The sequence below is a fragment of the Choloepus didactylus genome, chromosome 3 (genome assembly GCF_015220235.1).
Source record: "Choloepus didactylus isolate mChoDid1 chromosome 3, mChoDid1.pri, whole genome shotgun sequence".
Lineage (NCBI taxonomy): Eukaryota > Metazoa > Chordata > Mammalia > Pilosa > Megalonychidae > Choloepus > Choloepus didactylus.
The window spans coordinates 76,399,277-76,471,365 of record NC_051309.1 but is presented as its reverse complement, the minus strand read 5'-3'; the positions used below and the strand labels follow the sequence as shown (position 1 = coordinate 76,471,365).

General features: G+C 35.9%; 1 protein-coding gene and 1 pseudogene across 2 annotated transcripts; one reads left to right on the top strand and one right to left on the bottom strand.

Annotated features, from left to right (window-relative positions):
- Positions 1-7,365: 7,365 nt before the first annotated feature.
- Positions 7,366-9,568, bottom strand: LOC119530310 (annotated as a pseudogene).
- A 4,229-nt stretch (positions 9,569-13,797) lies between these two features.
- GC (GC vitamin D binding protein) lies at positions 13,798-50,634 on the top strand. 2 transcript variants are annotated; one of them, XM_037829945.1, is made up of 13 exons: positions 13,798-13,952; positions 28,692-28,761; positions 29,354-29,486; positions 31,777-31,988; positions 33,175-33,307; positions 33,628-33,722; positions 35,383-35,512; positions 36,632-36,834; positions 38,383-38,512; positions 38,992-39,089; positions 41,003-41,135; positions 44,844-44,898; positions 49,700-50,634. In XM_037829945.1, exons 1-12 carry the CDS (start codon positions 13,895-13,897, stop codon positions 44,871-44,873), a joined length of 1,425 nt encoding a protein of 474 aa, XP_037685873.1. In that variant the 5' UTR covers positions 13,798-13,894; the 3' UTR covers positions 44,874-44,898; positions 49,700-50,634. The 2 variants fall into 2 exon arrangements, with proteins under 2 accessions (XP_037685873.1, XP_037685875.1); XM_037829947.1 differs by lacking the exon at positions 49,700-50,634 and adding an exon at positions 45,353-45,551.
- Positions 50,635-72,089: the final 21,455 nt, after the last annotated feature.

Genomic DNA, 72,089 nt, shown 5'->3' with positions numbered 1-72,089 from the left:
ATTTTTTCCCCAATACCACCCTATTTTTAACACCATGCAAGGTTGACATTCATTTGTTCTACCTCATGTAAAAGCATATTTATACATTTTATCACAATTGTTGAGCACTCTAGGTTTCACTGAGTTACACACTCCCAGTCTTTATCTTTCCTCTTTTCTTCTGGTGTCTCACATGCTCCTAACCTTCCTCTCTCAACCAGTCATCTTTGTTCAGTGTACTTACATTGCTGTGCTACCATCACCCAAAACTGTGTTCCAAGCCTCTCACTCCTATCTTTTCCTATCTGTCTGTAGTGGTCCCTTTAGTATTTCATGTAGTGCAGATATCTTGTTCACAAACTCTGTCATTGTCTGTTTGTCCAAGAATATTTTAAAGTCTCCCTCATATATGAACTACAGTTTTGCCAGATATAGGATTCTTGATTGGCAGTTTTTCTCTTTCAGTATCTTAAATATATCACACCACTTCCTTCTTGCCTCCATGGTTTCTACTGAGAAATCCACATATAGTCTTATCAAGCTTCCTTTGTATGTGATGGATCACTTTTCTCCTGCTGCTTTCAGAATTCTCTCTTTGTCTTTGATGTTTGATAATCTGATTATTTAGTGTCTTGGTGTAGGTCTGTTCATATCTATTTTGTTTGGGGCATGCTGCACTTCTTAGATCTGTAATTTTATGTCTTTCATAAGAGATGGGAAATTTTCATTGATTATTTCTTCTATTATTGCTTCTGCCCCTTTTCCTTTCTCTTCTCCTTCTGGGACACCCATGACATGTACATTCATGCATTTCATGTTTGTCATTCAATTCCCTGAGACATTGCTCATATTTTTCCATTCTTTTCCCTATCTGTTCTTTTGTGTGTAGGATTTCAGGTGTCTTTTTCTGTAGTTCCTGAGCATTTTCTTCTGCCTCTTGAGATCTGCTGTTGTTTTTAATCTCTGTTTTGTGCCTTTTGTTTCCATAGATTCTTCCAGTTTTTTCAAACTTTTGATTTCTACCTTATGTTCACCCATTGTTTTCTTTATAGCCTTCATATCTTTCGTTATATCTTCCCTGAACTCGTTGATTTGGTTTTTGATTTTGTTTAGCATATCTCTTTGAAAATCTTTAATAGGTTGTTTCATTAAAGTAAAACAATATCTCAACTGTATCTTGTTTGCAGTGTAAGTTTGTTACTCTGACTGGGCCATATCTTAGTTTTTCCTAGTATAGATTGTAGTTTTCTGTTGTCTAGCCATCTGGTTTCCTTGGTATCACCAATCAGGTTTTCCCAGACTGGAATGGGTTGGTCTCAGAATTGGGTTACATTCAGGGTGTGTCTTACAGGAATGACAGACATTCTTATGAGGTTTCCAGTTGCTGTGCTTTTCCTAACCTGTCCAGCAGGTGGTGCCTGTCAGTCTGTCACTCCCAACTAGTGTAAGGGGATGTGGCCCCTTCAGTTTCTGTTTTGGCTGTCTCCCCCCAGGCTCTGGGGTTTGGTTATGATGGGAAAGCTGTGCCCCACCTCCTTACTCTTAGGGAAGATACACCCCCTAAGGAGTTATCATCTGCACTTGAATTGTCTCTCTGACTCTGTTATCTCTCCCTGTCTGGGTCAGAGCAGTGCAAACTGAAAATGACTGTGGCCCTCTCCTCTGAGCCCCTCAGGTTGAGAGAGAAAAAGGGACAAAAAGCCCCCTTTTAGAGCCAGTACATGGTCCCCTAGTTTCACTCATAGGCCAGGGGTAACACCTGGTATTCTGGGCTCCCCCTCCCAGGACAGATGAGCCTTCTTGTTCTTTAAGGTCAGTCATCACTAAAAGCCTCTGTCTGCTTGTTGGAGATCTGTAGCTTGTATTCAGCAGTCCACTTTTGTTAATTAAAACCCCAATTGGACCTTGATTGAACTATATTCACTTGCTGGGAGAGTGCTGCTTTCTACCACAGTGAGGTTTTGCAGCAAAGACTGCCATGGGGGGAGGGGACTCCCAGCACAGCTCCATAGTTTTTACTTACAGATTTTATTCTGTGATCTCAGGCATTCCTCCCAATCCAGGTTGGTGTATGATGTTGGACAGTCATGGTTGTCCCCCAGCAGTTATTCCAAATTATTTACCAGTTGTTCCTGGTTGTTCATTAGTTGTTCCAGGGGACTAACTAAATTCCACTCCTATTTATGCTACCATCTTGTCCCCTCCTCTATATTATCTTTTTATAATTACATAATTTCCTCTAACTGTGCCCTATTTTCTTTCCTGTGGATTCAAATTACTGTCTGAAATCATCTACTCTCATCCTGAAGGACTTACTTTAACACTTCTTACAAGGCAAATCCATTAGCAAAAAATTCTCTCAGATTTTACACATTTGGGAATGTCTTTATTTCTTCTTCATTTTTATAATATAACTTTCCTGTATATAGGATTCATGGTGGACAGTTTTTGTTTCTCCTTTGGACCTTCTGACATCTATTGATCCTGATGAAAAGTCTGCTATTAATCTTATGTGGTTCCCTGGTGTGGTGGTTTGTATCTGTATGTATTCCCAGGAAACATCTTCTTACATCTAAGCCATTCCCATGGGTGTAAATTTTTTGTAAGTGGGACTTTTTGATGAGCTTACTTCAGTTAAGGTGTGTTTCACCTCAGTAATGATGGGTCATAATACTTTTACTGGAATCCTTTGTAAGGAATGAATTCAGACCTGAGAGAGAGAAAGCAACAGAGGGAACAGCCAGAAGCTGGAATCAACAGAATCTTGAAGAGAATTAAGAGACCAAGAGACACTTCCACATGCCTTTTCAACTGACAGAGGAATGAAGGATCACCAGCAGCCAGCCCCAGAACACCAGTCCTGGGGAGAAAGTAGCACCTTGATGATGCCTTGATTTGAACACCAATTCAAGCCTCAAAACCAGCCTAAAATCCATGAGTGAATAAATTCTCATTGTTTAAGTCAAACAACTTCATGATATTTGTTTAAGCAGCCTAGTAAAACTAAAACAAAATTCGGTAACCGAACTCAGGTGCTGCTATTGCAAATACCAAAAATATGGAAACAGCTTTGGAATTGGGTAATAGGTAGAGGCCAGAGAATTGTGATGTGCTTGAGAGAAAAGGCCTAGATTGCTTTGAAGGGACTGTTGGTAGAAATATGGATGCTAGAGATACTTCCAATGAGGCCTTAGAAAGAAATGATGAATGTGTTATTAGAAACTGAAGGAAAGGTAATCTTGTTGAAAGTGGCAGAGAAGTTGACAAAATTGAGTTACAATGGTGAATGGAAGGCAGAAATTGAGAGTGATGGACTTAGATATTTAGCTGAGGATATTTCCAAGCTAAGTGTGGAAAGTATAGCCAGGTTTTTCCTTGTAGTTTATAGTGAAATGTGAGAAGAAAGGGATAAGATGAGAACTGAATTCCTGGGCACAAAGAAACCAGAAATTGATGATCTGGAAAAATCTGAGCTGGAAAGTAAGTCCCCAGAGCATAGCACTCCATGTGAGGGTTTAACTGAGCATGGGCCTAGTCAGCCATTTCACTGCAAGTTAGGATTAGAGATGCAATTATCCAGGAAGGATCTGTGGAAAGTTCTTTTGTCTGATGGTTTGGACCCCTGTGTACTATATGCAAAACTGACAAGTTTTTGTGTACTTTGTATGAATGAAACTATTGCCAGCTTGAGCTAAAAGGGAAAGAGAAGTGACAGAGTCAAGGGAAAGTAACGTTTAGGTCAGAATTCTGGAAGCTGAGGTCTGGACCTAAAACATCTTCGTGAGCCAAGAGAGGGGGCCCCATGTGTGTGGAAAGGATGAGTCTGCCCTGGGGATTGCAGGGTCTGGCTTCCACCCCAGTGCTCTGAGAGGGTGGAGTCTGTGTCTCAGCATTTACAGATTACATTGAGCATATCCAGATAATCCAAGACAATCTCATCTCACAGTAAACTAACTACCTTGATCCCATCTTCAACCTTCAGCCTCCCCATCATACAGTATAATATATGCACAGGTTCTGGAGATTAGGAATTGGACATCTTTGGAGAACCATTATTCTGACTACCACAATTAGTTTCACAAACCTTATTTCCTGGCTTTTCAGACCACCTGAAAAAGAAATTCATTACAACTGAGATAATACATTGCTACCTAGTAGATTATCAAATATTTCACTTGATTAATTTTGTAATAATACCCTGAAACAGTTTTCTTAAAATTCACAGAATCCAATTTAAATATTGCCTTTATTTATTCACATTATAGACCCTCCTCTTTAGAGTTCTGTTTTTTCAGAAATGGCATAATTAGAATCTCTTAATGGTTAACACAGGCTATGACTATTAATAGTTATTCTATTTGTGAAGACCCCAGCCTATTCTTAGGAAAATGTATATCTTAAAACATGGAAGAGAAATATTATTCACACTTTGGGCATATCTATCTGGACTGTTTACAAATGGATATTTTACTATAAATGGGCTCATTTTCTATTCTATTTTCTTTCACTTGTCTTTCATTCTCTTCTTGTTTTCATTCTCTCATTTTCCCTTCATCACCCTTTGCCTCTCTTTCTGTAAATCATGCAGAAGCATACCACTATTGGCACTGTTTCAGAAAAGTAATGGATTACATAGTCTTAATACTCTTAGATATGCTTTTTGCAAAGTACTTGTTTCAATGTTAGAAAGTAAGGAATTGCTATAAAGTGACTTCTTTTAAATTAATTGAACCTAGACATCTTTAACCCTGAGAACACTTACCTAATAGTTCACTATGAGTCACACCTATGAAAGGCAGTGACTACAATGGAATTCCTCACCCCACTGAACAATAGAGGCAGTTTAAGAGATGTAGTCGTTAGTCTAACGTTATCAACAAATCTTGTAAGAGCCTTGATCCTGAACTGTTTTCCTTTTCTTCTTTTTCTTTTTCCCTTTTTTCTTTCCCCCTACCTTCCTCCCTCCCTTCTTTACTTCCTTCCTTCATTTCCAATTCCTTTTTTCCTTCCTTTGTTTTTTAAAGCAGAAGATAAAATTTTCTGCTTCTGGTCTGAACAACCATTTCTCTAAAATATCCATGGTTCTCTCAATGATGTATATTTCCTTATGAAGGTGTTCTTTGGAAAGGTATTATTGTTTGATAGTTTATCATGTAAGACTTCTGAAACTACTACACCCTTGGAGCATAGCAGAAGTAAATTTATCTCTAATTTTAACTCAAATTTTCTATGTAAAATAAACAAAGCCATCTTGCTTAATGAGCCTATTTATAGCTGAGCTTTTTCTGAACTCCTGCACTCTGTGGAATATATTTCTATAAGAGACTCTTTTGTTTTAAAAACAAATAAATCTAGCTGGTGAATCTGTTATTAAAATTTCAAAGGGAAAAATAAAGAGCAAATAAATCATTTTAGATTTGCATGAAAATCCAAGTAAAATTTAAAATAAAGTGGCTTGCTCATCAAAAGAATGATTGCTCAATTTGTACCTGGATCTTCATGAACAAAAGAAGTTAGAGACATCTGTCATAGTCTTTAATTTTAAACATGGAAATGCCAAATTCACTAGATATTTAAATTCCTCTGTTAAACTGATTACCAAGGATTACCACATTGTGATACTGGGCTAACTGATGGGAATACCAAGAAGAATATGTTTCATTTAGAGTAAAAACATCGTGAAAATAGAGAGCATGGGGAAAAGGGACTTAGTGAATTCTAGAAATTTCATGTCTGTTTCCTGAACTATAGAATAGTATATCAAGCTGTGACAGTTTGGATGTATTATGTCCCCCAGAAAAGCCATATTCTCTAATGCAATCTTATGGAGGCAGTTTATCAGTCTTTAAATTAGGGTGGAAACTTTTGATTGCTTCCAGGGAGATGTGACTCACCTAGCTGAGGGTGATACTTTTGATTAGATTATTTTCATGGAGATGTGGCCCCACCCATTCAAGGTGGGTCTTGATTAGTTCACTGGAGTCTTTAAGAGAGCTTAAGAGCTGACACGGACACTGACACTTGGAGATCCTAAACTAAGAGATGAAGCCCAGAGTTTGCCCCACAGAAACTAAGAAAGGACCCCCAGATAATTAGACAGAAATGCCATGGGAGAAAGAAGCAAGAACACACAGGAGCTGAGACAGAGGAGTGAAGACAGAAGCCCAGAGACACTTTGGAGAAAGCCATTCTGAAACACAACCCAGGAGCAAGGGACCAGCAGAGGCCAGCCATGTGCCTTCCCAGCTGACAGAGTTGTTCCGGACACCATCAGCCATTTTTGAGTGAAGGTATTCTCTTGTTGATGCTTTAGTATGGACACTTTTCTGGCCTTAGAACTGTAAATTTATAACCTAATAAATCCCCTTTATAAAAGCCAATCCATTTCTGATATTTTGCATAACGTCATCTTTAGCAAACTGGAACAAGCTTTCTTCTCAAAACTCACCCTGAATACCTCTTCCTCCAACCACATTTCCTCTAGTCACCTCTAACAATAATAGTATCAATATCTACCTACTTGCTGAAGCCAGAGACCTGTGAGTCACCTCTAAATCCTCCTTGCATGTTCCAAGATGTAGTCAATTACCATACTCTGATAATTCAATTTCCTAAATAGGGTCTCATGACCCACAGCATCACAACCTAAGCCACTGTCATCCTTGCCTGGACTTCTAAAACAGCCTTCAAACTTATTTCTCCACATCTATTCTTATGCCTGTTCTATTATCCACACATTTATAACTCAGCATACTTGTAACTTTGTTTTAACATCTGTCTTCTTAAGGAGATTAGTAGGTCCATAATGGTCAAGATCTCATATGCTTTTTTTTTGCTGTTGTAGCTCCAACAGCTTGCAAGATACCTGACAGAAAGTGGTGTGAATGGAATATATGTTAAAGGTATAAATCAAAGGCTCATGTTGTTGAAAGATAAGGGAGAAGAAGCACACAAAATAGAGTCAGAGGTCTTCCAAGTAATAAAAAGTATAACGAAAGGCCTTTTGAAGACCAAGCAGTGCAATATGTTCAGTGAACCACAGGTAGTTAAGCTGTACTAAATTTTAATTTGCAAGTCAGGGAGTGCCTTATATGGGTAGGTAGAGTGAAATCATGAACTTTAAGCTCAGACATTTGTCTAAAGGATTTTAAAAATGTAGGCAGTAACACAGCCTTTCTGGGGTACCTTGGAGATACTGTGGGCTCAGTTCAAGACCACTGCAATAAAGCAAGCATTGCAATAAAGGAAGTCACACAAATTTTTTGGTGTCCTAGTGCATATAAAAGCTACAGTTACACTGAAATATAGTCTATTAAATGTGCAATAGCATTATGCCTAAAAATATACCCATACCTTAATTAAAAAATACTTTATTGCTAACACATACTAATCATCATCTGAGCATTCAGTGAGTTGTAATCATTTTTGCTGGTGGAGGGTCTTGCCTTGATGTTGATGGTTGCTGACTGACCAGGGTGGTGGTTGCTGAAGGTTGGGATGGCTGTGGCAATGTCTTAAAATAAGACGAAGTTTGCTACACGGATTGACTTTCACAAAAGATTTCTCTGTAGCATGTGATGCTGTATGACAGCATTTTACCCATATTAGGACTTCTTTCAAAAGCGGAGTGAATCCTCTTAAACCCTGTTGCTGCTTTATCAACTAAGTTTATGTAATATTCTAAATCCTTTGCTGTCATTTCAACACTGTTCACAGAATCTTTACCTGGAGTAGATTCCATCTCAAGAACCACTTTCATTGCTCATCCATAGAAGCAATTCCTCATCAGTTCAAGTTTTATCATGTGATTGCAGCAATTCAGTCACTTCCAGCTCCACTTTGAATTCTAGTTCTCTTGCTATTTCCACTGCATCTGCAGTTAATTTCTCCACTGAAGTCTGGAACCCCTCAAAGTCATCCATGAGGGTTGGGATCAATTTCTTTCAAACTCTTGGTAGTGTCAATATTTTGACCTCCTCCCATAAATCACAAATGTTCTTCATGGCATCCAGAATAGTGAATACTTTCCAGAAAGTTTTCAATTGACTTTTCCCAGAGCTATCAGAGCAATCACTATTCACAGAAACTAAAGGTCTACAAAATGTATTTCTGAAATAATAAGCCTGGAAAGTGAAACTGACTCCTTGGTCCATGGGCTGCAGTGGATGTTGTGTTGGCTGTCATGAAAACAACATTCAGCTCATTATACATCTCCATTAGAGCTCTAGGGAGACCAGGTACATTGTCAATGAGCAGTAATATTTTGAAAGGAATCTCTTTTTCTGAATAGTAGGTCTCAAAAGTGAGCTTAAATATTTGGTAAAGCATGTTGTAAACAGATGAGCTGTCATCCAGGCTTTGTTGTTCCATTTTTAGAGCACTGGCAAAGTAGATTTAGCATAATTCTTAAGAGCCCTAGGATTTTCATAATGGTAAATGAGCATTTGTCTCAATTTAAAGTCACCATCTGCATTAGCCTCTAACAGGAGAGTCAACCTGTCCTTTGAAGCTTTGAAGCCAGGCATCGACTTCTCCTCTTTAGCTTGGAAAGTGCTAGATGACATCTTCTTCCAATAGAAGGCTGTTTTGTCTACACTGAAAATCTGTTGTTTAGTGTAGACATCTTTAGCAATTATCTTAGCTAGATGTTCTGGATAATTTGCTGCAGTTTTTACATCAGCACTTGCTTCTTCACTTTATAATTTTATGTTATGGAGACAAGTTTTTTCCTAAAACCTCAGGAACCAACAGCTGCTAGCTTCCAACTTTTTTTCCTGCAGCTTCCTTACCTCTCTCAGCCTTCCTAGAATTGAAGAGAGTTAGGGCCTTGCTCTGGATAAGGCTTTAGCTTAAGGGAATGTTGTGGTTGGTTTGATCTTCTACCCACACCATTAAAACTTTCTCCATATCAGAAAGGACCTTTTCATTTTCTTATCATTCATGTGTTCACTGTAGTAGCTACTTGGATTTCCTTCAAGAACTTTTCCTTTGCATTCACAACTTGGCTAACCAGAGAAAGAGGCCTATCTCAGCTTTTGACATGACTTCTTCACTAAGTGTGGTGGTTTGAAGCTGTAGGTACTGCAGAAAGACATGTTCTTAAATTTAATCCATTTCTGTGGGTGTGGAACCATTGTAAATAGGACCTTTTGAGGAAACTACTTTAATTAAGATATGACTCACCTCATTCAGAATGGGTCTTAATCCTATTACTGGAGTTCTTTATACACATAATGAACAAAGAGAGAGAGGGAAAGCCATGGAAACCAGAAGCTGAAAGCAATGAAACCCAGAAGAGAAGAGAGAGACCAGCAGATGCTGCCATGTGCCTTGCCATGTGGCAGAGGAGCCAAGGATCATTGGTCACCACTCTTCAGGAAGAAATTATCACCTTGATGATACCTCGATTTGGATGTTTTCCTGGACTCCAACCATGAGTGAATAAATTTCCTTTATTTTAGCCAACCTATTTCATGGTATTTCCTTTGAGCAGCATAAGAAACTAGAACACTAAGCTTAACATTTCTAGCTTTTGATTTAAAATGACAGATGTATGACTCTTCTTTTCACTTTAGCACTTAAAAGCCATCATAGGATTAATAATTGCTCTACTCTCAATATTACAGTGTCTCAGGGAATAGAGAGGCCTAAGGAGAGGGAGAGAGGTGGCAGGAATGGCCAAGCAGTGGGACCACACATTTATGGATTAAGTGTGTAGAAACACACATTTATGGATTAAGTTCATTGACTTATATGGGCATGGTTCGTGGCACCACAAAACAATTCAATATGATAATATAGAAAAAGTTTGAAATACTGTGAGAATTCCCAAAGTGTGACACAGACACAAAGTGAGCACATGCTGTTGGAAAAATGGCACCAATAGACTTACTTGTCACAGGGTTGCCACAAACTTTCAATTCGTAAAAGACACAGTATTTGCAAACCACAATAAATTGAAGCACAGAAAAATGAGGTATGCCTGTATTTGTATTTGTGCTGGTTTGAATGTATTATGTCCCCCAGAAAAAGCCATATTCTTTGATGCAATCTTGTGGGGCAGACATATTAGTAGGGATTAAGTTGGAACATTTGGATTAGGTTGTTTGCATGGAAATGCGCCCCACTCAACTGTAGGTGATAACTCTGATGAGATAATTTCCATGGAGGCATGGCCCCACTCATTCAGGATGGGCCTTGATCAGTGGAGCCATATTAATGAGCTGGCAAACAGAAGGAACTCAGTGCAGCTGAGAGTGACATTTTGAAGAGGAGTTACAGCCAAGAGGGACACTGAAGAATGCACAGGACCTGAGAAAAGAGCTGCAGATAAGAAATAGTTTGAAGACGGCTGTTGAAAGCAGACTTTTGCTCCGGAGAAGCTAAGAGAGGAAAAACACCCCAAAAGCAACCAAGAGTGACATTTTGGAGAGAAGCTGAAGCCTAGAGAGGAACATCCTGGGAGAAAGCCGTTTTGAAACCAGAACGCCATCTAACAGAGGTTTTCTGGACAACATTGGCCATCCTACAGTGAAGGTACCAGATTGTTGATGCATTACCTTGGATACTTTATGGCCTTAAGACTGTAACTGTGTAACCAAATAAACTCCCTTTTATAAAAGCCAATCCATTTCTGGTGCTTTGCATTCTGGCAGCATTAGCAAACTAAAACAGTATTTCAGATAAATAATGATGGCAACAGAGGGGAGAAAGATCTAAAAGCATGTTAGTGAGGATGCTTTTAATTACAAGTGACAGAAACAACTTGAATAAGCTTAACCAAAAGGGATATTTATTATAAGGATATTGAAATTTCTCATGAAGTCAAGAACAGGAAAATGGCTGGGCTACACAAATACCCTGAAATTTGAATTGTCCTCTGCTCCTCTCTGCATGTCAACTCTAGGGGTATTACACTAAGTTACTAACATCCATTTCCTCAGGTAATTTGTCAGGCAAAGATACAGAAAATGCATTGAAATAGTATAAGGAGAATCTGGATGAAGAGAGTAATCTGACAAGAGAAAATATTTTACAGAACGTAATTTCTATTGGAATACTCTGTCCAACAAGCCTGTAGCAAGATAAAAATGTTAAAAATATTGCTTTGGTAAGGGTGTGAGATCTGAGAGATACCAAAATCAGAAAAATGTGATTGGGGAAGGAACTAAAGATGGACTTCTTCTGCCTCACAATTTTGCATGGAATTAACCCTGTTTAGGGTAAAACCTATATTCTGTCTGAAACCTGTGGTGAGACTGAGAAAGCAGAGAGAGACTATTTCAAATCAGTACTTTATGGGCAAAAGAGTTCTTGTTCAATTCAACTGCATAGTTAAATATTTAATAGGTATTTCTTTTTAAAATCTATTTCTTTAATACATATCTGAGTTGCTATAACTGCTGCCATTACAGAGGCCACCAGAAGTTGGACTTGGTCTTTTTTGCCCATTTTTCCCCCATCTGACTTATTATAGTAATAACATGGCACATGATGCTTCTCATTTAGGCCAATGATGATTATTTCTACCAGTTTTAGAATTGCCATAAGCAATCAGCATTTGAAAGAGTAAAGAGAGTTACATAAATAAGACTGAGAAAAGATTCATCTATTTAGCTAGTAGCACATTAGTGCCAATTTTCACTTAGAAAAAGATTTAAACTCAGTCAAAAGAATGCACTTGGCAGTTTTTGTAGAGATTTCTCAAGAGGACACCTAAATGAGCTGTTGCAATTCTTGCTACATGTAGTTTATCATTAAACAAAAGTGAAAGATGTTATTGCAAAAGCAGAGATAAAGTCACATTTGAAAAAAAAAAAAAAAGTACATAACAGCCTGGTCTAAACTGTAGCAAAATTCATGGGAAAAAATCCAAATGTATCTTTGAATGACCTACTCAACAGAAAATGACTATGCGATGATGTTAAATTTTAAAAAGATACAAAAGTATATAAATGGTATTATCATAAATAAAAATGGATACTATAGAAATATACTAACATGCTAGTTATTCTTTCTGAGTTCTGGCATTCTTAGTACTTTATAAAACTTTTTTGCACTCATTTAGAGTTTCTTTACTTCCAAATAATTTACTGTAAGCATAAAACACATTTTTTTAATTAACTTGCAAAATCAAATAAGAATTGGGCCCAAGGGAAAACAGAAAATTTAGATTTTCAGTAGGCAATAAGGAAATATAGTTGATCTCTGAACAGGAAAACTATCTTCCCACATTGCCTGTAGCAATGCTTGCAGTAGCTTCTAATCTCCTTTACCATACGGATTTCTATGGGCCTTATGAAGATAGCTTTGCTTTGATCTTGTTTAATTATCATTTTTCTACAAGCTTGACTGTATTTTTGAACCTAACATCCCAGGTATTTTCAATACAGATGAAGGATCTGAATGAAGATGCAACTACTTAAGGCTGTTTAAGATTTTAATGGAATCTTCTCATGCAGTTAGTCTTAGGCTCCTGAATTGATAATAGAATTTCAGATCACTTAACCCAGGACACAGGACTGGCTTTTGAATCTTTCATGGCATTCCAGGCCTCAATAGTTCCAATAAGCTCCTTAGAAATCATTATAAATTTGGAGAATGAGTGAGGAGGAATGGCAATAACTAGAATAAGGATAATAGGTAACATCAGTGCTGTCCCCCTGAGTTAGCTGTTAAAGTAAGCTCTGCACCTCATTACCTTAATTAAATTCACAAAAATCTGTGCCTGTGATACATGCACTAAGAGTAATTGCCAGTTTGCATGTGAGTAAAGCGAGGCTTGGAGAGGTAAAATAAATGTCCCAAGATCCCATAGCAAGTAAGAGCTGAACGAGGATTTGCACTGATAGGCCTGATTCCAGTTCCTGTGTACATAACCCTTACCTGACACTGCTTCCTGAAAAGAGAGCTGCTGCAAGAACCTGCAGCTGACCTAATCCTGGCGAATGATGATTACCTGTGTCTCTCTGGGCAAGTCGGAGACTCTACCTGGAGTTCAGTTTCCTCTTCTGTAAAGAGAAGATGTTAAATTCCAAGTTCTCCAAGGACAGCATGAGCTTTTAAGTTATATTATCCTAAAACACAGTAGTTTTTAGTATCAGTAGAAAGAGCTTTCAACTAGGTGTAGGGAGTCCAAGATTTGTCACCAACTTTTGTGATTCCAGACAAGTTATTTAATTTCTCCAGTTATTATTTGTCTTATTTCAAGGGATATGTTAAATAATGAATGTGTCAGTGCTTCAAAAAGTATAATATACAACATAAATATAAAATATTATCTCATCATCTCCAATAAAATTGTTTATAACATTAAGATTATAGATTTGAGGAATTAACGTTGAATTGACTTCTCACTAATCTTTTTTCTCCTTATTGTTTAAAATATTTGGTTTGAATGGTTTGAAATATTTTAAGGTAACATGTATTTGTAGTAGGTTTAAACAAAGTGAAAATAAGAGCGATAGAGACAGAAAGAGAGAAAAAGAGAAAAAAAGAGAAAGAGGTCACCTCCAATTTTCTATTTATACAAGAGAAGGGCAGAGAATGCACAAAGAAGAAACAACCCTACAAAGAGGAACAAATGTATTGCTTACTAATACCTCAAATAAACTTCAATTGAAAGAAGCAGCGAAAAATAATCTATGTATGCTCTGGTCCTTTTCCCATACAACAAAGTTAATGATTAAAATCTCCTGGATTTTCCATTGCATTATACCCAGGGTGTCTATTTGCCTTAATTGATGGTACTATTTTATCTCCTGTGGGGCAAAGGATGACTGCCCCTTGCTTCTGGGTAAAGATTAATAATTGATTAGTTCAGACTTGGGAATCCTAGTAAGAAGAAACTGGTTACTCTTGGCTGCTATCTTTCACATGGTAACCTGCAGGAGGAGGAGGACTCATCAGCAGGAAAATGAAGGGGGTTCTGGTTCTCCTGCTTGCTGTAGGATTTGGGCATGCTATAGAGAGAGGTAAGGCTTCTAGTTTTGTGACCATTTACCAGAACTTTTCCTAGTCCAATATTCTATTAACCTAAAAAAAAGTTACATAAAAAACGACAAACAGAATTGGTGAATATGTTGGGAAGGGGGGAACGATTATAGAGGGTTTAATCTGAGCTCAGCTCTGCTAAATAGCATTGAATTGGAAGACCTAAAAAAAAAAGCTCAGGTTAAGAATCTCATGAAAGAGAAAAAAAGGAAGTATAAAGTTTGTCAATTATCCCTTCCCTCTTTTTTGGTAAACAGCACTGAAAAGAATGGTTTGATATTTGAACATTTTTTTAATTGTTAAAAGATAATGCAAATGGAGACTGTGATCTATCACTGAGCATTTTTCAAATATGTACTGCCACTAAGAGTATAGTAACTGGGCCCAAGCTGCATGAAGTAAAGTGAAAGCTCTAATTTTTATCCTCTTTGAAGACTCTTACACATGAAGTATTTGAAAAGGCATTATAGTTTCTAAAATACCCCCATAAATAAGATAATTGTTTTTCATTAAAATTATTCTTCAAATGGTGGCTTCATCTTTGGGCAATGTTTTAAAACTTTTTAAAGTGATGCAAACAGAAATTATGTAAAGTGTACAACTTGTAAGTTTTGCAGCTTTGGATTTTTCATTCTGTTTTAATTTACTCTTCTGGTGTTTCCTTTAATGCTTATAAGGGAATCTGCATTCATCATGCTTTATAAAATTAAAATTTACATTTAGTGCTGTCAGTTAGTCTCACCCAAGTCATACTTGCATATTCATATTGGTGATGTACTTTTAACCAGTGGAATAAAAATCATGTATCACAGAAGTTATCGGTCTTTAATGTGTCCTGAATAAACTTACTCCTGACTTTTTCCGATTCTTTTTTATATTCATTTTTTCTTGATCTTACTTTGGCATTCAAGTTATTTTAAATTTTGTTTTCCTTATCTACAAGTCCTTAAGTACACTATAAGTCCTTAAGTAGGACTATGAAGTCTTTCTGAGATACAGGGGAGTGTGAAAAAATAAAACAACTTGTATACCTTACCAGACCGTGGACTAGGCCATGTCTCAAGAAACCTGGAAAGCTTACTTTTTTGTCCAAGGTTTCCCTGGGGCAGATCTGAATCTGAAAAATCTTACTGAAGCAGATTCAGAGCAGGATCTTCAAACAGAAATTCCAGAAATGGCTAAGTCTTGGAATTATATGTGGAGGCCATAACCTGGGACATGAGTCATCACGTTAGACTGCTGACTTAGTAAGTGTTCATTGGCTTTACTTCAAGATATTACAGTGGCTTTTGGAGAATAACAGAGTATTCTATGACCTCTATTTCAACATCCTTCTGCAGTCCCTCAGATCCTGATGAAACAGATGCTAAGAACTCCAAGGTCAGCTCCTTTGAAGTTCTGCACTTCACATTGAACTTCAGTCAGACTACCCAGGTGCCATAGGTCAGATTATATCCCCTGAGACATATAAAATAATTTATAATTAATAAACATCGAATATTTGAGACAGTAGTCTTCTATAACATCTGAACATGCCCCAAAGAGGAATGAAGCTCCATCTGATGAAGTCAGCAATTTAACTGGAAGCTAAGAGTGCTTTCTCCTGGCAGCAAGGCTCATTATTGTCTTACTTTGTCACAGAGCAGACACCTAGAAGCTTCGAAATGCATGGGTTAGAGGAGTTCAGAGGAGTTTGGGATGGTAGGGAATTGGTTAGGGTTGCAGTACTGTTACAGTTCTAGAGAGCTGGCCATCAGCTATGTTTCTCTAGAACACTTTTACCAAAATGTATTTCACCCAAGACTTATCTTAGAAAAGAAGTATTCATGGTCAAATGCATTTAAGAAATAAGCTATACATTAGCCCTTCTTGATTAATTCACAATCAATGATTTTATTATCTTGAAGACTCTGAGAAGTCCTATGAAAAGAAACCTTATTTAACCTAGTGTTTCCAAAATATATTTCATGGGACCATTCTTTGGAAATGCTTGGGTTGAAAAGGGGTATTTCTGCTGTGCAACATAAACATCAGTTCTGATGAGTAACTGTTCTCCTATCGAATGGCTTTGGGGATTACAAATATGATCCCTCAGGGCCTCTTAAGAAAAAAGAATTTACCAACTCTACCTAATCTGGATGGTGTCATAAAAAAAACCTCCACTTTACCTACCCCATAAGAGGAGAGAAGGCTTTTTTCCAGTTCTCTCCACTTGGCTTCTTTTCCCATTGCTGAAATAGATATAGCACGAATCTGCTAAAATATGTCTTTCCCTCTCCCTGCCCACCCCCCAAAGCAACATAGGCTACCAACACAGCTGCATAATTACCAAAAAAATAACGCCAACAGGAAATAAACTGTTACAGCTTGTAAGAGCTCTTGGAAAGAATGGGATTGTTATTGTGAGCATTACCTTTTTGTCTTAAGCTTTTCATTTCCAGCATACATATGTAATTACTGAAATTGATATCAAACAGAACGAAGAAAGAAAGTCCCCTTTGGGTATGTGGGTGAGCTATATTTTCCTTCTCCCACTTCCTTGTTAAAACAGCCCTAGAAAATGAGGTTATTCCAGTCCCTCAAACCACCACTGAATCATTGTATTATAAATTTCCTCTATCAGTAGCAAATTTAAAAACAAAGTTGTCCTAATTTTGATTCAGGAAAATAGCTGTACAGAATGCCACAGAGAAGTAATTTAGGATAAATAGATATTGTCTATTTTCCCAGAAACCGATGTCTCTGTATTCTGTCAGCAAAACTAACATAATGGCTATAGAGGCGGTGATACAGGATCTGAGACCTACAAGATAAAAAGGAGGTAGCCATGCAAAGACCAACAAATATGCTTCAAAGCGAAGGAACTCAGGTGCAAAAATCCTGACTAGGAACAAGCTAGACCTAGTCCAAGTTCACAAAGAATCCAAAACAAAAGCATAAAAGAGGCTTAGCTGAGAGGGGAAACTAGAGGGAGCAGAAGTCAGAGAGGTAGGCAAGTAACTTCATCAAAAGCAAAGTTACTCTCACTGGAAATCAGTAGCAATTCTAACCTCATTGTTGTAAGGTGCAATGCAAGTATGAGTGTGGTATAGTGTCCACACTCTTCCAAAGGCCGCAAATATAATCCATACAAGAAGAAGAAAATTGATTTCCCTCTCCCCCAGCATCTATGGTTATCTAACTGCTTTGTTCTGTCCTCTCCTACCTCTCAGAAATCATCTTCTATTTTCCTCCAGCTCTCTCTGGTCCAGCCACACTGGTCACCACACTATCCTCCACTCAGCGTGGGCTTTGCACTAACTATTCCATCTCCTTGAGGGAACTCAACCCCCGATATCCACATAGCTCCTTCCCTTTCTTCCTTCAGGTGTCTAAAGCTCCCAGTCTCTAGAAGCTCCAAGTCCACCTTTAGAGAGGTCTTCCCTGGCCAGCCGACCTCAGATAGCACCTACCACTCCATTCCTCTCTGTTCCCCTCCCTGATTTACTTTTCTTCTTAGCACATTTCATCAACTGACTGCTAGTTGCTCACTTTTTTTATTGTCACAAATATAAAAGTGTATCAAAATCTCCATGAAATCAAGGACCTTATTTTTGTTCCTTGCTGTAATTCCCAACTTTATTTGTAAATTTATTGTAAATTCCCTAGTTGGCACATAGTGAGAGTTCAGTAAATTTTTGTTGAAATAGCAAAAAATAAGGACTATTTGAATACATACCTCATAAGGTAGTTTTGAATATTAAAGGAAAAGTAAGGGTCACATAATTTGTATCCTGGAAGAAATAAACTAATTATTATTATTATTATTATTATTATTATTATTATTATTATTACATAAAGTATCCATGGTCCATGAAGCATTGACACTAGATTTTATGCACTGTGAATAACAACAATTGCTGCTAATATTTTATTTACAATGCGGTAGCATGTTTGAGGTCTTCTGTATAAACATTCAATTCTTATAAACATTACCATGAACTCAGAACTCTTATTGTCCCCATATGGTAGATGAGGAAACTGAGGTATAGAGAGGTTTAATAACTTACCCAAGGTTACTTCAGTAGTAAGTAGCAGAAACAGAAGTTTACACCAACAAGTTGTATATAATTATTCTGGATTATCAGGGTGGGCCCAATGTAATCACAAGTTTCTTACAGGTAGAAGAGGGAAGGATAAGAGAGCCTGTCAGAGGATGTTGTAACTACATAAAAAAGACACAGAGAGATGGAATGTTGCTGGCTTGGAAGATGGAGGAAGGGGGCCATGAGCAAAGGAATTGAGGCAGCCTCTAGAAAACGGAAAGGGCTGGGAGATGGATTCTCCTCTAGAACTTTCAGAAGGAACCTGTCTGTCAGGACCTTGATTTTATCCCAATGAAGACTGTGTCAGATTCTATAAAACTGTAAGGTGCTAAATTTGTGTTGGTTAAGCTGCTCAGTTTGTGGTAATTTGTTCCAAAAGCAATAGCAATCTGATACAGAAGATCCGTGAGACAAGGCATCTCCCTCTTATTAGGAAACCTTTCCACAGCCAGATCCAGGGAGAGTTGGACAGCGTGCTAACTCATTTCTTTGCCTCCTGAGATTTATCCTTCTGTTTTCATCTTCTTGCCCACAGTCCCCTAACCAGAAAATAAGAATTCAGCCCAGCACCTGAGAGAAAGACTGCAGCAAATCCCATGATATCTGTATGTAATTTATCACTGGATTTTACTGTAAAAACAATTGCTAACATTCACTGAACATCTACCATGTGTTAGACAGGAGATGTGCTAAGTATTTTTACATGAAGTAACATATTTCGTAGAATGGCCTCATGGAGAAGGCACTGTTTATCTTAAATGCCAGAGTACTCTTCCCTGAATACAGCTACAAGTTGGTCATTCCCCTACATAACTATATTTCAATAGATTCCCCATTACCTTAAAAAAAAATAAGTAATACTTTGGCTCTCAGACTTTCTGTGTTTACATATCATATTCCAGTTTTCTCATTGGACTACTCCTTATGCCCCAGATATGACTCATGATTTTCTAGCTTCTAGTATCCCTTTATGTTGTTTCTCTCCACTCAAAATTTCTCCCCTAACTCATTTACTTCTGTAAAAATCCTACCCATTGGCTTGCCCTTATGAAACTTATTCCTGCAAAGGAGAAGCTAAGCCCATTTATAAATATGCCTAAGAGACACCCCCAGAGAACCTCTTTTGTGTTCAGATGTGGCCTGTCTCTCTCTCTGCCAGCTCTGCAATAAATTCACTGCCCTCCCTTCTTCATGGGACATGACTCCATGGGACATGACTCCCAGAGATGAGCATCATGGGATTGAGAATGACTTCTTGGCTAAAAGGGGAAAAAAAAATAGTTTCAGTGGCTGAGATTTCAAATAGAGTTGAGAGGTCATTCTGGATGTTATTCTTATGCATTATATAAATATTCCTTTTTTAGTTTCTAGTGTATTAGAATAGCTAGAAGGAAATACCTGAAACTGTTGAACTATAATCCAGTAGACTTGATTCTTGATGATGATTGTATAACTATATATCTTTTATCATGTGACCATGTAATTGTGAAAACCTTGTAACTGACATTCCCTTTGTCCAGTGTATGGGCAGATAAGTAATAAAATAAAGGCAACAAATAAATAAATAATAGGGGGAGAAAAGGGGTATGGGATGTTTTGAGTGTTCTTTTTTATTTTTATTTTATTTTTAGGGGGGGAGTAATTAAAATGCCCTAAAATTGATTGTGGTGATGAATGCATACTGATTATATACTTAGGATGGATTATATAGTGTGTTTATATATCTCAATAAGATTGCATTTTAAAAAAAGAAAGCATATAGAAAAAAATGCATTGAAATTTAAAAAAAAAAAAAAAAAATCCTACCTATTGTTTTTCTCCACCTCAAGTAACAGCTTTCTATCATGACACTTTCTAAAACCCTCTTCCATTCGAAAGTCCTATAAAGCTTTGTTTCAATCTCTTCTATCGTATACTTAATTTAGGATATTTAATTTTTTGTACTTACTTCTATTAGACTTATGTTCATTAGGGATTGGAAGCTTTAGAGTTAGGGATTGCTTTGCTCCTGGTAGTAGGTCAAAAAGTATTTCTCCCATGCTTATGTACAGCAGTAGTCACAATCTGGATTCAGCTCAAAATAATTATAATGAAAGTAACTTACTGTTATATAATGTTTACCAAGGAGGAAGCAGATACTGTTCTGAATGTTTTTTTATTATTTAAAATTACTTTATTTATTAAACAAAAAAACATTTCCAAACAAAATAAAGGCAAAGCAATGGGAAAAACAAATATCCTGAAATAACATCATTCCTTCCAATATACTCCTACCGTACCAAAAGAAAATTAACAAACCTGAATCACACCTGAGCATTCCCATATCATTAAGATCAGCCTCAATATTTTGTCTGTTCTTATTAGATTATAATTCCCCCTCATTAGCTATCTATCTCTAGGTCCCCTATATTCTACAACATAAGACACTTATTTTACATTTTTCACAGAGTTCACATCAGTGTAACATACAATATCTCTCCTTTTAGTTCTGAATGTTAATATAACAAAATATTTTACTCTTAAAATACAAAGTGTAGGTATTCATTACTTTGTTATTTAATCCTCACAAGAATCCCGTGAGATACTATCATCTCCATTTTACAAAGGAGAAAACTGAGGAGGAGTGAAGAGGCTCTGCAAATTGCTGATGGTCTCGCTATAAAATGAGGTAACAGAAATTCAAATGCAAGTGATCAGGATCCAGAATTTATACTTTAGATTATTATATAATATGGCCTTTCATGGAGACCATAGTTTGGGCCAGCAAACCAAGTGGTTTCAGCTAGCAAAGTGTTTTAAAGTTTAATTTGATGTGCCACCAACTTTTAAAACCTAGAGATTTCACATACAAGTACAGATTTCCAGCTTCTCTGGAAACATGAAAAGATTAAGGACCAAATTTTCACATGGCAATAATGAACTGCAACTGAACCATTATGGCCCATTTAGGGCCAGAACCATGATTCCTACCACTGGGAATTTTCTTTCTTTCATTTGGATCAAACTTCAGTTATGCCTTCTAGACCCTAGGCACATTTGTGTTTGCTATCCTAGGTGTCTGGATTGTAGTTTGAGACTTAATGCCACCTAAGAAAAGGAAGTTTAGCAAATTATTGTCTCTTTACACTAAAAACGGGCAAAATAATTATTTATATCAGTTACTTAAATCATCCATACTGGAAATCACATAACAATTCCTTAAATAATTCCTTTAACAAGTTGTAAATTTCATCCTACAGAAGCAAAACTTGCTCAACACTTTCACATGCAAACAGCTTGGATTTTGGTATATATTAAAGATAATAATAGATGACAGTAACATTTTCATATGTCAAATAAATACATACTAGGTTCTTAAAAATGTAAGTGACAAAAAATAGCGAATTGTTGACTATGCTAACATTTAATTGGATGTATTAGTCAGAGTTCTCCAGGGAAACAGTACTGATAGTGTGTGTGTTTGTGTGTAAATATTATGAGATTTATTTTAGAAATTGTCTCACGTGATCATGAGGGTTGGCAATTTCGAATTCCTTAGGTCAAGTTGAAAGCTGGGAAACTCCAATGAAGGTTTTGATGAATTTCCCTGGGAGAAGCTGGGTGGCTGAAGTAGACAGAAATTCTTCTTTCTGACTGCTGAAATCATCAGTTCTCCCTTTAAGGCCTTTAATTGATTCAATGGGATTTCTCTCATTGCTGAAGGCAGTCTCCTTTATTGATTGTAGGTATAATCAGCCATAGATTCAATCAACTGACTAGTGATTTAAATCCATGAAAAATCCTCACAGTAATAATCAGGACTTTGCTTGCATGACCAAACAACTCAACACCATATTCTAGCCAAGTTGATGTATGAACTTAACCATCACAGTGGGTCTTCCTTTTAAGGTACAATACAGTGACAGCTATAATTTAACACCTGGTATATATCCTACAGGAAACAGTGGCATTTCATATTCTACCTATGTGTTACTGGCATAGCTGATTATTATTTTATTTGTTTAAAAAGCTCTCTTTAGCCTTACTAAGATAAATGTAGTGCAATAAAGGCACTTAAAGCAATCTAAAGTACAGTGCTAAGCACAAAATAGCACTGAGTGCTTATACTTCTATGAAAGGTTTCCATTAAAATTAGAGATCTTAGAAGTGTATGATAATGAGTCATCAGTTTCTCACTGGAATTTAATTAGAAAATTAGAAAATTATATTCCAATCAAGGAAAATAATCTTGCTAGAACTTCAATATAGCAGATAATAAATATAGAATTGTTTCAGGTTTACAAAAAACTGTCACCTACAAATCTAGTTTTTATAACTCTAAAAAATGATCATTAACTTTTGTAAAGTAAGTTTTCATATACAAAATAATGACATTTATGGTAATCTGTTGTAGTTTAAAAATGCATTTAAATGACTCAGGGGATATGCGTAACAAAACCATGTATGGAAACAGAACATAGTGATACACATACAAAATATACCCTTGCCATTAGACCACACAATCTATTTTCAGTTTATGCATTTGCAGCTTTAATAGTCATCGAGATATCTGTATTGATAGGAAAAAATGAAAGAAAGTCACCCCTGTCCAACATTTTCTGAAGTTTTAATCAGTATATAGAGCATAACTGGGCAATGGAAAGGTATTACCACCCCCCACTTTTTCACCACCTCAACAAAGGTTCGGAAACATGAGTTTGACATACCTTCCTTGTTGAACAATATTTTGTTCATGTTTCACAATAAATGCTAATCGAATTGGCTTTTTGAGTACTTATGGTGTTCCCAGAATCATGCCAAGCATCAACAGCCTAAAAATATCATATGTCATCTTTGCCCTGAAAGAGCTTCCATAGAAAATAAAGACAACTTATCCTGAGGAAAAGTAATTAGTACCACCTTCCTTTCAAAAATCTATTTAGCAAATGACTAGTGAATATTACTTTATGTCCTTATCTATATTGAGACCAAGGCCTGGCACACAGTAAACCCCTTAATCTTGCAAGTTTGTTGAAAAGTAGAATACAAAGAGAAAGGATAAGCATTTCCCCAGTATTTAGTCATAAATTAATACTTTATAACGGCTCAAATAATGATGACTCTTTCAATAATAAACAGAATAGTGCTAAACTCCAACTGAGTAATTCTCAGGCTCACAGAAAAAATGTGCTCAAAAGGTTAATATGTTTTTTGATTGTTTGAAACTCAAAACACAATTTTCTATAGAAACAATTTATACACAGAAATGAAGTCCTTTTAGAGTGACACACAAGAATAGTTGATGAACATTGGAGGTGAACTGTGATAGTTACCAAACTTAGAGTATTATTGTGGGGATTAAATGAGATAATATATCCAAATATTTAGAATAGTACCTGCTATACTGTTGGCACTCAAATATTAATTATTATCACAATATTATTATTTATCATTTTACATTGCTTTACAACCTAAACACTGCAATGTATTCTAAGTTTCCAAATGGAGATGCTGAAGACATCACACTCATCCATCCCAATGTGGGAGAGGGAAACTTCCTTCCCTATCTCTACCCAGCTAAAGCAGTTGTAGATGGTGAGGTGCCATGGAAGTTAGGGGAGGTGAGACAAGATGCATGGAGGAAGATGCCTCCTCTGGGACTTTGGTAAGTGTGGCATCTATACAGGTACTACCCAGAGTGACCCAATGATAGTAGTTTGAATGAGTCATTGAAGCTGCCTCTACTGCAGCTGCAGCTTCTGGGCAACTGACCCATTGACCCTATACTGACTATTGTCTTGATAGGTTTTTGAATTTTCAAAATCTAACACAAAACTCTATTTTTTCCACTGATGGCATCCTAGGGGTACATTTAATTTTCCCTGAATTAATTAATCTATAGATGTCATGTAGGACTCTGGGCTTACTATTTAAATAAATGAATTTCTTTTCATTGACTCAAACACAGAGAGATGTGCATGCTTGCAAACACCAATATTAATATGAAAAATTAGACCAATGCTGTATATAATGATTTAAAAGTTTAATGGAGATGAAACAAAAAAGCCTGAAAAAATGAAATAAAACAAAGTTCTACTTCAGTTGCCACTTGTTCATTGTCAGTGTTTCTAGTGACATATCAATCAGTAGTTCTCTTTAATTCCAATGATAAAAGCAGCTTCCTAAACCAACCCAACAATGTTTAGTTTCTCAATTGAAATCACCAGTATCTAGCCTGACTAGTTCTAATAAGTACTAGAAAGCATATTCCTAAAAAATAAAGTCTTATTGAAAACACCCATAAATATACAAACCATTTCTGACACTGATGAGCTTGTCAGGGCAGAATAGAAATAAAAATGCCAAAGAAATAAAATTGCAAAAAATATATAAAATGCCAACAAAGCCCTGAGAGCACATGATTCTCTAGAACACAACTGGAGAAGAGCAATTTAAAACAGCTCCCAGCGTAGGCTTCTATTCAATTTAATGTTATTTAAGGTCCACCCATTGCTCGTGGCATACAAACAACGTTTCTAGGGGACCAAATTAGGTTTTAGAGAAAGATTGTAGTAACAATAACCTAAGAGCCCAAAATATCTTTATTAGTAAAGCTTATACCAAGACAGTGAGTATCTTATGGGCTATCCTGTTTAGAATGAAAGCCTTGATGAGAGCAAGGTTCTTACTATTTTGGTCTCCATGGTATATTCAATAGCAAACCTAATCGTGGCACATAGTAAGCCCTCAAAAAATATCTGTTGTATGTATAAATGAATATTGTCAGGTTTGTTGAGAGAGTTGAAGTGCATGAAGCAGTAAAGATTTCCTAAAACTAAATCAAATTTGTTCTCAAAAGTCCAGAATTAGACATGACTTACCAGAATGTTTCACAATATAGATAAAATGGGACATGCTGTTACAAAAAAGGAAAAATTCTGTTAATGAAGTTTGTAAACATTTAGTACTGACAGGTCGTTTGATGTGAAAATGATTTTGCAAGAGTTACTAAGATTATGCCAATATTTACTGAGATCATATCAAAGTCCAGGTCATCCCCTTCATAACCAAATGGTACATTAAGGGACTGAGTAAGTCATTTAAAATCCATTTAAGGCCTAATTTAACAATCTGAATCAAAGTGAGTTCAACTGTGTAAAAAATTATTAAGCAGTACTCCACAGAATTAGTAATCAATTTTTAATAAACATATTACAAATTAACTTGAGTATATATTTGTTTGATTTAGAAGATGAGAAAATGATTAACCTGTATTTGCTTAACCTTATAAGCTATATATTTTTTATCAGAAATATAATTCATGGTAGTCCACCTGAAGGAAACAAGTTGTAACAACTTCCTCTACAGGTTACTTTTATCAGAGCAGTTTATCCTTATATTTTAATTCTGAACTTTCTCAATGCCTCCATTTTGGGCCTCCTCTTGCTTCCTTGCACTCCCAAGGTCGAATGTTCCAGCAAGAAATGATTTCAAAACCACATTAAACCTTATGTAACCCATCTAGTTTCCCACCTTTCACTCATTTATGCATCCTGACTCAAACAGTACATAGCATCCACAAATTCTTAAGTATTTGTGTGCAAACACAATTAATGTGGATAATCTAAAATATCCATTTACACTTACTTTCACATGAACACACACATTGCATAGTACATGCACAAAAAAAACTCTGCTTTTTTGGTGAAATGAGAAATCTGAACCTGAAAGTCTAGGAACAAAGTATTTCTCAACATGTACATCTGATGAGTCCCATTTGAACACTGGCTTTCGCTTTGCATGTTACTGAATGACCATAATACAATACAAACAAAACAACCTCTTTGGTTTTTTAGAGGGCATCTATTAAAGGAAATTGACTCAAATGCATTAAGAAGAAAGAAATTTTCAAAGCTATTTTTGTGGCTTAAAACAATTACATAAAAAAAATTTTATGTAATTTCTTACCATTTCTAAAACATAATATTGGAAGTGGCCTTAAAGATCATGAAGATACAATTCCCTCCTATATTCAGGAATCTTTAAAACATATGGTGTTTTAAACTCCAATATTTCCAGTGACAAAATGAACTCACTTTTTCAAAAGGCTGCTCATTATTTCAATTACAAGTTAGCCACAGTTTTAATAAATTGCCTTACATTGAACTAAAATCCACTGCCTTATAAACAGCGAGCCATTTTTCTTAGCTCTACCAAGGGAGCAACATAAAATAACACTATTGACACCTGATGTTACAGCTCTTCACTCTGTGAGGACGGCCCTACCCTAAAATCTTTCCCTCAATTCTCTAATCTTTAGTCCCACAGAATATTACTAATGATTAACAAAAAACGTCTGCCTTATTTTAACCTTTTGATCCTGTGACAGTATCTGACCATGTAAACTAATCAATAAATTCCAGAAAATTTGCTAGATGTGCAAGTTTTCAGACATATCAGAGGTTTGTAGCAAGTGGCTTTTTGTACCCCATTGCCACTACTTTTATCCCTAGTTTCCAAGATAGTGTAAGATTTGAATATGTGGGTTCTTTTCTACCTTCCATGTGATTTTACTGAAATTTGATTAAGTTGGTTCCTTTCTGCAAAGCACTGCTGAAGATTGACTTTGTCCCTCAATTCTGACTCTTCTCATCTTCGATAAAACATTTTGATCATCAAATCTGATAAATCCTAAAGAGAATCTTTATTTAAAAATACCCTTCCCAGCGTGTACCCAACCACCCTCTCCTCCACTGCTAACCCATGAAACGAAGATTTCTATGAGGGCTTATGTATTTTTTGCTCTTTCAGAGAACTATAACTGTTACAGAGGACAGTTCATCTTTGGGGTAAAAGTCATGATAGCAATTATCATATCACCTGAGACAGCTTTCTCAGAAGAAATAAATTACTGAAAGCTAAAATCATTATCTCATAACAGAAACTGGGTGATTTATATTCTTCTTAAATGTTTTCAAAAGATATAGTGTCATAAGGTGTTGGGCAATTTCCTAGGTTTATTTGCATAAGTGATGCATCAGGAAAAGAAAACATTGACTGACTTCAGTGTGTCCACCTACCGATGCACAATGGTTATGCTGAACAGGTGGGTCTCAGGAAAGGTAAAGAACTGATCTCCCCCTGAGGGATCCCCTTTCACCTGCTTCATGAATGGAATCAAGTGGTCCCATGACTTTTCTGCTCACTCTCAAATAATAAAAATCTGTCCCTTTGAATCCTAAAATAGCCAATTAATTTCAGTCATGAGAAAGTCTGGTTGCATTTAATAGTCAAAAATTCCTAAGTTCATTTAAAGTTGAAGCCTCCCTCCTAGGTCAGATCTGTTGCAGATCTGTTGCATGTAGTGAGAAAGGGAGACATATTCACTTTCTTCTCTTTTTCTCTGCCATATTCTCCTCTTCTTCCTCCTTCTACTCTGTAGGCTGCCTCTAGCTCCTGCAGCTAGAGGGAAGGGAGAAGATAGCAAATGAGGTAAGCAGCAGGAAAAACTAATTCTATGAGCAGTGTGGTAAGCTGGTATCGTTTCCTCTGCTACAGGACATGTTAGAAGCTAACATTCCTTTTGTGGGTTCTTCAGAAATCTCCCTCCCATCATCACTGGTAATTTCTCACATCTGGCTAGTACCTTACAACTCTCCTTTAAGTCCCGATTTTCAAATTGTCTGCCTTGGCAGAGACATATCCCACTGCTGGCAGCCTACTGTCCTCTAGATAGCTCTTTGGGAAGGAATGAAAACATTTATGACACTTCCGGGCCTGCTTACTCTCCTGCTTGACCCGTATCATGTCTACAGGCTACCCCAAAGCTACCCACCCATGACCCTCTCCTTTGCTGCCCCAAGGCACTTCAGCCAGCCTCTCACCCTTTAGATGTCTCAGGCCTGAAACAGAAACCAATTTATTATATCCCAAACTTCAGGGTCCTCTATCAAGGTCTCTGGTGGCTTCCTTGAAGATTCTCTCACTACAACAGAAGTGGGGAGAAGCACTTCTCACCACTCTCCCAAATTCATACTCTGACAGTTTTCTCCAAAATGTATTTTGTCTAATTTCCATCTTCTCTCCCAGCTGAATTCCTAGCCTTCCTGACAGAGCCTGAAGGTGGGTAATGGAGAAAAATGGCAACACTTGCTCTCGTACACATTTGGAATGTAGACATTCTCTCCACTTATTTTGGTTTTTTGTCCTTTTTTCTTTTGAAGTATCAGGTAAAGCCAAGACAATGAAGGAAGGAAGGAAGGAAAGAAGGAAGGAAGGGAGGGAGGGAGGGAATGGGGGATCGCAATTTTAGCATTATTATAAAGGATGGGACCTAGCATTATTATAAAGTTTCTGACTTATCAACTGAAGTGTATCATTGTACTGACTTGCTTTCAATATTAGTTCACTCTATTTCTTCTTTTATTTTTCACTGCCCATTCAAATATAACTGCATGTTCTAAAATCCTGGTCCACTATGAGAAGACAGCTAGAAATGTACCAAAAACTGAAATTGTATATAGATATTTAGAAAATGCCATTTTCACCATAGATCATACAAAGGCTCCTTCATACACACATACATATATATATATAATTTAATGTGGCATTCATTAAAAAGAAAAGTTTCACGTTTTTCTATTTCTGGTTTCCCAGGCCGTGATTATGAAAAGAATAAAGTCTGCAAGGAAATCACTGATCTGGGAAAAGATGACTTCAGATTTTTGTAAGTGTTCAGGATCCACTTACTCTCTTAGTAGGTTGACCTTGGAGGAAACTGAGTCAGAGGTAACTTTAATTCAGCAAGGAAAGCTGAACTGATTTCTGTTAAAATAAAGATGGCAGAGCCCAAGGACATTGTTGGCAGAGATGTCATGTCAATGGAGGACAAACAAAGATTTCTGTTGGACCATGGTTACTATAATTAAAAAATTTGCCACCATCAAGTTGACTAATGAGTTAAAACAGAATATTTAAGCAATTTTTTCTAAAATAAATTACAATGCAATTAGTTACATGTTAGACTCTGGCAAACAAAGGCAGTGAAATACAGGATAGTTTCACTTGGGGAGACTCAGGGGAATAGACCTCCTCCAGGATGGTTTGGTAGAACCCCAGAGTCAAATTTGTATTGCTTTCAAGGTAAATTTACATAGAACAAGAACTGGTTTTTAAAGTAAGCTCATATTCGTACCATTAAACAAATAAAGAAAATGTGTGCAATATTCCTGAAAAATGAACATTTTTCATATTTTAATATGAACAAATGTGAAAGAAATTTAGTTCTAATTGATACATTGACTTCTTTTTCTCCTCAGATCAATGGTCCTATACAGCAGAAAGTTTCCCAGTGGCACATTTGAACAGGTCAGTCAGCTGGTGAACGAGGTTGTCTCCCTGACTGAAGCCTGCTGTGCTGAGGGAGCTGACCCTGGCTGCTATGACAAGAGGGTAAATTCATGTGACTTTCCATCTCTATGGTGGCCCATGGAAGGAAGCAAAAAGAAGACCTTATACCTGGTCTTGGAGAAATCTTAGAAAGCAACTCCATAAATTCCTAGTTTGGGGGAAACATGAAGACTATTATTCCTAGACATGAGGCTTATTCAAACGAGGAATCAATTTGGTCCAAGTTCAAATGAGAAAACTGGAATCGTAAAGTACATTAGTGATTTACTAAAGATACATGTTAGTAAGAGGTGGACAGAGGATTTAAATCCAGATCTGCCTGACTCTAAAATCTGAGCTTTTGATAACCATAAATGTGAGCCTCTCAAATATTGTTATATCTGAAAATGAGCCTCTTGAAATAATTCTACTAAATGCTGTGTACCTTCAGAGCCTACCCATCCTTTATTATCACACCAGAACTGGTGCCAACTAGTGCAGAATAATTTAATGTTGGTCTCAAATTATTTGGGGGTTCAAAAATTGTCCTATAGACTATATAATAGTTTTGGGGTATGTTCCTCTAAAGCAGACAGGCAGAAATTAAAATGCTGAAATGACAGTAGCTGAAAAAAGTGAAACCACAGGAACTTCCATATTTTGCTAATGGAATCATCAGGCCTGGTGCAAGTAACAGTTACATACCTTTTGTTAAACACCTCTACAGAAAAAACAGTCTCTGCCCAAAATTACAGCAGTTAGCCTACATAAACAATCCAAGGATCTGATTAGAATATCTTCTATAGAATGGTTTTTCTTAGCATTAATTGCTTTATCTGGCCCTTATCTACCTTCTAAGAATTTTATAATCATTTTCTTCCACCATCAGGTCTATAAATACACGTCATTTCAACCTGATACTCCCCACTATTTTTAGAAAACAAAAACAAAATTTGACCAAAATAACAGAATGCACTTTCACTGATTTCCATTTTATTTCAGCTAGTGTTGGGAATTTTTCTAACGCATCCATGGACCAGTGGTAAGTTCCAGGATGTAGAGACAAATCATAAGAGGACAGAGATGCCATTGACATTTGTTGCAGGACACCTTACTCTTTTTTTCTTCTTGTCCAAAGCAATTTTAAAAATGGGTCCACACTTTTTCTTTCTCAACTTCTTTTTTTTATTTGATAGGTGGTATTAAAAAGGAAGAACAGGAAGTCTGCCAGGGAAAGAAATAGAAAGGGAAAGGAAGTTCACTGAAAAGAGAGAGAAAGATTTAAAAAGAGAGAAATAAAGAAAGTCTAATTCCCCAGTCCTTGAGAATCTAGTGGAAGGTAGGTGTGGGAGAAAATGAGAAGTTGTTTACTTGTGTTTTATATAACTAATTTATCATGTCACTTTCCTTTACTAATAGGGAAATTCTTCAGAAGTTTTATTCCCAAAAGATGACTAATTTGTAAAGTAAGTGTGAGACTGTCAAAACACTAACTTTTCTCATGAAGACTATTTCTATTTTTTTATTTGAAATATCAAATTTTTTCCAAAAAGAACATTTTTTCTTTTTGCTGCTATTGGTTTTTTGGTGTCTTAATCTTGAGGTTAGTCTGCCCACATGTATCAGTTTATCAGTTTTGAGCCTATAAATTAAGTTACACCAGTGGTTTTCAACCCTTGCTGTACAAGAGAATAAACCATGGTGCTTTGGAGAAAGGGATTCTCAGGCCCCACTTTGACCTACTGAATCAAAATTACTGGGCTGGGCAGCCCAGGCATTTCTTAATTTTATATACTCTATGAATGATTCTTGTATAACAGCAGTCTTAAGAAACCACTGGGTAAGAGAATGCGAATCGATAACCAGGAGTCTGCCGATTTAATAAAGGGGGAGGGAGGTTATGAGCAAACGGAGGTGAGCATTCTCAATGGAGCACTTGCAATGGAAAGCGGGTGGGAGGAGACAATATCAGAATTGCCTGGGGAGATTTTTCAAGTGAAATGAACCCCTATCTCCTCAGAGACAATAATATTCCGATAGAGAGAATTGAGTTAGAGGATAAAAGCACTAATGGCCACAAGCAGACAAAAACAGTTCATTTATTAATGAAGTTTCTATTTTTGTTCTACTCAGAGGGTCATTTATTAACAAAAATAAGACTCTTTATTTGTCTATAACCATAATTATGCAACTTGTCTCATGTTGACAAATCATCTCGTGGAGCCTTTGCATGTTACATGTGGCTGCTGCTCAGAATTTTAACATTACAGGATAAGACCTTTTACCGAATGGAGAACTCTGAACCTGAACACCTATAGATATGAGTTTACTTTTTTGTCTTCTGCCATTCCAGACCTCAGCATTGTCTGCCAAGTCCTGTGAAAGTGACTCTCCATTCCCGGTGCACCCAGGAACCGCTGCATGCTGCACCTCAGAGGGCCTCGAGAGGAAGCTCTGTATGGCTACCCTGAAGCACCAGCCACAAGAATTTCCTACCTATGTAGAGCCAACAAATGATGAAATCTGTGAAGCATTCAGGAAAGATCCCAAGGAATTTGCTGACCAGTAAGTTGCTTTTATCATAAGTAGAACTTTTAGATCATAAAATATCAAAATGGGTCTAATCTAACCCCTTACTCTGTGCAAACACCTCTTCTACAAAAACCTAAACAGCAATTTTTGTCTGAACTCTCCCAACAATGGGGAACTCGACTATCACCCAAGGCAACCCATTTCCCTTTCAGCACTTATTATAATTTCTTTCTCTGACAGAGATGATATCAACTTCCCCAGACTCCTATCCACTAGTCCTAGATTTATTATCTGCAGCAAAATCACTTGGATCCTCTGTCCACAGGACCCCATTATGCTATGGATCTCTGCATACTCCATATGATAGAATTCATTTTATGGCTATTCTCATTTTAAGACTTAATTACCAGTAAAGCATAAGAAATAAACTACCTTTTTGTTCATACCTCTACTACATTTACTTCCAGAAGCAGTTGTGAGCATGACACATACTGTAGTAAGTGACCATGCACCTTTGAGCTTCTCATTGTTTAACATGCACAAGGAGCTGGAGAATACACTGATTCTTTATTTTAACCTAATGAGGCCATAAAAGTGAACAACAATGGGGGGTAAAGTCTGATTTAATTTAATAGATATGAAAATTAAAAGCAAAATCATTCAAATTGGCTTTACAAGTGTGACATAAAACTCACAATTTTATTAAAAATTGGTTGGTTTACCAAAATTTTCAGAGAAGATTTTGGATGAGATTTCAGAGCCTCTTTCAGGTTCTTAGGGGCTTATTCTAAAATTAGAAAGCATTTCATCCACAAATAAAATAAATCCATACATAGTAATTGTCTAGGATAGTAAACTGAGATAGATAATTAAAGGTAAGTCATTATTTGCATTTATTTTGATTTCTTCAATTTAACATTAATAAGCAGCTACTATGGGTCATGTACCTAGCTAGACATTAAGTGAATAAAGGGACAAATAGCCCCGCCCTTCAGGCAGACTAAATGGGAATTTAGCAAAGATGTTAATTTTTAGTGAAAATAGTAATTAAAAATGATATCAGTATTATAACCCTTTCTATAAATCATTAGTGCTTTTTAAATATTAAAACTGTAAACCAATATGACAAGCTCCCTTTCTCCATCATTATGTAAAAGTAGAGAACAAAATTTTGTTTTCCCACAATGTTTTCAACAACTTTCCTATTTTTTTCTGACAGATTTATATATGAATATACCATTAATTATGGACAAGCTCCTGTATCACTTTTAGTCAGTTACACCAAAAGTTATCTCTCTATGGTAGCATCCTGCTGTACTTCACCAAGCCCAACTGTATGCTTTTTAAAAGAGGTAGGTCCTATTTTTTTATTATATATTATGTTCTAATTTTTCTTCTTCTTTTAATGGCAACCCTTTTAAATGATGGCAGAAGTTAAGATTCCAGAATCAGTAAAAGTTTCTAAAATGCTCCCCTTGCATTTCGTTCATTGGAAAATAAACAGACCACACTGGGAAAGGAATATCAATAATTTCCTTTGGCTAGAATTTGGTTTTCTAGTCATAAAAAAAAAAAAAGCCATGAAAATTAATAGTATCCGGTTTTGCCATTCCTATATATTGCTGTCAGTGGCTCTTGGCCATCTAATGAGACTCTCTCGCTTATTTTCTAGAGACTCCAGATTAAACATTTATCACTTCTCACCACTATGTCAAATAGAATCTGCTCACAATATACTGTTTATGGGAAGGAGAAATCAAGGCAAAGGTAAAACATAAACAACGTGACCATGTTTAGCAGTTTGGTCCTATATGTTCTTGCCATAACATTAGGATTCCCTGAAAATATGTTTGTAATAGATGACATAGAATATAATGTGACCACAAAACTTATGTTCCAATATTCCTCAAAAACATTTCCTGGTTATTCTTCCTGTTTCTTCTCTCTACATAGAATATGAACAATAAGGAACAAGGCAATGTTGTAAAATGTGAGATATACTTTAGATCAATCTTTTGCACATATTATAAGGGAAAATCAGTAGACCACTAGAAACTACTTGCAAAATTTTCATATTAGCATGTATTAAGAACACTAAAGTAAAAAAAAAATCTTTGTGCATCACCTGTTAGTTGCTTTACCCCTTCTTCTCTTGGGATGAAGCACCCTGAATTCTTACTTGTTACAGGAAGCTTCCTGGTATCTTGTATGCATCTCCGGACCGCCATGAATTTATTCTAATTATTTAGTATCAACTATTAGCAAGTTTCCCTTTGATTTTTCTATGGCTATTGCTTTGTGTTAACTTCATATTTTAGTTTTGACAGTTCCTATATTTACACTTTTCTCTAGATTTGCCAGCTTATCTTGTCAGTATTTATATTCTATTTAATTAATTTACTCTGGTCCACAGGCTTTCTTTTCTCTAATGGTAATTAAAAACTATTTCTATTGCTGGGCAATGCGTAATAAGCCTCCCTAATGGGAAAAGAAACTGCTTTCACTAGTTCTTTAAAAATAATCTTCCATTAGAACTACTCAGATACTCAAAGGCATTTTCTCTAGGCCTCCCTTTTAGTTCTCCTTTTACACTGAAATAGTGTGTTTTGCAAATGGAACATAGGAATTTATGCAAAATAGTATTTGATTAATCATTAATTTATACTTGCATTGATGTCCAGGCTACCCCTAGAAAACAGTAATGAGAGTGAACAAGCATGTAGCTACAATGTATTCCTGTTGCATTTTTTTAGATATGAAAAAATGGGAGATTTCCTAAATGTGTCTAGAACAGAGCAGTATTTAGGCTAATTATGGTATATACATATGAGACAATATCCTACAGTTTGTTAAGAATATATTACAAAAGAATATGTAACCATATTGGACTTATTCCTAACAAACTAAATGAAAAAACAAATAGAAGAATAGTAGAGCAGAATATAACCCCATACACATATTTTAACCTTATAAAAGACTTAATGGTTACACCCTAAAAATATCAACATTAATTAATCCTACAGTGTAGGACTATAGGTAGTTATTGCTTCTTTTATTTATCTGTATTTTCTAAGTGAATGTATAAAATCATTTTTAAATGGAATGCTAAGGGCCACAAAAACACAGCATTGGCCTTGTGAATAGACAGACATCAGGGCTTTTCTTTATTGCTATTTCAGATCTAACATTTTAAAGGCCTGCTTCCAATAGGTAGATCTGGCCAGAAGAGACACTGCATATGAGTATTGAAAATTTGAAAAAATTCACTGCGGCTTTTTAAATTTTGAGCCAGTGGCTTTGACAGATAGACTCCATCACAGGCAGCTACTGAGGCCAGGGCATTAGTCCTCCAGACGGTGTACTCATAATGACAAGGAAGAAAACTGAGAATATTGGTAAACTAACAAATTTGTTTTTAACTGCTTAGCCATCTCATAAAACTAGCCCAAAAAGTGCCTACTGCTGATCTGGAGGATATTTTGCCACTCGTTGAAGACATTTCTGAAATTCTCTCCAAGTGCTGTGGGTCTTCCTCTGAGGACTGCATGGCCAAGGAGGTAAGAGAATCCCATCCCACCATCATCCTCACACACCACGTACTGCGTGCCATTACCAAGTAGAAGACCCTCTTCTCAGCTGCTTTTCACATGCAGCAACTTCTCAATAAATCCTCATGTGTATCCCAGGTATGCAACACCTTACATATGAGGAAACAGAAGATTAGCAAGAAATAACTATTCAAGGACACATAGCTAGTAAGTGGCAGGGTTAACACTCAAACACAAGATGTCCAAGACCCTGCTCTACCTGAGCTATGTATATACCGTATCCACTAGCCACATACGATTATTTAAATTTGTAGAATTAAATAAAATATACAAGCTAGTTTTTCAGTCATACTAGCCACATTTCAAGTGCTCAATAGTTTTGGACAGTGCAGATACAGGTCATTTCCATCATCTCATAAAGTTCTATTGGACAGCGTGGCACTTCACTGTGCTATTAGAAGCTACAGATGTTCTTACTATATCTTTTATTATTTGATGGTCATTCTAAGTTTTTTTCACCATTTTTCATTTACAAAGCCCTTTTGGGTGGATACAAATTTGAGTAGTTGCCCAAATCTGGAATTGACTTGAGTTCTCCCTTAAATAAAGATTATACTCCAAGATCCTACAGGCCTCTTTAGGAATAGATACATTGTGTGCCCTGATCCTTTTCCATCAAGAATACATGTGCTTGTAAATAGGTGTTTCCTATAACCTGATTTATGATGGCTAAATAGGATTCTATTTCATATATCTATTGCAGGTATTGCATCTGTCTGCCTATTTATACCATATTTTTATTTAACCAGTACTCTATTATTGGATTTAAGTTGTTTCCATTTTTCAATTATTTTAAGCAATGTTGCAATTAATAGCCTTATAACTACCTCTTTCTTCATTCATAATGATTTTCTAAGGATAAATTATTAGAACCAAAACTGTACATTTTTAGGGCTGTTAGGACACATTGCCAAATTGCTTTCCAAAAGTATTGTACCAATTTACTTTCTAAGAGCACTCACGCTGACGTTTAGAAGTATCATGACAGGGCTGTGGATGTGTAAATCTTCTTTTTAATTAGACTAACCAGGAAACTAACAATGCACAAACTCACCATTCCTTTTGTAGCTACCTGAACATACAGTAAAAATCTGTGACAACTTAGCCACAAAGAATTTTAAGTTTGAAGACTGTTGTCAAGAAAAAACACCCATGGACGTTTTTGTGTGCACTTACTTCATGCCAGCTGCCCAACCACCTGAGCTGCCAGCTGTTGAGTTGCCCACAGATAAAGACATCTGTGATAAAGGAAACACCAAAGCTACAGATCAGTAAGTAGAGTTGATTTTAATGTGTTTCTCCCTTGATTTTATCTGGACACAGGGGAATCATACCAAGGGCCAGAAGGAGAAAAAGTATGCTATCACTCATTTTAATGCAAGCAAAGTACTTTTTATGCTTTTAATGTACTTGAAATATTTTAATTAATTTTAAATGCATTTTTCCATTTTAAAAACTCAATTATATGATATTTTAGAGTACAAATTTTTTTTCTATGTGTAGGTTTTTCTTTTCCTTTTCTTCCTCTTTTATTATTCTGTGTGTGTATCACCTGTTTAAAACCCATGATTAGAATGTTTAATTTTCATTTGGCTTTTTAATCATTCTGTATGTTTCTATAGCATTATATCGAAATGTAAATTAACTTTTTTAACCTTTTGAGTAGAAATATGATTAATCTGTTTTTTAAAAATGACAGCTTATTAAAGCATTAGTTTATTTAAAAAAAAAAAACTCAATTATAGCCTTTTTCAAATGTAGAACAAATGGGTTTAACGGAATTTTGGATATGGAGAAAGAAGCCGGGGAGTCCCAATTTTGCCTCCTCTGATGACTGTGCATGACTGAAAGAAATGACTTTATTAACTTTAGTCTCTTCTTAATTAATTTGAGAATGCTAACACTTGCCTTACTGCACAGGTTGCTAATGAGAAATGCATATAGAAATGTATGTGAAACTAAATGTGATAACACCTTTCGGTACCATAAAATGTTGTACACATATAAAATATTATCACAGCACCAACAGTGTTTAACACATTACTTGCTCGCTTTATGACAACACTTCTAGTTCAATGTCACACATCAAAAGCCTAAGTTAAATCAAACTTTCAGACAATTGAGCATTTTATACAAACAAAACAGATAACAAATATAGAGTAGCTTTTGTCTCAATAGTGTTGATATTTTCTACCACTAAATGAGAAAGAATTTAAATAGGAAGAAATGGTGAACTTTCATCTAATTTCATCCAACTGTTAAAAAAATTACATAAATACACCATGGGTGTAACTAAGTAAATGGGTTGAAGAAGCAGGTTGCAATCTTGGATTATCAATGTCAGATAGCCATATTTGGATTGGACTGAAATTCTAATTTACATTTTTCTAAATACTCATTGTTTTTATAAATGCATAGAGACCAATGGAATAAGATATAATGGAAGAATTCACACAGATCCATTTTCCCAAATTCACTTAAAAACCCAGTTTATATGCATCTGAGTATGTATGTTTATATATAAAATATATGGATGTATACATAATAGACACAGATTTTAAAACTTTGATTCAGTATAAACTAATCACGGTAGCTTCATTTAAAGCTATTTTAAATAACTTGCACTTCAGTGAAAATATTGTATAATCCAAATCCTGTTAATTTGTAGTCATTTTACCTTAACTCTTATTTTTCGTTAAAACACAGAAACCAGATGCCTTTCCTTTATGACAGATATATCACATTTCAAAGCGTGAGCACCTACACATATATCTACTCACATGTTGAAGAGTCTTGTTGCCTTTTCTCTCTCGTGTCAGATATACATTTCAGCTAAGCAGGAGGACTCATATCCCAGAAGTATTCCTCAGTAAAATACTTGAACCAACCCTAAAAAGCCTTGGTGAATGCTGTGATTCCAAAGACTCTGCTTCCTGTTTTAAAACTAAGGTACAATTTCCTAAATTTTCTTTATAAACTTTAGCATAGATTAGGGATAATCTTCAGCTTATGGGCCAAATCTGGCCTCTTCCTATTTTTGCATGACTTCTGAGCTAAGAATGGTTTTTACATTTTTAAATGGGTAAAAAAAAAATAAAGAATATCTCATGACACATGAAAATTACATGAAATTCAAATGCCAGTGTTCATTAAAAAAATTTCATTGGAACATGGTCATGCTTATCATGCAGGCACTTTTTATGGCTGCTTTTGAATTATAATGACAAAGTTGAATAGTTGCAATGGAGACTGTACGGCCTATAAAACCTAAAATATTTATTATCTGGTCCTTTGCAGAAAAACTTTGCCAATATCTGGTATAGGTAATAAATACTCACACTGATATGTTAACATGGAATTCTGATTTGACTGGATCATGGAACAGTATTCAAAGACAATGATTTTGTTATACAATTATTTTCTTATAGAACCCTGTACTGCAGAAGAAACTATCTTCTTTCATTGAAAAGGGACAAGAACTATGTGCAGATTATTCAGAAAACACATTTACTGAATACAAGAAAAAGTAAGGAACTTGTCCTGGTTCTATCTGCCAAATTTATTAATAATGTTTACCTGGTTTTGTGATTTGAAAGCACAGTTGAAAGCTTAAGATGTGCTAAGTGAACAATGAAAAGAGGAGTTTCCATAAGAAATTGAAAAACAGTCAGAATTTAATACCCCTGTAGACAGAGCTAAGTTCTTTTTGAGGGGAAAAATGTCATGTGTATCAGGTGAGAGGTCATTTAGAACACAGCCATAAAAACATAAATTACAAAATCTGTCTGCAGAGAATTGGTTCAAGATGGCAAAGTTAGTACATAATTTGTCAAGATTCTCGCCCAAAAGCTATCTGTAGGTGTTGCTATACATAACTGAGGAAGTATTAAGCTGCTGAAAGCATTACCCAATTTCATGGCAAGAACCAACTTGTGTGACAAGGCCTAAACCGTTTAATCAAGTGTGGTGTCAGTATTCACCAGCATGCATTCCCTGTAAATTGCAAATATAAATGCTAATTATTTATCAGAAATATTATACATAGTCATTTTCTCAATTAAGAAGAGGAGAAAGCATTTCTTTATAAAGAGGTAGTAACACTAAAATAATAGGCTTGTAATAAAGGATTTCTAGAAAAAGTGTCTGAGAAATCCACATCATTCCCAGTTTTCTTAATTTGTAAATTTCACAGATCCATTTCAAAATTTTAAACATCAGTCTCAAGTAAGCACAAATAGAATTCCATAAGCAGATCTTTCTAAAGAAGCACTTCAATGACACCCATGAAGCCTATTTCAGCAAAGTTCTAAAAGATAAATGAAAAACTATGAAAGCCATCAACTCAAAATGGTTATTTCCCAGCTATCGGAAAATTGTTTAATTGTAGAATATAATAGGATATGATAGAGGCAGTTGAGAATAATATTAAACTGATAATTCAAGATTAAATTCTCTGCCAACAGATTTGAAATTCAGGATTGGTTGGGAGCAGTTAAATGATAATCTATAAAGTTTCAACTCCAGATGAGCATGTAGCAGAATTAAGATCTTGTGTTATGAAATTTGAGAAGATCATGACAACTGAGTCTAGTACTTGAACTCCCTCCCTCCCCCATTCCCCTCATTCCCTAGATTCCTTCTGATCTCACTTGCCTCCCCTCCTAGCTCAGACCTACTCATTTTGATAAGGCTTTTATGAGCAAACTAGTCCCTTTTGCCCTCTGTCCCTTCCCAGTATCCACTTTGCCAACTCCCAAGGCTACATAAATTTGGATCTCTTCTATCTCCACTGCCCACTGCTAGGCTGTCAAATATTTCTTGAAGAAAGCATAAAACAGAGGGGGTTGCCTATTATGAGGGTGAAGAAGGACCAAGAACATGGGCTGCTCAAGCTGGAAGAGACTCAAGAGATACCAATTTTCATCACAATCTTGAAAATGAGATGTAGAATTAGTTAACAGTAGAGCTAGAAACAAGAATCAGAGTTTTCCTTATCACTGTTTCAATACTTCCATCACAGTAACTGAGAAGTAGGCAAACAGGGGAAAGTTATGTAAAATATGAGAGAGCAGAAAAATTTTTATGGTGGCATATGATTCTGTAAAGGAGATATTCTTTAAGGAGCTTGAAATCTAGAATTGGAGAGACAGTGAAAGGCCAGGTAAATAGAAGAGGGAGTTATCCATATTGAAATAATTGAGCAAATGAAAGGAGAGCAATTTATATGTTGACTTTCACAGTCTTCAAAGAGATGTAGGTTTCACTTTCTAATCTCAAATGGAGTCACCAAATATCATTCCACAGATATAAAATTTTTTTGAGAGAGGGGCGTTTCTATTTTCTTCCTTTTTTTTTTCATTGTAAAAGATGGCTATCATTTTGCACTAAGAATGTTTATAAACTACATCTAGTAAAACCTTGCATGAAAATGTCTTTCAGACTGGCAGAACGATTAAGAGCAAAATTGTCTGATGCCACATCCACTGACCTCACGGAGCTGGTTGACAAGTTCTCAGACTTTGCCTCCAAGTGCTGTTCCATAAATTCACCGCCTCTTTATTGTGACTCAGAGGTAGGAAAATTTAACCTTTTGCTTATTACTACACAGTATCCTAAGAACTTATACACTCAGATTTACTCATTGCTTTCTTGTTATCAAGTTGGCATTATGTGAGAGGCTTTTTCTGGTACAGCCCTGTTCTCCTCACAATGAAAGTAAGAAAACTACAGTTCCCAAGTTTTGCTAATTTAAAGGCAAATTGAAGTTCTTGAAAAACTTATAAAATTTCACAATTTTTTTGGTGAGAAATAAAATGGTTTGTGAATAGAGGCAGCAAACTATAGTGTGGTACTTTTCAAACTGTAAGTTGTAACACTTTAGCAGCTTTTAAAAAACAAAGGAAGAAGAAAATAAGAATATAGTAGAAATATCAGTGTCTCCCTATAGTGAGGGTAAATATTCCCTCATGAAAATTTTGTTTCATATATACATATGTTTCTTTGTGTAGATATAGAATTGATAAAAATACTTTTAGGAAAATGGGATCATACTATACCTTCCAGAAAATAACTCACTTGTATCTAGGGATCCAACTCCCCGCCTGTCTGCTATTCTATATATACATGGCAGAGCTTATGGAAAGGAGGCAAAGGGGCTACTGAATCATACTTAATTAATGTTCCATTTTGTGGAAACCTACCCCTACCCTCACTGTGATCTTGAAATAACCAGGAAATAGAAAAAAAACAGTGTATTTTTCTTTTGATTTCACCATGGCATTCTCAGAATTGGTTTGTTTTTATGCCACTGAGGCCCAATGCCTGCAGAAAAACTTGCAGCTGCAAAATCAGATTTGAAATATTTTTTCTCTCCCCACCATGATTCAAGCAAGGCATCCCTGTGCAATCTACTGAGAACCCATTACTAGCCTTCCTGTAGGATTTCCCAACAGAGTGCTGGTAGGGATCAGCTATGATTCCCCAAAGTACTCAGAAAGCCACTGTACTTTGCTAGAGTTAATTAAAATCCCACAAACATAGAGACAAATGCAAATCACCAAAAGGAAGCTGTGCAAAGTGCTGACTAGCAAGTAAAGTTGTTCTGTCTCTCCCTTTCTCCCTCTCCCTCTCCCTCACTTTCCCCCCTTCTCCCTCTCCCCCTCCCTCTTGCTCTTTCCAGAAAAACTGGCATATCCACTGTAGATTGTGATATTTCCCTGTTTAAAAAGATCCTGTGGTCCCCAATGTCATTCATTAGGTATTACTATATGTTAGCAGAATATTAAGAACTTCATATATATGTATTTAAAGAATAATCTAAAACAACTATAAAAGTTAGGTACTATATTAATTCCCCTGTTCCAGATGGGGTAAATGAGATTTACAGAGGCTGTATTATATTAGGAAAACCATAAATTCATTCCACGAGTCTGTTAGTCTCACCCCATGTCATTCTCATAGACTTCAGCCCTAATTTAGCTAATAATATGATAAAAACAAAGCACTGATATGAAAAAGCTATTAATTATTGACTGAAAATCCAAAATTATTATTGTGAAAATAGCAAAAAGTGATACTAGGTCAGTAGTATCTCTGAATTATACCCATTTCTCTTCCTCAGAATATTCCTGTTACACTCTCTCCTTTGGCTTCAATGTTTCATTTTTACTGGCTCTGTCCACTCACTGTTAAACTTACTCAAGTTTCCCTATCTTAAAAAATAATAATAAAATACTTTAGACACCACACCTTAGCTATAGTTCTGTTCTTTCTTCTCCCACTGCAGCCAAGATTCTTGATAAAGCAGTATATACTCTGATTCTTTATCCCTTATTAATTCCTCAGTCCTTTGCAGTCTGGCTCCTGAGGGTACCATGTCTCCATTGGCAAGGTCACACTAAAAAAAAATCCTTGCAAAATCGAATAAGTTCAGTTTTCTAGTCCTTATTGCAAAGCCTTTTCTGCAACATTCAATACCCACAACCATTCCTTCTTTCTTTAAATAATTTGTTTGACATCTATAATATCATATTCTTCTCATTTTCTTTCTATGACTGTTACCTTTTCATTCTATTTCATATATTCCTCTTCCTCTATCCATCTGTATCACTCAGGTTCCTCCAGAGAACAGAATTGACAGAATATATGTATGTATACACATGTACATAAACATATACAAATATATACACATACATATATGTATTATACCCATATACATAAACATATACAAATACATACACATACACATATACATATATGAAAGATTTATTATAAGGAATTGGTTCATGCAATTGTTGGAGGTGGCAAGTCTGAACTTGCATGACAGGTCAGAGGCTGGAAATTCTGGTGAGGATGATGTTGAATTCTTCAGTCCAAATTCCTTAAGCTGGAAACTCAGGAAGGAGTGCAGGGTACGAGATTGAGGCAGAAATCTTCTGACCCTTGGAACCCTTAGTTTTTGCTGTTGAGAACTTAAACTGATTGGGTAAGACCCACTCCCACCGCTAAAGTCAATTGATTGTAGATGCTAATCCCATCTACAAAATATCTCCACAGTAACAACTAGGCCAGTGTTTGACCAAACAACTGGACAAGTGGATGTGGAAACTATAACCTAGAAAAGTTGACTTATAAAATTAACTATCACACTATCCCTTAAATATCCATGTTTCTAAGAGTTTGGTCCTTGGCATTCTTTACTTCTCATGACATTACAATTTCCTTAGTGTTTTCATCCATGCCAGTGCCTTTATTCTCCACATATCTACCTCCATCTGGGATCTCTTCCCCTCAGCATCAAGCCTTTTTCTTTCTAACTGCCTACTAGGCTCTTAGTTGTCCCAAAAGAAATTCAAACTCAACAGGCCCAGAGTCTTCCCCCTAAAGTCTTCTCCTGTGTTTTGTAAACTTATGAATATTACCACCATTCACCCAATTGTCCAGGATGAAAACTTGGTGAACTTTGATCACACTCAATCAAACTCCAAATCCTATCAATTCTAATTCCTTCAATATATCTCACTCACTCATTGACTTTTTTTACATTGTTTTCATTTAATTTTGGGGAATCTTCACTTGGAATACAGCCTCCTAGTTGGTCTCTCATCTCTAGTCCCCTCCAAGTTACTCACACATCATCCCGTCTCTATACTGAGGTCAAAATAACCTTTGTAAAACACAAAATTGTTAGTATATTCCTCCAGTGGCTCTCTGTGGCTTCCAAAGTGATGTCCAAATTCCATACAAAATCAAGAGATTTTGGACTCTGATTACCTCTTATCAATAATTCTTGTACCTCTTCTCTGAAATACTTGCAGTTTTACAAGCACATTTAACTTGCTCTTACCTCAAGGCCTTTGCAAATAATGATTTAAACTGGATTGCCCCATCCTCATTCTATACCTGCCTAAATCTTTCATCATGCTTCAGGATTCAGTGTAGACATCACCTCTCCTGGAAATACTTTCCTGGCACTGAAGCTCTTCTGTGGCCCCGAAACATTCTGTGTACACCCTAGTCATAGCACTTAATAAACTCTATTTTCATTGTTTGCTTGTTTGATTTTCCTAGCAGATTGCAAATGCTTCAAAGGAGGGGACAATGTATAAGTAAAATGTGAAGGAATGGCTAGCTAAAAAAAGTGCAATATAAAATTGCATTTTGGCAAGAATCTTTTTATCTACGCAATATTTCAAATATTCGGATACTATCTGCACAATCAAGTAGATTGCAAATAAAGTGATTCATAAATGAGATAATGTAATCTTTTTTTCATTTTCAGATTGATGCTCAAATGAAAAATATTCTGTAGTCATGAAGCTTGCTTATTGTCTTAGGTAAGTAGATTTTTTAAAGTCAACACCAAAGAAACCAGCACTGACACTGTATTTTAAAAATCATAGAATAGTAAAGAATCTGTATCTATTCAAATTATCTATTCTAACTATTCATTATCTATTCAAACTCATTCTACCAGCAAGAATATTAAGCAGCTGGAGAAGTTAAGGATCTTACATAAAGACACACAGTCAACTTATGACACATTTAGGACTAGAATCCGAGTTTACTGGTTTTCAGCATGGTACTGTATCCATCTTAACTTCATTTTTAAGATAATTACATGCATAAAGATCATTTTAGGGGTTTCTGATGCACTGTAAGAGGAAACACCATGAGTTTAAAGGCAGAGCTCACCAGGTCTTAAAAATAGCACTGAAAGATTTTTAGGAGGAAAGAGGATTCTTCTTCAAATTAAAACTCTGTTGAAATATTATCACTTGTATTTTTCAGATGCCACATTTTCAACATTTAATAATGCCTGATGACTAAATTAAGAGCATAAAATAGGTTATTCAGACATAACTTCACACTTCAAGCTGAAGATGACCTCAATCTGCACGTTTAAAAAAATGTATTTCTCTCCATATTCAAGTATACTCATTTAAATGATATCTCTTCAAATAAAATAATATTCAGAAAAAAAAATAACGAAAAAAATAGTTTTGGCTTATCTGAGATCTTATTGAACTGAGACTTTTCAATGATGTAAAATTTATTTTTGCTGACTTATTGACAACCGTACCCAAAATGATATGGAAACAAAAGCCCTCCTATGCATTAACTAATGAAATTAAGTCATTATACTTTATTCACTGTTTCAACCATCAGCTATATGAATCACCTGAAGCAGTAAAGAAGAAATTAATACCCTGCAACACAGCACAAAGGGGGTGTCAAGAAAACTTGTCTTTGGAATCACCCATTCTGGATTAGAATCTCCACTCCACTATCTCTTTGTGACCTTGAGCAAGTTATTTACCCTCCTTAACGTTCAGTTTCTTTTTCTGTAAAATGAAAATTACAATATTCACCTCACAGTGTTATTGTAATGGTTAAGTGAAATGATTTATATAAACCGCCTAGAAAATAGTAAAAATTAAAAAGTAGCAGTAATACTAGTAAAGTTATTACTACTGCAACTGATAATATGAATCTAAAGTAAAAAAGTTTTTCTACCCACATTCCCTTGTAGTTTTGCATACAGATATCAGATTCTAAAAGGAATATAAGTTTTCTGAATAATTTCTGAAAAAAAATCAAAATGCAAGCATTACTTGCAGCATAAATATTTGAGTTAAACTAATATCTGGTCTCTAATGCAGCTAAGTGGCAGCTCTTCCCCATTTAAATGGATCCAGTCTCCCTTCACCTTAATTCATATGAATAATCTCTAGAGTAAAATATCCCAAAATACAACAGTTTCTCCCTCACTCTTCAAGATATCTTTAGCTTGGAATCAGTGTTGTTTGGAAAGCTGTACAATCTCGCCTTTGAGTTTGTTTTCCACTGGACCATGATATCCTTCTGTAACTCAGGGTACATTTTTTAGTGTCTTATATATAGTCTCTCAGGCTCTTGGGTGCACAAACAGAAATAGGAGAGAATATCATAAGAAAAGTAGGAGAAGGCAATACTAATTTGATGGGTTTAAAAAGATATTTTTAACCTAACAACTTTCAAAAATACTAAACTACTGAAAAGTACTAAAAAAACCAACAGGAAGATTGAACTCAGTTTTCTAGGAAGTTCTGAGTGAGACTTGTAACAAGTGTCAATTTTTTACTTATTTTTTTTAGTTTTACAGGAGTGTTTTTAAATTAATTCATCAGGTGAATATAGCTAAAATTATTCTTGAAAATTCCTTACACTAACCATGAAGTATAAATAGTTTTGTATATAGAATCCTATATTGTAGTATTTATGTGAAAATTAGTAATCTACTCATCAATATACAATATATAATTAAGAGACTATGCATATATAATTGCATGTTGTCTATATAATCATTGACATATACTAAATACTTTAATTAAATAAAGCAATATAAACACGAAGAAAAGTTTTTAAACAACAAAATAAAAATTAATGCCTAAACACATATCATTCATTCTGGATATTCTTGCTAGCCCACAGTGATGCTGAAGAGGATGATGTAACAACAATGACAATGGTGATATTATGGTGAATAATAATAATCATAAATAATACTATTTGGTTCTTACTGTAACTCAGCCACTGCATTAAATACTTTATGTATAATTTCATTAAATTGTCATCACAACTCTAAGGCACAGGTATTACTATTAGCCCCATTCTATGGATGAAGAAATGGAGGCACAGCGAGACTAAGTAAATTGCTCAGGATCATATAGCTCGTAAACCGGCAAATCAAGGATGCAAACCCAGGCATTCTGGCTCAGGAACTCGTGGCCTCATCTAACATGCCTTACTGCCAGTGACTATTAGAAGAACGCTTTTATGTTGAAAAATGAGATAATGGTGAAAGACTAGTTGTCTTTTACAGGGAAGTCATCTAGGAAATCATAGGCAAGTCTTGGAAAACAGAGAGAGTTGATTGTGCATTTCACATATAGAACTTGGCTACATAGTCCCATAAGTGCTGTTTATTTTTCTTTGGAAAAAACAGTTGAAAAAACAACAGTTGGTATATAGTTTTTGGAGCTACTTGAACAGTTATTTTAAAGATGTTAAAGAGTCCACACTGCTATACATCTTGTGAGACTTTGTTCCACTAAAAATCCTATGCAGAAATAAAGTAATTCTAGTGTTTTTGCTGCCTGGAATACTTCAGATTATGAAGATTTTAATGTACTAGTTCTTCCTGTTTATAGTCATTATCTTCATTTCCTATAGAATTTTTAAAATTCTCCTGCTAGTCAATGTTGGTCAATGTTTTTATACAGTCTTTAATTAATCCTTCAATTTCTGCATCATCCAATGTTTGGCTACCCAAACACATTTTGATTATCACCTAGAAAGAAGCCCTACAATCATTTACATATTCCTTTCATAGATTTCAACAGCATGTGTTGACTGTTTTCAGCTAGATTTTACCCCCTGCTTGTCTATTATAATCACAGTCTGTAGTGATGAAGAGCACTAACCAGTAGTCCATTATATTAGGAATAGTTTTGTGGCCTTGAAATAACAAATTATACCTGTTTACAAGGTGATAGGATGGAAGTAATTGGAGTAGAAGGTAAGTTATCAATAATTCTACCTTTATCATATGTAAACCAAATGTCTTAAATATGTCAAGAGGAAACATGTATTACTAACAACATTTTGAAATAAAGTCGTTTCTCTTCAAGGTATTACTTGATATTCAGAAAAACATTTATGGAACCAATCTAGAAATAACAATGCCACCCTTAAATATTTTTATTAGGTTTCCAGAACCCAGTTACCAAATTGTGGCTTTTGCATTCCAGGGAGAATTTTGCAGACCTATAGAACAATCCTGGATCCATTCAATTCTCAATTCTCTGCAGCTTTGCCACCAAAATACCAGAGTCCCAAGGGCCTTAACTTAATGATTCCAAAATAAGTGAAATTGAGCACTCCACCCCCTAGAATAACCCATTTTTCTCATCATATTTTAATTGTCCCAGAATATGTCTATTTTGTTCTGTGATTTTTCTCTCATTATAACAGGTAGGCTTGACACTGGCAGACGTAACAAATTTTTAGTGTGAAACAGTTCCTAAAACCGTTAAGCCAACTTTAGCTGAAGTAGTATTTCTTTTCAATAAAAACCTATCACCTTTCAGTTAGAGATTTGAATAGCTTACAGAAGTTGAAACCTTTGTCTCAAGATATTCCAATCCTTTGGGCACACCTATAATTCATGTCCTCCAACCAACAAATTGATGCCATTTCAGTCTTAACTAAGGTCTTATTATAAACCTGAATTGTCATCTTGACAGTTATTGGTCCACTTGATCAATTTCTTTCTTCAAATCTTTGAGGCCCAGGACTGATTGTCCCCTGTTGGAGTTGGAATCACTGTCTCTTAATAAATCCTACAAAAGTCAGTTATTTTTTTTTTCTGTAGGGTTTTAGTAGGGTTCCTTGTGTTGCCAACAGATAAGAAGTTGGTTACACTATAGAACAGACAAGATAAAAAAATATTTTAAGTAACAGATTCACACTCAGCACAGTCAGGTACTCACACTAGGAGAAAAACATAACTGACGCTGATTGAGGGAAGAATAGATTCATGTCTCTCATCTCACTCTCACCCCAAAGCATAAGTTCATTGAGGAGAATGAAAGATGGAATTTCTTGAACTGTGCAAATAAAACAGCCATACAGCTCGAGTCTAGTGTCCTAGAACATAGAAAAATATTAAGGGGAGAAACATTTGTCTCAATAAAAAGTAGTAGGTAACTTGACAAAAACTCACAGTCATTGGTGTTTTACTAAAGAAACACTGTTGCATTATTGTCTGACTAGAGGCCTCCATATGCCATTCATTGCCTTTTTAGCTCTGGCAGTGATTATTCATTCTCTTAAAGAAGAAAGTTCTCAAATCATTAATTTAAAAAAAATTCATTGTACAATGTACAATCACACAGGTCTTAGGAATTTCTTACATTTTTTAATCTGGACTCATCAGATAGGCTACAGTGGATATATGGGCTGTGGTGGACAGGTTTATCTTTGGCATTAACGTATAAATAACATGACCTTATCTGCATCTATTGAACAGTGTTATGATTGTTGCCCACTAGCTCTGTTTTTCTAACACATCACTCATTTCCTTTGTTCTCATAGACCCAAAACTGGAACCACCAGCAGGAATGACCTTTGTTGGTCTAACCTAAGCAAAACCATGAGCTTCTGGGAAGATGACTAGGATTCTCCCTGCCTTTTCCAGCTGTAATGTATCATACAAGGGCATACAATGAAAAGTATGAGAGATTTGCCATTAAAATAAATTGAAATATAATGCAAACCATAAATACAACTGAGAATGATGTCGCTATGTTGAACTTCAGTACTGTTTCAGTTTCTTCTATAAATAGGCAGCCCAATCTCATGACCTCAGCTTTTTTCTAGATCATCTCTATGTCTCTCTAAAAACTCACAACATTAATCATCCATTTTACTATTCACAACAGACTAAGCTCCATTCCTTGAATGCTTTTTGGGCTTAGTAGGCATCAGTAAGGAGAAGTTAGTCTTTCACTGTAAATAGCCTGGGATATCTCCCAGCTGCAAGTTGCATGGCATTGGTTAGGTAGTGTCTGCCTTGCAAAAAGAAAATCTTTGTGACCTGAATAAGTTTATTTTTTCTAAAAAAGACTCTTCAGAGAAATTTACCAATGTGAAGTCCTAAAACACAATAATTCTTCAGCTTAACTCAATTTACCACATTTAAACTGTATAAACTATACATATTATTGCTTCTATGTGCCTTTTGGTCTAAGGAAAATGAAGTTGTTCAAATTCAACATATTCTGGTTTGAAAGAAAGATTATATTTTCAGAACAGATACCTTTCTGAAACTAAATACACCAAGGAAAACCTTCTATATGCAGTCAATTGCATCAGAGAATTTGAATTCACCTCATGGTAGATGTAGTTATATGGTAGAGATGAAGCATATTTCATGGTAGATAAAATTGGAGTCAAATTAACCCAAATCACTCCCTATTGCTTTCTCAAGATTCAAAGCTCCAGCAGGTTCATTTTATTTACTTGACCAAGGTCAAGTCTTAAGCTGGTAGGGGACTGAGAAATAAAACGCCTGCCTCCTTTAAGTTTCTATGATAGAAAGTGCAGCCCTCTCTCCCACAAAATTCCAAAATAGGAAACTAATCTCAAATAGGCAAGTTCTTCAGATTCCATGAAGTCAAAAAGCAACAAACTACCCATTACGTGTTCAGGAAGAATTTTAGATTTTTTTTTTTTAATGCTTTCATTTTCAAATACTATCTTACTGAAACTTTAAGCCAATTCTGAGAAATGTTTACCACTGATAATATATGAGGAGACTGAGACTCCAAAAATGTGGATGAGTGGTCCAAGATCCCAGAGTTAGCAGAGAACAGAAAAGGGACTTAGCTTTCTATTCCAGTGTTTCATGGAAAGTTAACGGGCATATCAGAATAATGTGTTCCCTGACAAAAGTAGTTTGGAAACACAGTATAGTATATCTCTCTCTCGAAGAGTCACAATTTACTATGGGTAATTCAGTGTTTCCCAAAGTTTTTTAACCACAACCCAGAATTATTGCTTTGCAAAATTAATTTTTAAAAATTCTGCTCTGTTCTTAGTTGAAAAATTAAATTTAAAAATTGTTCATTAAGTACCGCAAACTGTTGAAAAATTAAATTTAAAAATTGTTCATTAAGTACCGCAAACTGTTCCATTTTGGTCAAGTACTTTTATTCCTGGCCTGTCATTATGTATTCAATAAATATTACTTGATTGGTTGAAGTAGTGCTTTCATGGTTCCACTGGATATGTTTTCCAGAAGGATCTCAACATTTCTAACCATGTTTCCTCATATCACTGACCCTAATATCTTCTGTTACCTTAGCACAAGAGTTTTAATTTTAGATTGCATACACATAATTCTGTCCACATTTGTTCCATTTTGTAAGTGGCAGAGAACTTTTGAGAGGATATTGCCAAAATTTATGCTTACTTCCTAAGTGCTGCCCAACATTGAAGAGATGCTTTTAAATTTCCATATACTACAGACCATAGCTCATTTTGCTTGTCAATTTCCCTCATATGAGTAGTCCTCAATTTTTTAGTACCTCACGTATCGCCTTCATCCAAGAACCTGGGTCTTCAGGGTGATGAAACAAATGAACAAAAGTCTACTTTATTTCTAAGAATGACATTTACAAGCACTCTTATTTTGTTGTTGTTTACAAGCTTTAAAATGTTTCAAGTTACAAAAGCATTATAAATTTCACTGCTCAGTCTTAAAAATTGTTATAAACACCCTCAGTTTTTCAATATTAATAGGTCACCCCACTAGCGGTTCTTAAACAATCACCAGAGAATTATCACCTTAAATGGTCTAAAAGGATGTGTTAATACCTCACTGGAAATTCTTGGGAACCAACACTTTTTATGGAGATGTTAATTTAAAAACATAGCAAATGAAAATTTGTTCTATTTTGTCATGGAATTCAATGGCAATAAGCCCTAATGAAACAAAAATTTGAACAACTTGACACTTTACCCAATTTCCACTTGAAAATAAATAGCTAAAAATAACAAATCGGCTTAGAAAATTGTGTTTGGCCTCTGGTCATCCTTTAATGAACCTCTCTCCCAGCAGAAGTTACTCCCACCCAAACTTTATATCAGTAATTCTCAATCCTGCCTGCATATTAGAATCATTGGAAAACTTTTAAATCACCAATGCCCAGACACCCAACCCCTGGAAGATTTGAATTTAATTGTTCTGGGGTGCAATCAAGGCTGAGAATCACTGCTTTAGAATCTTGGTGCCCTCACACAAATTAGAAAAAGGAAAGCATCTGAGATCAATCAACTAAATGCCAACTGGCCAAGTGACTGGTCACACCATTAGCAAGAATAAATTTCTATCATTGCATTATCACAATCCAGCATTGCATTTTGAGTATTTTGTCCTTATAGAATAAAACTTTTGTCACCCATTAAAGAAAATCCAGTTATGGACAATCAAGTTGAAAGGTGTCCTTCCCAGAGATTATTTCCTTATTCATTTTTTCCAGGATCTGAAATATTCTCTTCCCAATTGGCCAACAAAGCACCTAACTGTTCCCTCCACCACACCCCCCACCACAAGGCTCCTAGTTTCATAACATGCTTTCTGGCAAATTCGTTTGCAATTAACGATAGTAGTATTTACTTACCCCTTCAGTAGAGTACAACTTTGAATTCCTGTATTGCTTCTACCCCTGGAAGCAAAGTTTCTAACAATGAATTAAGCATCTGTTTCCACATTCTTCAGTAACAGAAGTATGTGCCTTTGCATCCACTGTATACTGTACAATAGAATAATTAAAAGCCAGTAATCACTAAAAGTAGAGAAATGCCTTTTCAGATAAAAACCTCTGCTTCCACCTTGTGGGTGGCAGATCTAAATGCAGATGCCTGTGCAGAAATAGATTGTAAAATCAGATCTTAAAATTGATAATATGTCACTATCTGGAATATGCTACATTGGGCTACAGTTTTATTTTGAACAACATGAAACACTTGGAGCAAATTAGCAAAATACAAGAATTTTCAACTTTTATTCTCAGAGATTTTTGCAGTTATGACAGTCTGGCAATTTGTACATACAGACTAAATGACCCATCCAAATTTTTCTTTTTGTTCCTGAGAACATTTAAGAATTTGAGGGAAAATTAGGCTAATTTTATTTCTTAAAAAAATAGTGTTAGTGATGGAGTAAGAATATCTTCCCAATTATTAAGGTCCTGCTAGGCTTAGGGTTTAAAAATTTAAGGATTGTAATAATACTTGACTTTTTATATACTTTATTCTTTTCGAAAAACTTCCCTGCCTATTATCTCTTCCAAGCTTCATCACAATCACACAAAGCAGATGTCCAGTTACATCTAATTTAGAGAGAAAATGGAATCCATGAGATGAAAGTGCTAATAATGAGGTCACAGCTAGCTAACAGCAAAGGCTCATCTAACAGGGAACATTTACCGAGCACTTTTCTTTAAATTAGGTACAGCAGCTACTTTGTAACTGTGCCCCTGACATAATGCTTTGTAGCAAACCAGCCTATGAAAAGCACATAAACAGTAACAATCATTAACTTTGCTTACAAATCTCAGGGTATCTCATGCCAAACAGTGGCTAGGACTGGGGTCATCCTGAAAGCGTTTTCATTAATGTGACTGGCACCTGGGCTGGAAGCAATCACACAGGTGGAGTTGGAAGAGCTGGGGTTCCTGGGGCATCAATCTCTAAGAGGTCTAGGCAGCCTCAGGGCAGATAGACTTTTCACAAGGTGGCTGAAGAGTCCCAGAGTGAGTTTCCCAAGAGAAAAAAGCAGAAGTTGTGCTCTTTTTCTATTTGACCCGCACAAGGCAAGCAGGACCATTTCCTCCAATTTCATTCATTGACACAGTCCAAAGGCCCACCCAGGCCCAAGGGAAGGGGAAATAGACTGCATGCTTTGAGGAGTGGAATATCAAAGAATTTGCAGATGTTTTTAAACCACCACATATACATTAGCTTCATTAACTGCCAAGAGTGAGGTACTACCATTATTCACATTTTATAGATGGGGAAGTTGAGGCACAATGTGATTAAATAACCCTCCTAAGGGCAACAGAATTAGGGTGTGAATCAAGATAGCTGGACGTTTAACCTCTATACTCTCTTGACAATGAAAATGGGAGCTGAATATACATGGTAATTCTGAAGGGTATTTTACTGTCAACCACAATTATCTGGTTAAAAAATAGAAAATCATGTATTTACATTTCTCTTTATCCCAGTTCTATAAGAAAATCAGATCAAGCTGAGCTACATTTTGCAGAATACATATCTTTTAAATAAACATTTATTGAAGACCTAGTCAGCATTTAGAAAGCACAGTCCCTATTCCCAAAGGAACTTCTACTTTAGTAGGGAAGGAGACATGGATACTAACAAACCAAGGAGCCAATGATGCAGGCAGAGAGAAGGAAATCACTGAGGATGAGCTGAGAAGAAAAGTCGTCAGAGGCAAGTATCCAAATCTGAATACTGGCTCAGGCTTTTTAAGGTGAAATGGCTCTCTGCAACTAAGTCAGCTCCAGGGAAGATTGCCTTGTAAGGCTTCTTGTCCCATACCAGGATCACACCCTCAGTTTTTATTTCTCCTCCTGAATTTCACCACACCAAGTCAGCTTTCTTGAAATTCCATCTGGGTGTTGAACTTAAAAGGACAATAAGAATAAAAAAATCAATTATTGGGGTCTAGTTGAAAAGTCACCACAAGTTGTTTGGTTTTAAGTTTTCATGTGTTTTCGTGATCGAGGGGAATATGACACATCAAATAATAAATCAAATAAATCATGCTGCCACCTCTACAGAGTCAGGTTTGAGACCACCTAACTGAAAATAGGAAGGAAGTAAAATGTGTTTTCCAAGGCCCTGAACAATCAGATCTGGATTCTCTTTTGTATTTTTAGGATCTTCCTTATTTACTGAATCTCTCCCTCAAGGTTTTCTGTGTTCTGATAACAGTCATAATAATGTCTATGTTTGTATATTTCTTGGCCCTTTTCATTGCATTTTTGTTATTATTATTATATTTTCTATGCTTATTCAATCTCCAAAATGGAATTATACCTTAAGGTGACTTAATTTAGTATTCTCTTTCCCTGAAATATTTGTGTTTTTTTAAATATATTGGCTGAAAACAGAAGCCAAAGGACTCAATACATAACACAAATTTTAGAACTACATGGATAGGGAGAAAATATTTTAAAACAGTAGGCTTCTCCGGTGGATAGTATCACAGCATGTGCACTTCCCTCTCTTCCCATTCGTATTCTCATGCCTGGACCTACAATGTCAATGTCAGGTCTGTATTTTACATATTCTGAACTAGATCAAGTAGGTGACTTATTCCTTTTCTCCTCCCATGCAAAAGCAATACACAACCTCATCCAAACAGGTTTAACAACAATGACTACAACAACACAAATTTGCACCCAGACCTGTCAGGACGGTGACCTGAAACAAGCTGCTGGATCTCTCCCCCAAAATCAAGTTGGGCAGAATCTATAAAAGCAAGAAGAAATGAACAATGATTGAAGGAACCAGTATCCATAAGAATCCATGAGAACCTTAGAGAGTCTGAAGGCTGGAGATCCCCTAAAAGGCAGTCTTGAACTTAGAACATTGGAGGTAAAGAGAGATTCCTCCACAGTAGGTTCAGCTTGGGACAGGAGAAGCTAGAGGAAAGATTTTAAAATCTGCTCTTGCATTTAGAAGAGTTTAAGATTCTAATAAAATCATAGGAGATAGCTTGAATAAGTGAAAAGAAACTCCAAACTCTTGGAGAGTCGCTTGCTATCATAAAAAGGTCAATTCTCCCTCAATTTATCTATAAATTAAATGCAATCCCCATTAAAATTTCAGATGAGTTTTTGATTGTCACTCAAAATCCTATTCTAATATGTATGTAGAAAAATAAAACTCTGCAACTAAATTAGCCTTTAAAAAGAAGTGTAGGAATGTGTATTCCCAGCTATTAAGACATAATACAAAGCCATAGAAGTAAAACCAGTATGCTTTTGGCACAGAAAATACAAATAAACAGAATAGAACAGAAAGTCAAATATATATTGTAACTTAAAACACTACTATGGTGGCATCAGAAATCACCATGGTAAGTTCGGATTGTTTTGTACATGGTTTACAAAACTTTTTCTACTATGCATGGAAAAATAAAATCAGAACCCTATCAAAACAGCACATACAAAGGCAGACTACCTATAGATTAAAGACTTAAAAATAAAAGATAAAGCTCTGATATTAATTGAAAAACTATGTAGATAAATATATTTGTAATGGGGGCAGGAATACCCTTCTTAAGAAAAATTTTAAAAGGACAAACTACAAGGCAAGATACTGATGAATGTTATTACATCAATATTAAGGAGTTCTGATTAACAAATGATACTATGGATAAAGTTCACAGACATGCAGATAGGGAGAATATATTTAAAATTCTAAAGCCAGTAAATGATTGAAATATAGAAAACATAATGAAATCCACAAAGAAAAAGAGAAGCCGCAAAGTAAAACAATAATACAACAGTCAAAAATGGCAATTTATAGATGAGGAAACCCAAGACTAACAAGTATATAAAGAAAGTCAAACTCATTAGCTATCAGATAAATGCTCATTAAAACAATAATGAGATGTCACATTACTTCTGTGAGACTGAATAAAGCTGGAAAGCTGGAATGTGCCAAATGTTGATAGAGATTTGGAGATGAAAGAATCCTCATTTACTGCCGACTGGAGTGCAGCCTGGTGTAAGTGCTCTGGAGAGAAATCTGGATATTCTAAAGTATATACTGAATGTGCATAACCTATGAATTCTGCCCTGTGTGTGTGTGTGTGAGTGTGTGTGTTTTTCTCACATAGCTCCACAGGTCCATAAGGGGACATGTATGAAAATGTTTTTACAGCACTGTTTTTGGAGCCAGAGAGTAGAACAAAAACTGTATATCCAGTGCCCTAAAAGAACAAATAGGTAAAATGTAATGTGATGGATGTACACTATGAAGAACTACACAAAAATTAATACCACTTTAAGATGTACATACAGCAATAAGGATAGAGCTTTAAAAAAATCATAGTTCTGAGGAAGAAAAGCAAAAATCCAATGAGATTTTTAACAAACAAAACACATGAATTAAAATACACAATCTACATAAATCAAAATACATTCGTAAAAAAACAAATGTTTGTATTTAACAAGAACACATACAATGAAGGGATTCATACTATGTGCCTAGAATGATAACCTATAGGTAAGGGAACCTGGGGTATGAAGAATGAGGATAAATTAAATAAGAGAAAAGAATCTTACATGGGCCAAGGATGATAATGTGCATAAACTGATGAGTATGTTTCACATCATTAAACTTCTGCACTTGGAGTCCAACAAGAAAGAAAAAATATTCTAACCCTGCTCGTTCCAAGACACTGAAGACCTATTTTCCAAGAAACAGAATTAGTTCTAAATGATTATGGGATCTAAAACCTCGAAATACTATTCCAGGACTTTATCGTGAGGGCCAGTCCAGGTCCATATCTTCCATGGCTTCCTCCAAGACCTCTCCCATGGTCGGTGACAATATTTGGGGAAGGAAACTACATGGAGTCCCAAGTAATTCCCCAATGCAAACCTTCCAGGGCCTCAGACACCATGAATTCTTGGCCCAGGCTCAACCTGTCACAAAGGCATTAGTCTCAGAGACCAGTTTTGCCTAGTTACCTGCCCAGAGACTACTGACCCAAGGGCAAGGTTGGAACTTAGTATTTTCTTTGTACTCTCAAAGAGTAGCCTACTTCATCATTTAATCTTGTGATGACAACCAATTCCAACAATTGTTGAGTGGGGAAAAGGGATAATAGCTCCCCCAACAATAGATGAATTGGGTCCTACCATGGTAGCATATCCTCCCCATTGTACAGAGTAACACCATTATTGTAATAGCATCAGAGGAAACCCTGCTCTTTCCAAGACACTGAAGAACTATTCTCCAAGGAACAAATTTATTTATAAATTGTTAAAATACAGGTTGGTTCAAGAGATGTTATCTGATTCGTGGTACCACTGAGCTAGACCTAGGTTTAGATAGCTTCAAGATGTCTAAGCCTGTTAATAATAATTATTATAGCAGAAAATTATTGATTACTATGTGCCAAGAGTAGTTCTAGATACTTTATTTGCAGTATCTCATATTCATACACACACACACACACACACACACACACACCTCCACATGGTAGCTACAATAGTTATGCCAATTTTATACATCAAAAACTGATGCAAAAAGAGAACAAGTGACTGGCTGAGGGTTTCTCGTTAGTAAATAATAGTGGAGCTGGAATTCTAATCCAGGCAATCTGACCTCAGAGGGTGTTCTCAACCATTATATCCCACTAGCTCTGCCCATTGGACATAGTGGTTAAGGAATAGCAGCTTCTCCAAATTATGGCCAAAGTTATGATACAAGAAATTGTTCACAGCTTGGTCAGAAAGGCATTTTTCCACTTATATATTATAGCAGGTTCATTTGTATATGGTTGTCTCGGTCCAAAGCTTTTAGTTTTTTAAAGGCTTTTTTAAATGGTGGTGTTCTGAAATTGCTTGAAATATGGTGGAATTTTTTAAACATATCCAGAATCCTGCAAAATTGAAGATGATAATAAATGAGTACAATGGAAATGGTTAGACACTTGAGTATGGTTTCTACCTACGAGAATGTCTTGGAGAAGCTTATCAGGAGCATATAGAAAATCAATATAGTGGCACAAATTTCTCATATGACAGAGATCACCCAAAACAAAAACAAAAACAAAAACTGCTTCTTCCTGAGAAGAGCCTATGTTTCACTTGTTCCAGGTCCCCTAATATTTTTACAAAAGAACACCACCTGTTAAACAATTCTTACTCCCCCAGATATTTAGCATATTATTTTAGGTATAAGAATTGAAGAAACAAACTAGGAAATATGACAAGGAGAAAATGATCCACAATTGTAGGTGACTTTCTCTTCCATGTATAGATTCAACTTACCCATACTTGTTTTTTAAAAAGTTTATTGTGGTAGATCTTGTGTGCCACTTGATATGCAAAATAAATTTGTCAAAACTAGAAATAAAAATATTTTTTGGAAATAAGCTTCTTTGAAACTTGGTACAAAACTTTCCTATGAATATAACTATAATAGCATCAGATATATTTTATATAATGTATACTGTGGTTAGCGCTACTCATTTTTTCTTTCATTAAACTTTTTTTAAAATATTCACCAGCAGCCTACTGTCATACAGTCTACTTTTAGGCTATAAGTAATCATGTGTCCAGAAAATAGAAATTTATTCTACCATTAAACAAAGATGAATATTATAGATATAAGTATAGTAAAGATATGGGTATAGACATAGCCACAAAATATACACAGAAATGGATGCACAGATGTGTGCTCATATTACATACACCAGTTTTCCTTTCCACTAATATAATTAATTGAGCTGACTGGCAAAATAAAAAGCTGAGTGATCTTATATTCTCCAATAGGCTCACAATACTTCAGACATACACTTTGATTTTGGATTTCATAAATTGAAAGGACCTTTTCTTTCTCATTTGAGGAATCCCGGAGGAAAAAAGCACTGAACTGAAAGTGAAGAAGCCAGAGTTGTACTCCCAGTGTTGCCCCCATCATGTTGTGTGACCTTGGTGATATCATTTAACCTCTTCACTCTCAGGGTCTCCCATCTATACGATTGCTGGCAATGGACTAGATAACTGCTACCATTCTTTATTCACCCCGTATTCTCTGCATTTGTGTTTGATACTGCTCTGCTCTCAGTACCTGAAACTTCTTTGGAAACTGTAAATTGCTCAGTTGACCCACTAGATGGTAGCAGATTGCTGGTTACTGTATGATTTGAGAAAACCAACTCATTTTTCATAAAGCGGTCAATTTTACTATCAAAAAGTTAGCAGAACTTAGCGTTGGTTGTCAAAAGACTTGAGTTTTACTCAGCTCTGTCATTTACTACTTGTATGATCTTGGCCAAATATAAATTTTGGGGTTTCTGACTACCCATCATAAAATCAAAGGGTATTTTCCAGATCTAAAATTATCACTGAATAGTGTCACCATAGTAAGAATAAAATACATTTAACTAGTAATGTCCTCTTTGCTACTGTGAGCCATTTAAACAATCTGCATTTCCACAACAAAAATTTTTACTTTCTAGCTATGAGACCTTGGGCAATTATCAATATCTTTCAGGTTTCTTATCTATAAATTGCAAGTAATAATATAATTTATCTCTAATGGCATATTGTAAAGGTCAATTAAGATAGTACAAGTAAAGCAGTCAATAAATATTAGATACTATTATGCTATTGCTGCTTTTTATTATTATGGTTCTGTCCCATTTGACACTGCCAGAACATTATTCTCACCAGCCTTCTTCCACTTAGGGCATAAGCCAACGGTTTTAGGTTGACCATGACATAGATTGAGTCTGCACAAAACAGCCCATGGGTCCAAGGATTTCTGGTGGAATGCTCTCTAGTGTAAGTTGCTACAAAAAATTTCAGACTTTGGAGCTTTAAGTCCAGAAGGAGTCTAGATGCTCTGGCTTAATCAATCCTCACAAAAACTTTTTGACAGGGCCCTGGAAGGGCCCTCTTATCTGGGTTAGCAGCATGCAGTCTCTTGACTTCTCCATTAAAGAAAGGGTACTGTGGTAGGTTGAATTATGTGCCCCAGGGGGGAAAAAACAAACATGTTCTTGATCTTAATCCCATTACCATGGGTGTGAACCCATTATAAATAGTACTTTGTTTTTAGCTAAGGTATGGCCAACCAAATCAGGATGGGTCTAAATCCTATTACTGGATGCCTAATAAAGAGAGAGCCATGGGGAGGAGTCACAAGGTGGAAGTCAATGGAACCAGAAAAGAAAGAAGAGGACATCACATGTGATGGGAAAGCCAAGGAACCCAAGGATTGAAGACCAGCCAGAATGCCACCAAGCCTGGAAGGAAGCAAGCCTTCTAACCTCTAAAACAGTGAGCCAATAAATTCCTGTTGTTAAACCCATTGTGTGGCATTTGTCATAGGAGTCAGGAAACTAGAACAGGTAAACTTGGCAGGCTTGCAATCTTAGCAAAGACCCACAAAAAACAGTAACCCTGAAAGATTCTTAACCTAGATTGCAAAAGCCAGTGTATTTGGTTCCTCCTTGAATTAGCTCTGTTTATTCACTATAGTCATCAATTACATTGCTTCTAAAGACAAATATTCTATTACATGATGTCTAAGGAGAGTTGTTATGTTCCCTTAGATATTGGTTTAAGGCCTTGAAGATATGAAATACTGGGAGGCCAAAAGAATTGTCATTAAAATAAATAAAATTCCTGGGAGCCATCTTGTTTCTTTGCCCCATTAGCTATCACCATATTTGAAAACAAATGTTATAAGCTAACATTCAGGTGAAAGGCAGATCAAAGACTGACTGTATTTAGTACCAAGAACCATCCCTTTACTCACCCCTCCTCCTTTTCCAAGGTACTACACTGCAATAAATTTCTGGTATTGATTTCTTTTTTAACTTAACATTTAGCATTTAATTTATATAGCAGTAAGATAGACATGATAACTTGTTTTGTGCAACAGGGTGAGACCAGTCAAGATATCAGTTATCAGTGATGACAAGGGAGTGGTGAATCAGACTATATCACCCAGCCTCAAAGATCAAGGCAGGCCACAAGAAAGCAGAACTGGAGATGAGCTGGGTCTAGAAACCTCTCACACCCTTTATTCTTAGTTCCTAACAGGGATGAAGATGAGAACCTAGAGACCAAGGGGCACTCCAAGATCTGAGGCTACTAGGAGTGTGGAAGAAACCAGGAAAGAGTGCAGTTACCCCTCTAATGAGGCAGAATTATGAGTCTATTTTCTCAGCCAGTTCTTATTCATAAAAGACGCCATAAGACTTTCAGTTAGGTAAATCAGATAAAAATGGTTCTCAAATGCTTATCTCCTATTTAGAATGAGTAATTAATACAAAATAGAGATAGGAAAAGAAGAAAGAGACTGACCTAGAATTATTTATTCTTTTGAGATGAGAAACTTCTGCAGACAAAGACCAGCTATCCTACATCACACTATAGGCTCATCAATGAGGGCAAAGATCGAACCCAGTCTACCCTTTTTATCACCAGTGACCAGACTGGTTCTAGGCACGCATATGATCTCAGTGAATGTTTGCCTTCATTACCATTGTTGTAGATGATACAACTGAGTGTATACCTAAGCAAAAGCTTGTAATACTGTCCTGCTGGTTGCCAAAGTGCAGAGTCATAAACCTCCTAAGTTTTAGCCCTCCCCTGACCTGCAAGCTGAACACGTATTCCAGCACACGAACGAGTTCAACCATACCCGACAAGAACTGAAGACAGGAAATTGGCTTCAAAAAGATGTGAACTTCCTCCTTGCCTATCATGGTTAGTGGCTCCTGGCACCTTGGACACCATTCTAGTTAATGGTGAATTCTGTAGAATTCTTTTATAAACATGATAGGCTGGAAGCCAGAAGTTCTGTATCTTAGGCATAGTCTTTGTACCACTTAGCTGTCTAACTCGGAGCAACTCATTTAATTTCATTTTTTTTTTGCTCATAGTTTAGACTAATTATCTCTAATGTCCCTTTCAGCAACACTCTGATTCTAAGCTGTTCATCAAGAGAAGAAAAATGGATTGCACAGACTCAGTATTCCTGATCTTCATAAATTCCCACGCAGTCTTTTACTCCCCCTAATCCGCATACTTTTCAGTGTGAGAACCACTAAACTGCTTACAGGAGATTTACTGGTGACACAAACACAAGGAGGATTCCAGCAAATTACATGTGATCATCTTTCTGTGTGCTTTAGGGCAGTGTGGAGTCCTAACTCTCACCATTTTGACCCATTCCTAAAAAGAAAATTCTATAAAAATATAAGGAATCGTTTTGTTCTATCCAAGAAATATGCAATTAATCACATGCAATTAATTGTCTATAAGTTTTCTATAGATGTTGCATGAAAATGATGAAATTAATGAAAGCTGACAAATTAAACCATCAATAGACAATTGAGTAGAAAAATAGGGCAGTAAAGGTATAATGCTCAATTTGCAGTCCTGTGTCACTGTGGCTTATGCCACATGATGTCTAGAGTTGAACAGGACTCTAATCCTTCAACATGGAGCCTTCAAAGAGGCTGAAAGGGGACATGGGATAATGAGTTTGGGATCTGGGGCAGCTCTGGGTACAGCTATGAAGAAGAGATGATGAATCTCATATAATCCCCTCACTGTCATGATCCCATCAAGGCATCCAGAGTCTTCTGTCAATTTTACAATTGCAAAGCAGTTCAAAGTGTATTACCTTCCAATCTAATAAAAATTTCCTATCCAGTCCCAGTATAGGTGAAGGCAGAGGAAGCACATTTTACCCTTTTTTACTGAATGCAGCTAAATACCTAGACAGAATGTATGAAGCAGATACTTGAAGATTTTGAAAACTACGTAGCAGCAGACAGATTAGGGAAAAAGACAAAATTTGAAATACCACCGAACCAGCAATGTATTTAACATTTTTTTTCCCTACCAGCATCCCCTGGTCTAAAATCAAAGCAGCCTAACACCCAGAAGTAGGCATCAGTACAGACAGAAAAGCTTCAAGAAAATCCCTGTAACTTAGGCTGGAGAAGTATGTAAAGGGTCACTTAGCAGCACAGAGCAGGAGCAAAGGGGCCTGCAGTCACCTAAAACTTCCTCTCCACTTGGAGGAGCTATGGTCCCAAGACCCAAGAAGGTAGGGTGAACCTTCACTGTTTTATTCTACCACTTATCCACAGACACTGGTGGAGTTTTGTTAAGTTCCTGGTGGAGCAGGATATAAAAAGGTCCAGCTTTCTAGCAGGAAGACAGAAAAGGGTAGTTTCAGGGAACTAGAAAGTAATGTGGAAATCATAAAGAGACAGAAGCTTTGAAAAATTACCCCCTAAAGTTGGTTATGAATTCCTGGGCTCACCCCCAAGCTGTACGTTCATGCATCTGATCCTAACTAGCATGCCAAAAACTCTGAGAACTAAACTAAGAGTTAGATCATTGTCTAGGTCTCAGACTGGCTGCTAAATGACACACATGCACAGGTCAAATCCAAATAGAACTGAAAAAACCTTGAAAATTCCCTTGAAAAGAGGCAATATCACAACAGACCCTGCAGACATTCAAAGGAAAATTAGGCGATATACATAAATTCAACAACATCTTGCTCATAAAAGACCGATTTCTCAAAAACCACAAACCACCTAAATCCACTCAATATGAAATATAAAACTAGAATGGTCTCATAAGTATTAAGGAAATCAAATTTGTAATGATAAACATTCCAAACAAGAATCCCCTATGCCCAGATGGTTTTACTGGTGAATACTATCAAACATTAAAACAAGAAATAGCACAAATCCTACACAATCTCTTCCAAAACATAGAAGGTGAGGAAAACTTCATAACTTGTTTTATGAAGCCATGCAATATACTAATACCAAAATCAAACAAAGACAGTACAAGAGTTTAAAAAAAATGATAAACCAATTTCCCTCATGAACATAAATGCAAAAATCCTCAAAGTATTAGCAAATTGAATTCAGCAATATATAAAAATAATAACACACCATGATCAAATGAGGTTATCCCAGGAAGGCAAGTCTGGTTCAATATTAAAAAAAATAAGTCAATATAATCCACCATATCAATAGTCTATAACAGAAAACCATATAAACATATCAATTGATGCAGAAAAAGCATTTGATAAAATTCAATATCCATTAATGATGAAAAATAGCCATAGAATGCACCTTCCTAAATGTAATATCACTAACATCATACTTAATTGCTAAAGATTGAATGCCTTCCCCCTAAGAATGGGAACAAGGCAAGGAGATAACTCTAATCACTCCAATTCAACATTATAGTGGAAGTCCTAAGCAGTGCAATACAGTAAGAAAAAGAAATAAAATGCATAGAGATTGGAAAGGCAGAAATAAAATTTCTTCTATTTGCAGATGACATGGCTGTCTATTTAGAAAATCTCAAGTAATCAAAAGAAAACAAAATAATTCCTAAAATTAATCAGTGAGTTTAGCTAGCAAGGTTTCAGCATACAGGGGTTACTATATATCAACCATATTTTTATATACTAGCAATGAATAATTGGAAAACAAAGAATTTTAAAACAATACCTTTTACAATAACTACAAAATAAAAATATTAGGTATCAGTTCAACAAAACATGTTTTGGATCCGTATGCTGAAAATCACAAATGCTGATGAAAGAAACCAAAGAAGACCTAAGAAAAATATATAGGCATACCATGTTCATCACCCGGAAGACTGAATGTAATAAAGCTATCTCCCCAAATTTATTTACTGATATAATGCAACTTCAATCAAAACATCACCAGGATTTTTTGTTGCTAGAGACAACCTGATTTTATAATTTATGAGGAGAAACAAAGGAACTAGAATTGCCAAAATAATGTTAAAGAAGAAAGCTGGAGGAATCATACTGCCTGTTTTAAACTTATACATACTGTAAAGCTATAATCATCAAGACAGTATGATATTGGTACATAAACCAATGGAATAGAATAGAGAGTCCAAAAATTGAACCATACAAATATGGCCAATTGATTTTCAACAAAGATGTAAAGGAAATCCAAGAGGATAGCTTTTTAAGTAAATGGTGTTGGAACAATTACACATCTGTAGGCCAAAAAAAAACGACAAATGAACCTTGACCTAAACCTCATACCTTATACAAAAATTAACTCAAAATGTATCATACATCTAAATGTAAAATGTATAATTATAAAACTTTTAGAAGAAAATACATAGGTGTTAAAATTCATAGACCTGTGTGCCAAAAATGTCAATTTTACTGTATGCTAATTTTAAAAATAAAATTTAAAAAAATCAACCAGCTCCTACCCCCTGATACACTAGACAATAAGCATCAAAGGACTAAGTAAGCCTTCTACTGGGATTACAATGAGATAGTAAAATTTTAACTAAATTTAAATATTTGGCTCCAGAAGGATACCCTAAGGAATAGGAATGCTGTGACCCCGTTGCTATAACCCTTTTCTACATTCTCCCCACTCCGCACCAATATACAAGGCTTACAAATAATGTGGTCTTGTCCACAATGTGTATTACGAGCTAAGGACAGTGGTAGAGGAAAGTCAGTATCTAGAAGGATATCCACATTCATACACAACAGGCTAAAAGTTTCAGAGATGATCAGGGCACATTAGCAGAACGTTAGTGCCAGTGTCACCATGACTCCATCTAGCCCACTCATATTTATCTCCCATGGGGGGATGTCACTAAAGAAATAAAGTACAAAAAGAAAAATAAGGCATCAAAAAAAAAAAAAGAATATCACAATCTTGCAAATTGTATTTGTATCGGTTTTCCATCACTGCTGTAACAAATTACCCCAAGCTTAGTGGCTTCTCACAACACAGCTTATTATCTTGGAGTTCTGTAGGTCAAAAGTCAACACAGGTACTCCTCACAGACTACAGTCAAGTTGTCAGCAAGGCTGCACTCCTTTCTAGAAACTCTAGGGGAGTATCCTTTTCCTTACCCTTTCCAGCTTTTGGTGGCCACCCACATTCTTGGCTCATGACCCACTGCTCCCATCTTCAAAGCCTGCAGCATTGCCTCTCTCTGTGCCTTTCTTCCATGTTGCATTCCCTTCTGATTCTCTTCTGCTTCCTTCTTCCACTTTTGAGGATCCACGTGATCACATTGGACTCATCCAATAATCCAGGATAATCTATTTTAAGGCCAGCAACTTTAATTAATTTGCAACCTTAGTTCCTTTTTTCTATATAACCTGACAGGTTCCTGAGATTAGGATGTGGATGTAGTTGGTGGTATGTGGGGGGGGATGTGGGGGGGGGGCATTATTCTGCCTACAATAGACCTTACCAACTGATAAATGTTAGGAATTTGACATGAAATTGGAAAAGATACTGATATGTTTTAAGACAAAACTGAAACTGGAGAAGGTTTTAAAACATAGGCCAAAGGAAACTTACTTGTATGAGACAAAAGCTGAAATGTTTTTATTTGTTCCTATAAATTTTCTGTATCCCATTAATATTACCCAGAAGTTTATACCCTATGTTTTAGTCAATAACTAGACAAGGATGAGGTTGAATTAAAAGTCCATTTGGTATTCTGTGTGGTTAAGAAGCTGAAGGAGTGCATCTCGTACTATAAAACATAAGCCTAAACTGAATTTGGAAGTGCATCATAACATGATAAATGTAATCAGAGAGCACAAAAAGGCAATACTTACTGATTTACCTGGAAGGAAATGAATATAATTTCATTAGTGGAGAAAAACTCTGGAAAGGAAATGGAATAATGGATGGGAAAAATTCTAATAACCAAAATTATTCTTAAACTGTCTCACAATTTGTATTTTTCAAGAGCAATCATTTGATTAATCATATAACTATGACCACGTAGGATGGGTTGAAGAAATATTTACAAGGAATTGCCCTTCGGTTGAAAATAAAAAAAATCACCATCTTGCTATAGCTAAGGAGAAAATATAAAATAGGGTTAGAAAGAGTATTTCTATGTTGCTTTTCAATAAACTATGTTAACAAATCACTTTTGCTCCAGGTTAGAATGTGTATGCCTGGTGAACAGATGTACCAGTGAGTCTCTACCTTTTTTTCCACATGCAATAACACATAAATGAGACTTAAGTTAAATTCCCTGCCAGTATTTCCAATGCCACCTTTTTCTCTTCCACTTGAGGTAATAGAGAATTTGAGAATAAAATTTCTATTATTATAGGCATAAAGCAAGAGTCCATTAGCTTCTTGGAGGTCCCCTCCTTTTTTCCCCATCATTTTTCTCTTATTAGAAATGTTGTGGGTTTGCAGAACAGTCATACATGAAATACAGGATTCCAACACACCACCCCATCACCAACACCCTGGATTGGTGAAGATAATTTGTTACAATTGATAATAGCACATTTTTACAGCTGTACTGGTAATTAAAGAAGTCCTAAGTTCAACTTAGGATTCACTGTTTGTGTACTGTAGTTCCATGATTTTTCTTAAAAAAGATTTCTGTTCCCATATAAAAAATCAAACATTTTCCCTTTTAATCATACTCATCATATTTTTAATATGAACCCTATAAATTTAAGTCTTAATGTCCCATTCCCTATCCCCACCCTGTTCCCTGTTAACCTATATCCTAGATTCTGACTCTATGAGTTTGCTTATTCTAATTGTTTCAAATCAGTGAGATCATACAATATTTGTCCTTTTGTGCCTGGCTTATTTCACTCAACACAATGTCTTCAAGGACCTTTCATGTTGACACATTTATCAGGATTCCATTCCTTTTTATGGCTGAATAATGATCCATTGTATGTATATACCACATTTTATTTATTCATTCATTGGTTGATGGACACTTTGGTTGTTTCCATCTTTCGGCAAGTTTAAATAATGCTGCTATGAACACTGGTGTGCAAATATCTGCTCATGTCCTGGCTTTCTTATCTTTGGGCTATGTACCTAGTAGCAGGATGGCTGAGCAAGGTGGTAGTTCTACACTTAGCTTTCTGAGGAGCTGCCAAACCATCCGCCACAGGGTTGCACCAGTTTACACTGCCACCAGCAATGAATGAGTGTTCCTATTTCTCTGCATCCCCCCCCAACACTTGTTATTTTCCATTTTGTTAATAGCAGCCATTCTAATGGGTATGAAATGGTATTTCATTGTGGTTTTTATTTGCATTTCCCTGATGGCTAATGATGTAGAGCATGTTTCCATGTGCAAACTTGCCGTTTGTATATCTTCCTTGGATAGATGTCTGTTCAGCTCTTCTGCCCCTTTTTTTGACTGGGTTGTTTATCCCTTTTTGTTAAGTTGAAGGAGTTCTGTAATATTCTGGGTATTAACCCTTTATCAGACATGTGCTTTCCAATTACTTTCCTCATTGTGTAGGCTGTAGTTTTACTTTCATGATAAAATCCTTTGAGATGCCAAGGTTTTTAATTTTGACGAGGTCCCATTTACCTATTTTTTTCCTTTCATTGCTTGTGCTTAGGGCATAAAGAAGCAAAAGAAATCTAAGAAACCATGCCTAAACAAGATCCTGAAGATACTTCCCTATGTTGTCTTCTAGGAGTTTAATAGTTCTGGCTCTTACATTAAGGGCTTTGATCAATTTTGTGTTGATATTTGTATATGGTATGAGGTAGGGGTCCTCCCTGTTATTTTGTTTTGTTTTGTTTTGTTTGCAAATGGAAATCAAGTTTTCTCGGCACCATTTGTTGAAGAAACTACTCTTTCCCAATTGAGCGCTCTTTGACACCTTCTCAAAAATCATTTGGCCATATATGTTAGTATTGATTTCTGAACTATCAATTCTATTCCACTGATCTATATGCCTGTCCCCTTCGGCCAGTACCATGCTGTTTTGATTACTGTGGCTTTGTAATAATTTTTAAGATTGGGAAGTTTGTGTCCTTTAAATTCATTCTTATTTTTCAAAGTTGCTTTAGCCATTCAAGGCCCCTTGCCCTTCTATATAAATTCAATGATTGGCTTTTCCAATTCTGCAAAGAAGGCTGTTGGAATTTTGATTGAGATTGCATTAATCTATAAATTTCTTTGGGTAGTATTGACATCTTAACAACCTTTAATCTTCCAATCCATGAACATGGAATTCCTTCCATTTATTTGGGCCTTCTTTGATTTCTTGTAGCAATATTTTGAAGTTTTCTGTGTACAAGTCCTTTATATCCTTGGTTAAATATATTCCTAGATATTTGATTCTTTTAGTTGCTATTGCAAATGCGATTTTTTTCTTTATTTCTTCTTCTGATTGTTCATTGTTTTTGAATAGAAACACTACTGATTTGGGGTATTAGTATCACACCCTGCCATTTTGCCGAATTCATTTATTTCCTCTAGGAGTTGTGGATTTTTCGTAATTGTATATAGGATATTATCTGCAAATAGGGAAAGCTTTGCTTCTTCCTTTCCAATCTGGATGGACTTTATTTCTCTTTCTTGCCTAATTGCTCTGACAGAACTTCCAGTACAATGTTGAATAACAGTGGTGACAGTGGGTATCCTTGTCTTGTTCCAGATCTTAGAGGGAAAGTTTTCAGTCTTTCACCATTAAGTAGGATGTTAGTTGTGGGCTTTTCCTATATGCCTTTTATCCATGTTGAGGAAGTTTCTTTCTTTTCCTAGTGTTCAAAGTGTTTGTTTTGAAGAAAGGGTGCTGTATTTTCTCAAACGCTTTTTCTGCATCAATTGAGATGATCATGTGTTTATTTTTTTATCTTCATTCTGTTAATATGGTGTATTACATTAATTGATTTACTTATATTGAACCAACCTTGCATACCAGATAAATCCCACTTCATTATGGTGTATAAATCTTAATATGCTGTTAGATTCAGTTTGCTAGTTGTGCTGGTTTGGAGCTATTATGTACCCCAGAAAAGAATATGTACTTTTAATCCATTCTTGTTGGGGCAGACCCATTGTGGGTGGGACCTTTTGATTAGGTTGTTTCCATAAAAATGTAACCCAACCCATTCTAGGTGGTTCTTAATCCCCTTGCTGGAGTCATCTCTGAAAGATACAAGAGAAATGAAACTCAGAGAGCTCTGAGAAGCTAAGAGAGACAGAAGCCCAGAGACATTTTGGAGAAAGCCATTTTGAAACCAGAACCCAGGAGAAGAAGGACCAGCAGATGTCATCATTTTTCCTTCTAATGTGACAGAGGAAACCTGGATGCCATTATCCTTTCCTCTGAGAAGGTATCTACCTTTTGATGCCTTATTTGGACATGTTCATGGCCTTAGAACTGTAACCTTGTAACATAATTGTTCCCCATTATTAAAAGCCAACCCATTTCTGGTATATGGCATTCTGACAGCTTTAGAAACCAGACCACTAGTATTTAGTTGAGGGTTTTTGCATCCATATTCATAAGAGATATTGAATGGTATCCTCATCTGGCTTTGGTGTGAGGGTGATGTTGGCCTCATTGAATGAGTTTGGGAGTGTTCTCTGCTCTTCATTTTTTTGGAGGTGTTTAAGCAGAATTGAAGTCTTTTTGGAATATTTTAATAGAATTCCCCTGTAAAGCCATCTGGTTCTGCGCTTTCCTCTGTTGGGAGGTTTTGATTACTGAGCCAATCTCCTACTAGTAGTTGGTTTGTTGAGACCGTCTATTTCTTCTTGAGTCCATGTAGGTAGTTTGTGTGTTTCTAAGAATTTGTCTATTTCATCTAGGTTATCTAATTTATTGGCAGACAGTTCTTCATATTATCCTTTTATAGTCCTTTTCATTTCAGTGGGGTCAGTAGTAATGTCCCCCTTTTCATTTCTGATTTTCATTATTTGTATCCTCTCTTTTTTTGTTGTCAGTCTACCTAAATGTTTGTTGATTTTATTGATCTTTTCAAAGAGCCAACTTTTGGTTGTATTGATTCTCTCTACAGTTTTTTTTTTTATGTTCTGCTTTTTTTATTACTATTCTGATCTTGGTTAGTTCCTTCCTTCTGCTCACGCTAAGCTTAGTTTGCTCTTCTTTTTCTGGTTCTTCCAGTTTTGATGTTAAGTATCTGATTTTAAGTCTTCTTTTTTCATGTTAGCATTTAGAGCTGTGAATTTCCTTCTCAACACTGCTTTTGCTGCATCCCATAAGTTTTGGTATGTTGTATTTTCATTTTCATTCACCTCAAGATATTTCCACATATTTGTGAATTTTCCATTTCTCACTCTTTTGTTGAATTTTAGCTTCATTCTATTGTGCTTGG

What these genes read in the sequence shown, in the direction of transcription:
- GC (XM_037829945.1), top strand. Translation starts at nt 13,895, where the DNA reads ATGAAGGGGGTTCTGGTTCTCCTGCTTGCTGTAGGATTTGGGCATGCT. An exon ending in CTGGCTGCTATGACAAGAGG is followed by an intron (nt 29,487 to 31,776) that starts GTAAATTCATGT and finishes CTGCCATTCCAG; the next exon opens with ACCTCAGCATTGTCTGCCAA. An exon ending in AACACCAAAGCTACAGATCA is followed by an intron (nt 36,835 to 38,382) that starts GTAAGTAGAGTT and finishes CTCTCGTGTCAG; the next exon opens with ATATACATTTCAGCTAAGCA.